Source organism: Haliotis rubra, unplaced genomic scaffold (assembly GCF_003918875.1).
Source record: "Haliotis rubra isolate DU_JTF1 unplaced genomic scaffold, ASM391887v1 Scf975, whole genome shotgun sequence".
NCBI lineage: Eukaryota > Metazoa > Mollusca > Gastropoda > Lepetellida > Haliotidae > Haliotis > Haliotis rubra.
Genome location: NW_025767718.1, coordinates 79,422 through 145,003, shown reverse-complemented (window position 1 = coordinate 145,003; position 65,582 = coordinate 79,422). Strand labels below are relative to the sequence as shown.

Here is a 65,582-nt window from a genome sequence, read left to right as displayed (position 1 = left end):
ACACTTTCCCAGTAAAGTAAAGATTCCAGTACTTTTGTTAGGTTAAGTCCCAACTGGGATTCGAACCCCCACCCACAGAGTAAGGCACCAAACCACCAGCACACAAAGTCCGACGTCTAACCCACTCAGCCACCGTGGCTTCCACAAACATGGAAGTCGGACTTGTACTTTACTGAGAAAGAGTAATCCGAAATATAACATGTTACATTTGATCCCGTTCTAAAAGGCATTACGTATTCGTGTTAGAAATTACTCCACAACCGATGTATCATTACTCACATGGAATAGTTCGAATGTATTCGCCACAGGTGAAGACCAAGTTGGAAGGGGTTCTGGTGGCTGAGATTTGAGCAGTTATGTTTTTCGTCTCAGGGACTGTTTCATTAGCAAATTCTGTGTCAGATTCTCCAAAAACCAGCTTCAGATGGACCCGTTCTGAACAGTAATATTCAATGACGTGGGCCATAAGATCCCCCCATTACAGGGAGAGGAAGAATTCTCGGCATATGTAAGGAAGCATTGCGGATCTTCTGCAACGAGATATTATAATTTTTAAAATCAAATATAGATGTTATCATAATAAGTTTCATATACTCATGCCAATAATAGTTGTCACACCCTCCCCACCCCAACCCCACACACACCTCACACCGCCACCCCAGACCCCCTCTCCAATTGAAGGGGGTGACAACCATTATTGGCATGAGTATATTACGAGGGGCGGCGGGGAAGCCTTTTGGTTAAGGCGATTGTCTGTCAAGCCGAATCCCCGGGTTCGATTCCTCACGTAGGTACAATGAGTAAAGCCCCTTCTGGTGTTTCACACCTTGATAACTGGAACATTGCTAAGGTTATACTCACTAAATCGCTCACTCACTCATATTACACTTTTCAGCATTCTTTCTTTGTCCGGGGGCGGCGGGGTAGCCTAGAGGTTAAAGCGTTTGCTTGTCACGCCGAAGACCAGGGTTCAATTCCCTACATGAGTACACTGTGTGAAGCCTGCTGGAATATTGCTAAAAGCGGCGTAAAACCATACAAACTCACTCACTCACTCTTTGTGCAGCGTTTCTGGCATGTTCTTCAACACACGACACACAACAGACAGTTTCACCCATCCCATTTGGTTACTACTAATGTTTCATGATATAAACTTACTGACAACTATGCGGTCACAGGATGATGTGTGACATCTCCACTCCCCTGCATGTGCTGGTTGCACTGCAGGTATGGTGAAGAGGTTGTGTGTCTGGTTGATGGTAGACGCTCTGTAGTCACCCACAGTTGTACATGATGAACCTGGTACATTACAGATGGCAGCAACTTCACCCTGCGATGTTGTATATCCATGTGACGTTACATCACTGGGTGAGATGCATGTCAGGCTAGCAGGAGATCCGAGATACCCAACACTGGGACAGACCTGTTCAGACGCACCTGTTACAAATAAATGTGTTAACGATGAACGTGTGCACTATACTCGTACTGATTTTAACACAATGAGATAAAACTCATAATTAACATATCAATAGATAATTGAGTGTGTGGATATAACACCACTTTGATGTACAAACTGACGTTTGTATCAATAAAGATAATACCGCCTGGCGAAAGACTCGTTATACAATATTGCATACTGACATAACACCATGGTGCGATACCAGCTGATTTGCTATACAGAAAGAGAAGATGTACATCCCCTTTCATTGTTATATACGTAGCTTCCCGTGAAGATCCGGGTTAGAATTGGTCTTCATCAACCTATGCTTGTCGTAGGAGAAGACTAACAGAATCTTATGACAGTTGCGTAGATCGATGCTCATGCTGTTGCCCACTGGATTGTCCGGTCCAGACTCGATTATTTACAGACCGCGGCCATATAGTTATAATACTGCCGAGTACGGCATTAAACAACAAACACACAAAACAAAAACATGCGTCCTTGAATAATGTTTCATTTAATGAGCACATACTGTGATGCAATGTTTGGAGAAGAAGCAGCACCAGCGGATGCACTACACACCCGGCGATGGAGTCCATTGTCTGTATTACAGGGGTGGTGCTTGTGAGGAACTCGAGAAAGCAATCCCCATCTGAAATATTACGTTTACAGTGGATTCGGACTCGAATACTGAGAAAGTCTGTTCATAATCGAATGTATTTGTTCACCAGATCGATGTGCTTGGAGTCAGTCACTCAGAGTCTTATTGTGTAGTGGGCCGCCATTGCATTGCTTACATACTTATGAACATGGCATTAAACAAACATTTATGAGGGATATAAATTATGAGAAAGTGAGTGAGTGAGTGAATATTGTTTTAGCCGCTTTCGGCAATATTCCAGCAATATCACAGCGGGGGGACACCAGAAATGGGCTTCACACGTACCCATGTGAGGAATCGAACCCGGGTTCTCGGCATGACGAGCGAACGCTTAACAACTAGGCCCGCCTACCGCTCCGGATATAAATGTAACATGAGAGATATGATATGAATGAAGCTATCCAGTATGTATGACATGACCTTCGTTAAGCGTCGACTTAGGTTTCCATTGAATAAATAGATGAACACCCATACCCACACATACACACACGCACATGCACACGCACAAACTCATGTGAATGTACATGTGACAAACACGTGTGAATGTACAGCTGTTTGGTACAGGACTGATTAGTGAAAAGTGTGTCGTTACATGAGAAGACTTGAGACAAATGTACAAACTAAGCGTCATTTACCTACCTCTCTTCCTGTCATACAATATCAGTAACTGAGAAGGGAAAGTCAAGATTTGTGGTTGACCAACTTTTGAATGTCATGAATACATCAAAAAAACATATTTCTTATTCCATGTTTCATATATCTAAATGAGACGCAACATGTTATAGGGTCAGCTTTACCTGCTATCAATTAATGATTAACTAAACATTAATGTGGGATCCTCTCGGCGACAGCACTGAGTGAGTTAGTGAGTGAGTGAGTGAGCAGGTGAGTGAGTGAGTGAGTGAAGGAGTGAGTGAGTGAGTGAAGTTTCAGCAAAACTCCAGCAATACCACGGCGTGGGACACCAGACATTGACCTATAGCATGTGAAGTCACCAGGTCGTGGAAATGTGTATTTCAACTTAGTTTCTGTTTCATAAAAACAAAACTGTCGGGAAGAAGCACATTAAATTGTTTGAACGGACATGAATTATGTTAAGTGATTTAACTCGTTCGGGAGCCGTACAGCCTGAGCAACAAACATATACTAGTAACTAATGTTTTACATTGTCGTTGTTGAAATTGAATGGAAGTAAAACTTTGGGTCTCTCCGTTTATCTGTCTGTCTGTCTGCCTGTCTGTCTGTGTCCCTGCTTGCCTGTGTGCCTGTCTGTCTGTCTGCTAAGAGGCACATTCTTTACCCTTCAAATTAATTTCTGATATTTGTATTGCTGTTTGTTGGTTACTCTTAAAAAGGAAACTCAACATGGGTGAAAAGCATGCTATCAGATTATTTGGCAGACTCAAGTAACAAAGACAATCAAGTTAATGAGCAAACGTGGACACCAACGGTCGGAAGCAAGCCCGATTCCCATAATCGTGTCCGTAATCGACAGGTGCCGTTTCCTGCTGGATGTCTAATGGATGAATGGTATGCTTGCAAGCATCTCCATCACCACTCAGACTTGATTAATGCCTTACTTTCGTCACGCTAGCGTTTCCAATGGAACATCATCATCAAGCACAAGAAATACTGTGAACATTTGTCATGAGTTTTGCCATTGCTCAGGTAAGTGTAATGCTCTACTCTCTAGTTTCACTCGTACGTTGTTTACAGTGAGTGCATGTGGTTTTACGCCGCTTTCAACAATATCCCAGCAATATCATGGCAGGGCACACCTGAAATGAGTGAGTGAGTTTAGTTTTACGCCGCACTCAGCAATATTCCAGCTATAAGGCGGCCTGAAATGAGCTTCACACATTGTACCCATGTGGGGAATCGAACTCGGGTCTCCGCCGTTACGATCTTGTTAATCGTCATTTACGACAAGCATGCGGGTTAGAATTGGTCTTTTGCTTGTCATAAGAGGAGACTAATGTCATTATTTGAAATGTAATATTTTATTGCATACTGTGTATAGGGATCCAGAATCAATATGACAGCTGTTCCCATGCGGACGTGTAGACGTGTACAAGGTGAGTCAAGTGTCAGTTTACTTCTTTCAAACGTTTCTATTTGTACATTAATTATGACAACATGAACCATTATCTAAGTATTGGAAGAGCTAATGTATGTGCAATGTATAGTATATGTGATTAAATGTACACATTTCCTTTATAAATTGCATCGCGTGTGGTATCGTCAGTCCTGTATATCACAGACATAGCACCAGCAACTGAGGTCTTGAGTGTGTTTAAGAAGACGATGTCACACGAAAACATAAATCCTGAAGCCGGAGGAGAGATACATTCCTAAATCAGTGTTTTGTTTTTTAAGTTATGTGTACAACAAATACGAACGAACTATAGCTGATTGGTCTCTAGTATGGTGATCAACCTTCAGTTGATAGCGATCTATATTTTGTTTATATAGTATTGTTGTTTAGCTTGCTATATGTTTGTGGTTACGCAGTAAAAATTCTGTCACATCTAGTGAATTTACTGTCTTTCTTTGTCAGATTTTTAATTTATCTAAATTGGCCTTTATTAATGGATATCTTTTGCAGTCACAATATGGCTGAAATACTGTCGGTGTGACTTTAAATCATAACTCACCCACTCACGAAATCTGATAAAGTACCATATAAAACAGATAGCTGAATACAAATATATTTCACATACTTAGTATATATATGTTATTGAAATATACTTTTCTCTCGTCACGATATAGCTGAAATACTGCCGTTGTGACTATAAATTTTAACTCACTCAATTTGTAAAAATTGGTTTGAAGTTGTTTGAGACATGTATATGTTTTGATGTTTTAGCAACCACATTAGCGTATACTCTCCTAGTTTAATCGCCGTATACATGTGCTATTCGTAATATCATGATCACTTTGCTTGCAGATCGTTCATCTGTATCAAGATGCCCTGAGTATGCATATGCAGCGGCAGATCCTGCTCCTGTTGCTGTTGAAACAATTAGGTTGTGGTACGTTAGTAAATGTTTTTCTAAAGAAAAAGGGTGGTGGGTTAGCCTAATCTTAAAAGCGTCGGCTCGTCACGGTGAAGACCGGGTTCGATCCCCTACATGGGGCAATGTATGCGGCCCATTTCTGGTGTCCCTCGCCGTGATAATGCTGGAATATTGCCAAAAGCGGCTTAAAACAATATTCACTCACTGACTGACAAATACCTCGTTTTTTCTCTCGTTCGACTTGATTACACAAACCTGTCTGTGCGTTCATTTCTAATTCGTATTTTCCAAATGTGTCTACCCGTTCTCAGGGAGGCAATGTTTGAATCTGCCGTTATAAACCATGCCATTTATAGAATGGTAATTTTGAGTTCACCTATTGTAGACACCACCTGTTCTCGTTGTTGAATTTTATTATAAGGATTTACTGCGAACTTTCCTCGACTGATTGAGAAGTATGTATGACCCCACTAACCGAAAAAAATACGCAGTCATTCCTTGATAGCATACAGAGGCGATTGGTTGAATAAAAGATCGATTGGTTGACCGAAAAAATATGGCACAAATGTCACCTCCAGATACACCTCTCAGCTTGTCATTTCTAAATAATCGAGTCTGGACCAGACAATCTGGTGATTTACACCATGTTTTGTTTTGTTTAACGGCTTGTGGTAAGGGGAGAGCAACGTCATTTGACTATATGACGGCGGACACATAAATAATCGAGTGCTGTTGACCAGATTTTTCTGGAGCGGACTCTGATGATAATCAGATTTATAGGTCCATGTTAGTGTTTTGTTTAACGGTGCTCACTCACTGATCATACATGACTTATATGATCTCACCTGCCCAGATCTCTAAAGTAATCTGAGTCCATGGACCTGACACAACAGACAAGCATGGCTACTTCCACGCCAAACAGGGAAGTTTTGTTTTGTTAAAACGTTGCACTCAGCCTTCATTCACTATATACACAGCAGCAGCTCTCAATGACACCTGTAGCGTCTGACCATTCAGAGAGTGAAAATATCTGATGCTGGAGACTGGCGATGTACAGTTCCACCCCTCGCCCATGCTAATCTCACATGTGATTAAGTACACTGGTAACACACTGGCATGTTTTGTTTTGTTTAACGGCGCACTCAGCAGTCATTCGGCTATATGACGGCGGACTCTAAATAATCGAGTCTGGAGCAGATAATCTGGTGATTTACACCATGTTTTGTTTTGTTTAACGGTGCACTCAGCAGTCATTTGACTATATGACGGCGGACTCTAAATAATCGAGTCTGGAGAAGATAATCTGGTGATTTACACTATGTTTTGTTTAACGGTGCACTCAGCAGTCATTTGACTATATGACGGCGGACTCTAAATAATCGAGTCTGGACCAGACAATCTGGTGATTTACACCATGTTTTGTTTTGTTTAACGGCGCACTCAGCAGTCATTTGACTATATGACGGCGGACTCTAAATAATCGAGTCTGGACCAGACAATCTGGTGATTTACACCATGTTTTGTTTTGTTTAACGGAGCACTCAGCAGTCATTTGACTATATGACGGCGGACTCTAAATAATCGAGTCTGAACCAGACAATCTGGTGATTTACACCATGTTTTGTTTTGTTTAACGGCGCACTCAGCAGTCATTTGACTATATGACGGCGGACTCTAAATAATCGAGTCTGGACCAGACAATCTGGTGATTTACACCATGTTTTGTTTTGTTTAACGGAATGCTCAGCAGTCATTTGACTATATGACGGCGCACTCTAAATAATCGAGTCTGAACCAGACAATCTGTTGATTTACACCATGTTTTGTTTTGTTTAACGGTGCACTCGGCAGTCATTCGTCTATACGACGGCAGGATGTAAGCAATCGACTATACGACGGCAGGGTGTAAGCAATCGACTATACGAAGGCAGGGTGTAAGCAATCGACTATATGACGGCAGGATGTAAGCAATCGACTATACGACGGCAGGATGTAAGCAATCGACTATTCGACGGCAGGGTGTAAGCAATCGACTGACTGACTGACTGAGTTTGGTTTTACGCCGCTATTAGCAATATTCCAGCAACATCACGGCGGGGGACACCAGAAATGGGCTTCACACATTGTACCCATGTGGGGATTCGAACCCGGGTCTTCGGCGTGACGAGCCAACGCTTTAACAATTAGGCTACCCCACCGCCCCTGTAAGCAATCGACTATACGACGGCAGGATGTAAGTAATAGTAAGCAATCGACTATACAACGGCAGGATGTAAGCAATCGACTTTACATATACAATTTACATATGTTTTTTAGTAAACGGTAAACATTATCTCGTCACATTAGGCCTGGCATATTGCCGGTGTGATGTTGAATTGTCTCTCACACTGTCAAGCACTCACCCACTGACTTACGGTATTGTGTGTAACTATGTTTGTAGAACTCCCTTCATGCATTGTGATCAGTGATGTAGTGCATCAGAGAACCGAAGTAAGTCTGAGTGGTTTCTACAACTCGGAAGTCGAACTCTTGCAGGCATTCTTGCGTCACGGTGTAGCTGAAATATTGCTGGTGTGACGCTAAATGATAGCTGTCAAGTACTCCCTGACTCCCCGTTATGTGTGTATCTCTGTTTGTAGAACTCCCTTCATCCATTGTGATGAGTGATGTAGTGTATCAGAGAACCGAAGTAAATCTGAGTGGCCTACTTCCAGACATTGTTGTGTCACGGTGTAGCTGAGATATTGCTGGTGGGACATTAGTTGTCGCTCGTTCACTGACCAACTCACTCACTAACCGTAATTTGCGTGTATTGTTGTTTGCAGGATTCCATTCATGCGTTGTGATAAGTGATGATATCAATCAGACAACCAAAGTGAACCTGAGTGGTTTCCACTGCTCGGATGTCGTACTGTTTCAGGCATCCTTGCGTCACGATATGGATAAAATATTGTCGGTGTGACGCTAAATTGTCGCTCACTCACCCACTGGCTCCCCGTAATTTGTGTGTACTGTTGTTGTAGGACTCACTTCGTGCATTGTTATCGGTGATGTAGTGCATCAGACAACCAAAGTAAATCTGCGTTGATTCTATTGCTCGGAAGTCGAACTCTTGCAGACATTCTTTCGTCACGATGTGGCTGAAATATTGCTGGTGTCATGCTACGTTCTCGCTCACTCAACCTGACTCACCGTAATGTGCATATCTCTGTTTTCAGAAATCCCTTCATGCGTTGTGATCAGCAACGGAATGGATCAAACAACCCAAGTAAACCTGACTGGCTTCTACTGCTCGCAAGGTTTACACTTCCAGGTTGTGGGTTCTGTGTGTTAATGTTTGACTGCACCTGTCACAAGTATCACAGATGGAAGCTTTTTGTATATAGTTTTCCCAGTAGTGAACAGTACATACAAAACAAAGCAGAAATTTACTTCATTGTTTATTCGTCAATTTGGTTGTGTGTTTTCTGAAGTTGTAGCTGCATAGTGAAGAAAGAATCTCAAAATGAAAAGTTTTATAGAAAACTCTATCGTGAGAAGTTATAAGAAACGTTGTTATAACGTTGTGAGAAACCCAAAGCATAACGTAAATTTGCAACATCGTCATCTCAATGTGACATGACGTTATAGAATGACGTGATGCTAACGTTAACGTTGTGACAACGTTATGTCATGACGTTGCCAATCTACAGCCTTCCCACAGCTTGTCCAATATTCCAATGCATGTGTTTGTTTATTGTCGCATTGAACAATCAGTAACATCTGGATGTGGGATGTGGAATGACTGTCGCTCAAGTGATTACCACTGAAACCCGGGGGGCACGGGTACGGTGCTGACATACCGGAACATCATCAAAGCGAAGGTGGAACTACAGGTGTTAAGCAGACAAAGGGGTGCAAATATATATATGCATCACATTACCGTGCAGTAGACGACGTGTGCGCTACTTATCCAAGACTGAGCGCATTTACGGGGCCTGTGGGCTTTGTTATGAGAAAAATCGATGATCTGCAAGCATTACTGCTGTGCACGAGTATCCATGTACACTTGGATCAATACATGGCAAAGTGATGCAACAGGTGTGTGATACAGTTAAGAATCGAATACTCTCCCACTTGTCATATGCATTGCCACAAATTCACACAAAAGGACCAAATAGGCTGATAGTGATCATCATTTAGCTATTTTGGATCTTCAGAATTTATAGTCAAAATGGATAAGGTAAGGTGCTGACAAACCGGAACATCATGACAGGTGTACACAAAGGGATGCAAATATGCTCATCAAATTGCGGCGCTATTTACTCAAGACTGAGTATATATGTACCTGAATATGTCCATCTCAATAGCATATTCGAAAACGATGCGCTTCTCAAAATATGATTGAAACTGTGGGGTTGATGAGTAATTATATTTGGCTTCATTTGACTATACCGCATTATTTGATGTTAAGGTATCTTATTTCCCTTGTTGATCACTGGATTGTCTGGTCCAGATTCGATTATTTGCAGACAGCCAACATATTGCTGTAATATTGCTGAGTGTGGCGTAAAACTAAAATCAACTTACATGTATTTCCTTTCCTGGGCCTTCTTGCCTCACGGAATGTAATGTTGCACTGGGCGATACTAAGAAGGAAGGAGTTATCTCCCTTTGACATACAACCGTTGTCACAAATGGCCATACTCGCTACCTTCAGACCTCCCACAACCCACAGAGGATTAATAAGCACACGGACATGAACACCACAAACGAAGACGCACAACTATACTAATCATAACTATCACTGACTGTAATTAACGATCGTTTTCTCCATTCGCAAATCAAAAGTATTGTCGTCTCACAGCACGGAAGCTTGGTCAAATGTGATGTGGCCTGTCATTGTCCGACACTAAGATGGAAAGAGTGATCTCCCTTTGACATAAACGATTAAACAGCTGTTGGAAGTACATATATGTACTGACCCTTTAAGGCAGATACAGCTTTTTGAGAAATGGGGAGGGGGTGCTTATTCTTGAGAAATGGGGTGCACACTCTATTTTCACGAGGGTTTCAGTTGTTGCATAATAATATTGGGGTTGCGCAGTTCTGCACCCTACACTCCCCTCTCGATCCACCTGTTTTATTTGCCCTACCACTGTGACATAGGTGAAGCAAGTTTCGATTTTCTCTATGTTCAGGATCCCGTTGCTCACAAGGGATAATTTAGTGGAGAGTTCTGTTTTTTTTCAAAATTACATATTTTCAGAGGCTTAAGGCCAGCCTCCCATGTGCCATATTTTGTACAGATTACGTTACGACGTTGAGGGGCGCCCATGTTGCAGAGGCACTGGTCGTATTCCATATGCATCACGCAAGGGTCATTCACATAGTATGAATAAATTGAATATGGTCTTATCCACAAAGCGTTCTTAGCACTACGACATTCCTAACCCTATGATAATTTATGGAGTTACGATAGGTCGTAACATTACGAACGCTTTGTGGTTTATTTCTCAAATTCTGTTTACATTATGTTGTTTTGTCAAAGTGGGAATATATTCGTAACCTGTTGGGGAGAGAGTGACACTATATGGCCTCACACTCTGATGGAGAGTTACTTGGGCATTCCTTTCTACATCACACTACCAATAGTCCTTCTCCATTATTGTTGCCAGTTTCTCGTTATGTGGTCCATAGAACCTGTCCAGAATATAACGTGTATCTGTCATCATGTCACCAGCTGTCCGGGGGGGTCTGCATCTGATTGGCTGCTTTTGGACCGGTGATGCTGAGCAGAGAATCTAGAAATAAACATTTATAACGTGTAGTGGTTGAGATTGAAATAAGCCCTGCTGCAGAGCTTGGTTCAGTCTCCGCAGCGCTGTGGGACGGATAACTTGCCGTGTTGCTTATGTCAAGATATTTAAAGGAACGTACGTTTATTATATGATGATGCGATACAAATTATAATACCGCTGTCTGGGGCGATGGGGTAACCTAGTGGTTAAAGAGTTCGTTCATCACGCGGAAGACCTGGGTTCGATTCCCCACATGGGTACAGTGTGTGAAGCGTGATATTGTTGGAATATTGTTAAAAGCGTCGTAAAACTAAACTCACTCACTAATACCGCTGTTAAGCAAATGTGAAGTACTACGGTGCGGGTAGTTGCATCATAACGATCTAGCTTGTCACAATTATATATCTAGCTTGTAAACACCAGTATGGTAACTAAAGTAGTGAAGATGGTGAAAGAGACGTTTTTAATAGGGAATACTATCAAATGTGTCATACAAATCAGGCGACGACTCATCAAACCCATGACGTAATAGCATCACATAAGTTCAAGCCCACCAGACAATGGAATTCGTTGCCATTTTCTTTCAGAAAGAGATTGTTGTATCTCAATGGTTATACTTTTAGTGATTGCGTTAAATTTTGGTTTTTGTAGGTTGGAGCATTTACACGAGGAGTGATCTTTCTTTTCCCACCACCTTACGTTGTCGACATCTGAAGCGTAGCCACATTTGAGCTCTCAAGGTCCGCTCTTATGATGAAACGTATGATCTATATGCAGTACCTGCGAAACTGAAAAACAACGAACTCACTCAAACCCAGAAACTTGAAGATGTCTACCAGATGTTTTGTTTTATCGAACATGTAGTCCTCGAACGTTTGAACGTAGATCTGTTTTCTGGGGAACAATTTCATCCAGTCCAACAGGAACACGTGGTAGATTCCTCTCCGTAGATCAATCTGTTGAAACATATTATAATAATTGGCAACATCACAACGTATGGTATGGATTTACAACTTCTTTACTATTTACAACACGACGTTTCTGGGCTACTTCTTGCCCCTCCATCAGGTGAATGACAGAATATGATTACGAGCAAAATATATAGTATGTACAGGACGCCAGTGAGATAGTATTACAGATTGAGATGTACAGAGATCGAGTGATGTGTTTTGATAGGTTTTGATTGAGATGTATAGAGTTCAAAAGATAAAGCAGTACGTTTGTGCAATGGATGTAAAGCGTGTTTATACAACGAAATAGCTCGATATACATGCTAAGATTGATACGAGGCCACTTATGAAAACAATGATGGGAGAACAAACATATGAAAACACACATCAAAGCATGTACAGTGATTAAGGGAAACTTGGGGAAACATGAACATTGAAAGCCTATCATTCTATGCACCAAGCATTCGGTAGGAAACACCCTGATTCATGTTAATTTCAGGTTTGGCGCGGTGGATCCAGATGGCCTCAATCAACTTTCTTAACCGCCAATTCATAAGTATCTTCTAGCTCTCGTTGGAAACTGTGGGCCGGCTTATCTTCTCTGGACGTGTGTTCTCTCTCTTTTTGTATACATGCGTATGACTCTCAAATTCTCTCTATTTCTTTCTCTCTCTCTCTCAATTTCTCTGTTTTTTTCTTTTCTTTCTTGCTCTCTTTTTCTAGCTCTCATGGCTGGGCGTGGCAGTGTATATCACGGCAGGGTACTGGGGTCAAATACTGGAAGAATGAAAACACCCTGATAACGAACCTCTTCTGTAAGGGAATCAGCGATGGTGTAGTTGTAGCAACATCCACGGAGGGACTGCCACTGCAGACAGTCGTTGAATGAGTCGATCTCTATGATAACCAGGTCATGGAAGAGTTGTTGTGACACCACTCTTCCCAGTTCAGCGGACTTGGAAACGTAGAAGGAGAAGAGTCTGAAGAAAAGTCACTCTCCTTTACTCACATTATACTCAGTGTCTTTTGTTTCTGCAGCTATGTATCACTTTCCCCACATTGTACCTCATTGTCTCTCATTATATATCATTGTCTCTCATTATATAGCATTGTCTCTCATTATATATCATTGTATCTCATTATATAGCATTCTCTCATTACATATCATTATCTCTCGTTATATATAATTGTCTCTCATTATATATCATTCTCTCCCATTATATATCATTCTATCATTATATATCATTGTCTCTCATTATCTCCCATTATATATCATTATATATCATTGTTTCTCCTTATATATCATTGTTTCTCATTATATATCATTGTCTCTCATTATATATCATTGTCTCTCAGTTCATAGCATTGTCTCCCGTTGCACATCATTGATTCTCATTACATATCACCGTTTCTCATTATATATATACTTATCTATCGCTGTACATCGTTGTTTTTCATTATACTATTATTGTCTCTCGGGTAGTATAATTGTCTCATTACATATCATTGAATCTCCTTATATATCAATGTCTCTCACTATATGTCGTTTTCTCTCGGGTTATATACTTGTCTCATTATATATCATTGTATCTCATTATGTATCATTGTATCTCATTATATATCATTGTCTCTCATTATATATCATTATATATAATTGTCTCTCATTATATATCATTCTTTCTCATTATATATCATTGTCTCTCATTATATATCATTGTATCTCATTATATATATTGTCTCTCATTATATGTCATTGTCTCTCGTTATATATATTGTCTCTCATTATATATGATTGTCTCTCGTTATATATATTGTCTCTCATTATATATATTGTATCTCATTACATAGCATTGTCTCTCACTATATATCATTGTCTCACGGGTTATATACTTGTCTCATCATATATCATTGTCTCTCATTGTATGTCATTGTCTCTCATTATATATCATTGTATCTCATTATATATATGTCTCTCGTTATATATCATTGCATCTCATTATATATCATTGTCTCTCATCAGATATCATTGTCTCTCATTATATATCATTGTATCTCATTATATATATTGTTTCGTCATTTGACGATATGTCATTATCTCACATTACGTATCGTTGTTTCTCATTGGGCATTATTGTCTCTCATTATGCAGTACTATCTCAATGTGCGTCATTACATGTCATTATTATACACTGTTGTGTCTCTCATTATATAACATTGTCCTACGTTTGTCAACGGGTTGTTTTAGATGTTTTTTGCCGTTGTACCAAGCAAGCGTGGCGCCAAAGTGACGGTAACTCCCACACATTACATGGACCTCACTAGTTTGTGTCTGGAAGGTCCGTGACGTCTCTAGACTGCATGTACACCATTTTACTGGACTGCAGGAGACTCTACTGTGTCTGACGTGTCATCTTCGTACGTGTGCGTAAATACGCGTGTTCGTATGTGTGTATGCGTGAGTGCACCTACTGCCTGCCTGGGCGTGCTTGAAGGATTCCTCACCCGTCTACTATGTGTGTATGTTTGACCAAGCTCTACCTGTCTGTGGGGTTCCTCAGTGACAGGATGATCTTCGCCCGCGGGTTGAGATGGTGAATGATATCAGCATTGGTCACGCATGGCTCGGTACAGCCTTCGTTGCCCGGCAACATATCCCAGAAGTCGTTATAGGAGAAATAATCTGGTGCTGCATCGCCTACAAAAAACACATCACATTAGATCATTATGTCAGTTTATTCCTTTTGCAGAAGTAGTTTCTGTTACAAGTGAGTGTTAAATAGTGATTAAAGGATACAGTATATGACTGTTGTTTTACTTGTTATGGAAATAGTTCGTTCTACTGATCTATTTTGCCACCGTTTTCCTGCTGTGTGTGGGCGGTGGGGTTACCTAGTGGTTAAAGCCTTCGCTGGTCACAATGTGTCACAGTCACATTTCTGGTGTCCCCCGAAGTGATATTGCGGGAGCATTGCTAACAAGCGGCGTACGGCTAAAGTCACTCACTCAACAGTGTGTGTGTGTGTGTGTGTGTGTGTGTGTGTGTGTGTGTGTAAATAGTAAAGTTGCTCAACTGTGTGTTTATATCAATAGGAAAGATGTTCTACATTGTATTTATCATAGGCAAGATTTTCTTCAATGTCTATATATCAATAGGAAAGATATTGTAAAGCTGTTCTACAGTGTGTATATTTGAACATGAAAGTTGTTCTACAGTGTGTATACATCAATAGGAAAGTTGTCCTACAGTGTGTATACATCAACAGGAAAGCTGCTCTTACAGCCTTCGTTGCCCGGCAACATATCCCAGAAGTCGTTATAGGAGAAATAATCTGGTGCTGCATCGCCTACAAAAAACACATCACATTAGATCATTATGTCAGTTTATTCCTTTTGCAGCAGTAGTTTCTGTTACAAGTGAGTGTTAAATAGTGATTAAAGGATACAGTATATGACTGCTGTTTTACTTGTTATAGAAATAGTTCGCTCTACTGATCTATTTTGCCACCGTTTTTCTGCTGTGTGTGGGCGGTGGGGTAGCCTAGTGGTTAAAGCCTTCGCTGGTCACAACGTGTCACAGTCACATTTCTGGTGTCCCCCGAAGTGATATTGTGGGAGCATTGCTAACAAGCGGCGTACGGCTAAAGTCACTCACTCAACAGTGTGTGTGTGTGTGTGTGTGTGTGTGTGTGTGTAAATAGTAAAGTTGCTTCAATGTCTATATATCAATAGGAAAGATATTGTAAAGCTGTTCTACAGTGTGTATATTTGAACATGAAAGCTGCTCTACAGTGTGTATCCATCAACAGGAAAGATGCTCTACAGTGAGTGAGTGAGTGAGTGAGTTATTATTTAACGTCACATCGGCAATATTTCAGCCATATCGTGACGAGAACACTTGACATTGAAACAGAATATATATAGAGATTATAAAACCTGCCGACAAAGGACAGTAAAGCAACTAGAGTATCACAGATATATATGTAAAACTAGTAATTGAATCTAAAACATTTTAACTATAGGGGACAACACAATATAAAAATGGGCTATAGATCGCTAACAACTGAAGGTTGATCACCATACTACGGACCATGGGGACTTACAGTACATTTGCTTCCTACATGGGCCCTAGCTGGATTTACATCATCCCCTCAGCTGTTAGCAATTGAGATATATCTAGCCATACATTAAAATTACACATATTCTACGATTAAAAAACGGAAAGTTGAAATTTACTTTGAATGTTTTGGGACTTACGTACCCTCTCAGGAGGACAATAATTTTACAGTACTTTAACCCCCCTCGAGGATACAGCCACTAACAATCTGTGTTACTAATTCAAACTTCCAATCATAAAATATTTAGCTATTTACAAATCTGTTAACAAATTTAATTCTTTTAAAAGAGCAATAATTAAATGAGGAAGATCCATCAAAGATCGGGATTTGAAATAGATATCCCTTGTGATGGAGTACTCAACACAGTCAAGCAAGACATGCTTGACCGTGATTCGTTCATCACAAGGGATACAAAACGGAGGATCTTCACCTTTTAATAGGTAGTCATGCGTATATCTTGTTTGGCCAATACGACATCGTCGTATGATGACCTCTTCAAATCTGGACTGGCAACCCAAGTAGGTGTAACCAATGTAATGTACTAGGGACCATGGGGACTTACAGTACATTTGCTTCCTGCATGGACCCCAGCTGGATTTACACCATCCCTTCAGCCATTGGCGACAGAAGAGAAACCTAGCCATAAATAAAAAGTACACATATTCTACGATTAAAAACCCGGTACACTTAAATTGACTAAATGTTTTGGGACTTACGTACCCTCTCAGGAGGACAATAATTTTACGCTACTTCAACCCCCTTTGAGGGTACAGCCACTAACAATATCAGTTACTAATTTAAACTACCAATAATAAAATATATATCTATTTACAAATCAGTTAGCAAGTCTAATTTTTTAAAAAAGGCAATAATTAAATGAGAACTTATATGACTAAAAAGATCCTTCATAGTTTTACGTTGAAGTGAATATCCCTTGTGATGGAATATTCAACACAGTCAAGCAGGACATGCTTGACCGTGATTCTTTCATCACAAGGGATACAAAACGGAGGATCCTCACCTTTTAATAGGTACTCATGAGTATATCGTGTGTGGCCAATACGACATCGTCGCATAATGACCTCTTCAAATCTGGACTGACAACCCAAGTAAGTGTAACCGATATAGGGTTTTATTGCATGTAATTTATTGATACCTACTTGGGTGTCCCACTTCTTTTGCATCAGATCACGGATATAAGATCTTATAGCAGCTTTGTAATCAGAGTATGGGATCAGAAGTGGTGTCACAGATGTGTTGAGTGCAGCCTTAGCAGCAATATCAGCAATTGTGTTCCCAGAAATGCCAACGTGGCTGGGTAACCAACAAAAGACGATATCGCATTGGCCAGTAGTAAGTTCATTATACAATTCAATAATTTCTAATAAAAGTGGATGTTTGCAAGAAAGATTATTAATAGCCTGAAGACACGAAAGAGAATCTGAAAAGATGATATATTGTTTATATTTACGGTGTTTATTAATATATTTAAGAGCTGTTAGTATTGCGTTTGCTTCTGTTGTGAAATTGAACTGTCATTGGGTAATCTGGAAGATATTGTTTTGGACCCAATGACAGTGGCACAAGCCACCGCGCCACCATCCTTGGATCCATCTGTAAATAAGGATTTATATCTATTACATTTATTTCTTAATTGACTAAATTCTTGTTTATACTGTAAATCATTAGTTTCGGATTTTTTAAATGTGGTTAATGTTATGTCAACGTCTGGCCTCACCAATTGCCAAGGAGGAGAAGAAAGAAGACGAGAAGGAGATATATTCTCCAGCTCAATGCCGGCAGTAGAAAGGAATGGTTTAATTCTGTGCCCAAGAGGCGGAACAAGAGAAGGCTTTTTGTTATAAAAATCCTCATAAAGAGGATTGAAGACACAGTTAAATGCAGGGTTAGACTCATTAGAATATAGTTTTGTAATATATTGTAAAGATAATTCAATACGTCGTTGGGAAAGAGATGGCTCATCTGCCTCAACATAGAGACTATCAACTGGAGAAGTTCTAAATGATCCAAGACAAAGTCTTGGAACCCTTGGTGGTGAACAGAATCAAGTAGTTTAAGGTTGCTTTTGCAGGCTCCACCATATACGATGGAGCCATAATCAAGCTTCGAGCGGACCAGTGATCTATATAGGTGTAGGAGGGTAGTTTGGTCCCCTCCCCACTTTGAATTAGAAACGACTTTCAATAAATCGAGTGCCTTCATGCATTTAGTTTTTAGGGATTTAATATGTGGTAGAAACGTTAAGTGTGAGTCAAAAACAATACCCAAGAACTTGGCCTCCTTCACAACTTTGATGGGTGTGCCATTTAGAGATAGTTCTGGGTCTTTATGCGGTTTGTATTTACGGCAGAAATGTATACAATTAGTTATGGATTTAGACAATTTATAGCCATTTTCGAGACACCATTTATCTATCTTGTTTAAACACAACTGCAATTGCCGTTCAATAGTATGCATATTTTTACCACGACAAGAAATATTAAAATCATCCACAAAAGGTGATCCATCTATTGAATCATTTAAAACCTTTGATAAACTGTTTATCTTAATGCTAAACAGTGTGACAGACAAAATACTGCCTTGAGGGACACCCTGGTCCTGATTATAATGGTCAGACAGGGTAGAACCCACGTGGACTTGAAATTGTCTGTCATGTAAAAAGTTGGATATAAATTGAGGCAAACGGCCCCGTAATCCAAAATCATGTAAATCTCTTAAGATACCATGTTTCCACGTAGTATCGTATGCTTTTTCTAGATCGAAAAAGATCGACACTGCATGTTGTTTATTAATTATGGCATTTTTTACAAAAGATTCCAAACGCACTAAATGATCAATTGTACTTCTGTTTTTACGGAAACCACACTGTATATCAGTTATTAGGTTGTTGGTTTCCAAGTACCAAACTAATCGATTATTGATCATGCGTTCCATGGTTTTGCAAACGCAGCTAGTCAGTGGAATTGGTCGAAAATTAGAAGGATCGGTATGATCACGTCCAGGTTTTGGGATTGGAACAATTATTGCATCATGCCATGAAGAAGGAAATTCACCAGACGTCCAAATACTACCAAAGATATGTAAGAGTGTATCTAAACAGGATTCTGGTAAGTGCTTCAGGAGTTGATAATGTATGTTATCAGCTCCTGCAGCAGTATCGTGAGCTTGGTCAAGAGCTTTATGAAGCTCATGAAGAGAAAATAATTCATTATAGTCTTCCCCATTATCCGTGTTGAAATGAATAGGTTTCTTTTCTTGTTGCTGTTGATATTTTTGAAATTTAGGTACATAGTTAGAGGAGGAAGACTGCTTAGCCAAAGTTTCACCTAGTTTATTTGCAATATCTGAAGTATCTGTTAATAATTCATTTCCATTTTTAAGGTGGTGGATGCCAGTTTTAGAGCCTTTACCTTTGATTTTTTGTACCATATTCCATACCTTGGACATGGGCGTACGTGAATTAATGTTTGATACATAATTTCGCCAAGATTGACGTTTACTTTGCTTAAAGGTACGCCTAGCTTTGGCATTTAAGATCTTAAATTTATTGAGATTATGGACCATAGGATGGCGACGGAAACAGTGTTCAGCTTTTTTCCGTGCCTTCCTTGCTTGTTTGCAGTTGTCATCAAACCATGGTTTTCGTATATGAGCAACAGCAGAGGACTTAGGAATACATTCATCAGCAATTATATTTAGTTCATCAGAGAAACATTTTATGGGATCAAGAGTGCCCATGAAAAGTTCAGGTTTCAATTTGCTAGTGCAAAGCGTTTCATATAAAAGCCAATCAGCTTTTTTTAAAATTCCATCGTGATGACGGAGGAACGTCAGATGGGGACACAGGTTTCAAAATAGTTGGAAAGTGGTCACTTCCACAGAGGTCATCGTGGACTGACCATGTGAATTCATTCAACAAATTTGAATCTGCAAGAGACAGGTCTAGTGACGAATACGTACCTGAAGCAGGATGTAGGTAAGTTTCTGAGGCATCATTAAAGATGCACAGGTCATTATTAGATATAAAATCCTCGATCACTTTTCCTTTTTGATTAATGTATGGACTTCCCCATAAAGGATTGTGCCCATTTAGATCACCCATGATGATACATGGTTTTGGGAGCTGGTCGTATAGCTTTTGAAGCTCACTCTGATGAAGACCCAAAGAAAGAGGAAGATATAAGGAGCAAAGTGTAAATGTAATATGCAAGGTGAGCCGAACTGCCACAGCTTGCAGATTTGTATTTAGGGGAACAGGACTATGAATGATGCCCTGTCGCACCAAAATAGAAGCGCCTCCAGTAGCCTTATCACCAGGAGGGGAAAATGAAAGAAATGAAATGTATTGCCTCAAATCAAATTTATCTGTGTTTTTGAGATATGTTTCTTGTAAGCATATAGCTGATGGATTTATATCTTGAGTTAATAATTGCAATTCATTAAAATTATGCCTTAGTCCTCTGCAATTCCACTGAAGTAGATTGGACTAGTTCATGGTGGTTCGATGGGAGTCCTTTCACGTGAACGTAAAGAAGTGTTATGTTGGGTAGATGGAGTAACATCCATCTCTAATGGCTCAAAGAAATTTTCACAGATGTTTCAACAGGAGTGGCAATCTTCGTTGTAATTTTCTTGTTTTGTGTCTTCTTTGGTTTTTTGGACAGTTCAGTTGATGATTTTTCTATAGCTGATGGTTCAGGAGCTGGAATGGACTGAGATGTTGGAGGGATGTCACGTTGTAGACTGTCAGTAGAAGTTGCCTGACTGTTCGATGATTTAGAAACATGCTGAGGGTGTTCGGATTTTGCCCATGTCAAGTCAGTTTGACATTCTACAGATTTAGTGGAAGGCGTGTGAGAGTGAGAGACAGCTGCAGCATAAGTTTGCGTTGAGGGAGGTGAACGGCTCGCGACAACTTTTTTAGCTTCTTGAAAGGAAATGTTGTTTTGACATTTCACTGTCAAAACGTCCTTTTCAAGTATCCACAAAGGACAAGATTTAGAAGCAGCGTCATGTTCACCCTTACAATTCACGCACTTCAGTTCTGCTCTACAACCAGTGCCTTCATGATTACCTCCACACCGAGGGCACGCAGAAGGTCGATTGCAGAATTTCGAACCATGTCCAAATTTCTGACAGTTGTAACACCGGAGCGGATTGGGTACATATACATCCACTCCGATATTGAAATAGCCAGCTTTAATGGATTTCGGGATAGCAGTCAGTGAAAATGTGAACAAATATATATTTGTTGGAATAGATACGTCTCCATCTCTTCTCATGAAGCGTTTCACTGAGGTAACATATTGTCCAGAAAGTTCTTTTAAGATTTCATCCTCAGTCATTTCCGCTAGACAACGGGCTCTGTCGCGGATGATCCCTCGACTAGAATTTAAAGTTCTGTGCACAGAAACTGAAACTTCAGTGTTTGCAAATGTGGAACATTTCAAAAGGTTGATAGCTTGCTGCCTCCGTGCACACTCAATTAAGAGGGAGCTGCCTCGGAGACGTGAAACATTTATCACCTCACCACAAATACCTTCGATTGCTTTGGAAATTGCAAACGGGTTGATCTTTAACAGAAGACCATTGTTAGATTCAACAACAATAAATCGTGCCCAAGAATTAGAATTTTGTGGAAGAGAAACATCATCATAAGCTGAGTGAGTGAGTGAGTTATTATTTAACGTCACATCGGCAATATTTCAGCCATATCGTGACGAGAACATTTGAGATTGAAATGGAATATGTGTATAATATAAAAAACCTGCCAACGAAGGGCAGTAAAACAACTAGAATATCACAGATATGTTTGTAAAACCAGCAATTAAACTAAAATATGTTAATTTGAAATGACAATACAATATAAAAACGGACTATAGATCGCCAATAACTGAAGGTAGATCACCATACTAGGATCCATGGGGACTTACATTACTTTTGCTACCTACATGGATCCTAGTTGGATTTACACCATCCCTTCAGCCATTGGCGACAGAAGAGAAATCTAGCCATAAATTAAAAGCACACATATTCTACGATTAAAAACGTGGTAAGCCTAAATTTACTCTAAATGTGTTGGGACTTACGTACCCCCTCAGGAGGACAATAATTTTACAATACTTCAACCCCCCTTTGAGGGTACAGCCACTAACAATCTAAGTTGATAATCTAAACTACCAATTATAAAACCTTATCTATCTACAAAACATATATCATAATTCATTTAACAGATCTATCTCCTTTAAAAAATCAATGATTAAATGATAGTTAACATTACTAAAAAGGTCCTTTATTGTTTTGACATTAAAATATCTACCCCTTATGATGGAGAATTCAACACAGTCAAGCAGGACATGCTTGACCGTGGTTCTCTCATCACAAGGGATACAAAACGGAGGATCCTCACCCTGCAATAGGCACCCATGAGTGTATCTAGTGTGGCCAATACGACATCGTCGCATGATGACCTCTTCAAATCTGGACTGACAACCCAAGTAAGTGTAACCGATATAGGGTTTTATTTCATGTAATTTATTGATACCTACCTGGGTGTCCCACTTTTTTTTTGCATCAGATCACGGATGTAGGTTCTAATGCTGGCTTTGTAATCAGAGTATGGAATAAGAAGTGGTGTCACAGATTTGTGAAGTGCTGCCTTAGCAGCAAGATCGGCCATTGCATTCCCAGAAATGCCAACATGGCTGGGTAGCCAACAAAAGACGATGTCGCATTGGCCAGTAGCAAGCTCATTATATAATTCAATAATTTCTAATAAAAGTGGATGTTTACAAGAAATATTTTAATAGCCTGAAGGCAAGAAAGAGAGTCAGAAAAGATGATATATTGTTGATATTTAGGTGTTTTTAATATATTTTAATGCTGTTAATATGGCGTTTGCTTCTGCTGTAAAAAATAGAGCTGTTATCTGGTAAACGAGAAGAGATGGTTCTGATCCAATGACAGTGGCACATGCCACCGCGCCACCATCCTTGGACCCATCTGTAAATAAGGGTGTATATGTATTATATTTACTTTTAATTGATTGTATTCTTGTTTATATTGTAATTCATTAGTTTCTGCTTTTTAAATGCTGTTAATGTTAGGTCAACTTGTGGTCTAACCAACTGCCAAGGAGGAGAAGAAAGAAGACGGAAGGAGCTATAGTTTCCAGCTCAACGCCGGCATCAGAAATGAATGGTTTAATTCTTAAACCAAGAGGTGGAACAAGAGAAGGTTTTTTGTTGTATAAATCCTCATAAAAAGGATGAAAAACACAGTTAAATGCAGGGTTAGACTCGTTAGAATAAAGTTTTGTTATATACTGCAAGGACAATTTTATACGGCGTTGTGTAAGAGATGGTTCATCTGCCTCGACGTAGAGACTGTCAACAGGAGAAGTTCTAAAGGATCCAAGACAAAGTCTTAGACCTTGGTGATGGACAGAATCTAATAGTTTTAAGTTGTTTTGCAGGCTCCACCATATACGATGGAGCCATAATCAAGTTTCGAGCGGACCAATGATCGATATAGGTGTAGGAGAGTGGCTTGATCCCCTCCCCACTTAGAATTTGAAACAACTTTCAACAAGTCAAGTGCCTTCAGGCATTTAGTTTTAAGAGATTTAATATGCGGCAGAAACGTTAAATGAGAGTCAAAAATTAAACCCAAGAACTTGGCCTCCTTTACAACTTTGATGGGAGTGCCATTGAGAAACAGTTCCGGTCTTTATGCGGTTTATATTTTCTACAAAAATGTATACAATTAGTTTTGGATTTAGAAAATTTAAAACCGTTTTCAATTGACCATTTATGAATTTTATTGAGACATAGTTGTAGTTGCCTCTCTATTGTATGCATATTTTTACCACGACAAGAAACATTAAAATCATCCACGAAAAGTGATCCATCAATTGAATCATTTAAAACCCTTTGACAGGCTGTTTATTTTAATACTAAATAACGTGACAGACAAAATACTGCCTTGTGGGACACCCTGATCCTGATGGTAATGGTCAGACAGGGTTGAACCCACTCGGACTTGAAATTGCCTGTTTGTTAAAAAGTGTGAGATAAAACGAGGTAAACGACCTCTCAAACCGAAATCATGTAAATCCTTCAAAATGCCGTACTTCCAAGTAGTATCATAAGCTTTCTCCAGATCAAAGAAAATTGATACTACGTGTTGCTTATTAACAATGGCATTCTTAACATAGGATTCTAATCGTACTAAATGGTCAATAGTACTTCGGTTTTTCCTGAAACCACATTGAATATCTGTAATTAGATTGTTGGTTTCCAAATACCAAACTAATCTATTGTTCACAATGCGTTCCATGGTTTTACAAACGCAACTGGTTAACGATATAGGGCGATAATTTGAGGGGTCTGTGTGATCCCGACCAGGCTTTGGTATGGGGATTACAATGGCATTGTGCCAGGAAGGAGGAAAATTCCCCGAAGTCCAAATATGGTCAAATATTTCTAAAAGTGTCAAAAGACATGATTGAGGCAGATGCTTTAGTAACTGGTAATGAATGCTGTCATCACCAGCAGCAGTATCATGAGCTTGCTCGAGAGCGGTATGTAGTTCATGTAATGAAAATACTTCATTATAATCTTCACCGTTATTAGAATCAAAATTAATTTTTGTTTTTCTTGGCGATTTTTATATTTCTGAAAGTCAGGATATAATTTGATGATGAAGAATTTCTGGAAAGAGTTTCACCAATTTTATTAGCAATATCACACTTACCAGTTATCAATTTATCACCGTCTTTAAGATGTTTAACAGAAGACTTGGAACCTTTGCCTTTTATTCTCTGGACCATATTCCATACCTTGGACATGGGTGTGCGCGAATTAATGTTGGAGACATATTTCCTCCAAGACTGGCGCTTGTTTTGTTTATAAGCACGTCGCGCCTTGGCATTTGTAATTTTAACATTATTGAAGTTATGAACTGTAGGATGTCTGCGGAAATACTTTTCTGCTTTCTTCCTACACTTCCTTGCTTGTTTACAGTCATTGTTAAACCATGGCTTACGAATATGAGGAGTTGCAGAGGACTTAGGAATTGACTGGTCAGCAATTTCATTCAACAGAGCTGAAAACAACTCTATAGGATCTGATACATTATTAAAATTGTCCGGTATTAATTTATCCATACACAATGTTTCATACAAAGACCAATTTGCCTTCGTAAAATTCCATCGTGATAAAGATGGTTCGTCATCCGGTTTTATAGTTTGTAGGACAGTTGGGAAGTGATCACTTCCACAAAGGTCATCATGAACGGACCATTCAAATTCGTTGTAAATATTTGAATCAGCGAGTGACAAATCAAGAGTGGAATAAGTTCCTGTAGCAGGATGTAAATAGGTGCTTGAATCATCATTACAAATACACAAACTATTATCAGAAACAAAATCTTCAATAACTTTGCCTTTATTATTTATATTTGTACCTCCCCATAGAGGGTTATGCCCGTTTAAATCACCCATGATGACACAAGGTTTGGGCAGCTGATCATATAAAGCTTGTAGATCTGTCTGCTGTAAAGTCGAGGAGGGTGGGATATACAAAGAGCAGAGTGTTAAGGCAATGTGAAATGTTAGCCGAACTGCAACAGCCTGAAGGTTGGTAGTAAGCGTAAACAATATGTAGGACATCCTGTCTTACCAAGATGGAGGAACCGCCAGTGACTTTTGCACCTGGAGGAGAAAAGTGATTATACAAATTGTATTTTCTGATATCACATTTGTCTGTGTCTCGAAGATATGTTTCTTGTAGACACATCGCTGATGGTGTAAAATCCTGTATTAAAATCTGTAAATCGTTAAAGTTATTCCTAAATCCTCTACAATTCCATTGATTATGTTGGACGATTGATTCATGGTGGCTCAATCGGTGAACGGTCTCGTCGTGAGGGCGGATTCCTACCGCTCTGTGACGGAGGGGTTATGTCCATATCAAGAGCTTCAAAGGAGTTATGGACGACTATCTCTGAAGATGAAGGTTTTTTGTTTGCCTGTTTTCTATTTTTTTTCTTTTCATTTCTGGTCAAAGGTTGTACAACTGGTTCAGCTGTGACTGATATACTGGGGGCATCAGGTACATCGTCATCAATTTGAGAATGATTCACAGTTTGAGTTGATGACGTGTCGGAATCACTGACATAAGTTAACCTGATAGGCTGATTTGAGTTGATCCATGACAGATCAGTCTGAACAGAAACAGATGTGCAAGGAGAAGCGGTATGGGCTACAACTGCAGAATATGATCTATTTAGAGGCAGTATTTGAATCTGATTTTCTACAAGTTTCTTTGCTTCCTGAAACGAAATGTTTTTCTCGTGTTTTAACTTTAGTATTTTTGACTGGTTTTGCCACACAGGACATAACCGTGAGGAAGCTACATGTTGACCTTTACAGTTTGCACACTGTATTTCAGCTGAGCATTCAGTGTTCTCGTGTCCGTCTCCACAGCGGTGACACACAGCAGATCTATTGCAAAATTTGGAGCCATGTCCAAATCTCTGACACTTAAAACATCGGAGTGGATTGGGGACATACATCTCCACTCCCATGTTCACATAACCAGCTTTTATTGATTTCGGCAGGACCGACAATGAAAATGTGAATAGATACGTACTAGACGGAACTATGTCACCGTCTCGTGTTTTCATAGTAAAACGTTTGACTGTGGTCACACCTTGGTTTTTCAGTTCAGTTGCGATTTCCTCCTCAGACATATCGGACAGGCAACGTGCTCTGTCGCGAACAATGCCACGGCAAGAATTCAAGGTTTTGTGCATAGACACAGCAACCTCAATGTTCGCAAATGTTTTAAGTGATAACAAGTTCTCAGATTGTTGTCTCCTTGAACACTCAATAAGCAGTGATCCACTTCGAAGACGTGTCACGTTCTTCACTTCGCCACAAATTCCTGAAACAGCTTTTGAAATCGCGAATGGATTAAGTTTAATTGGTTGTTTATCTGCTGCCTCGATAACAACAAATCGAGCCCATGAATCAAGTACAGGACAGACATTTACATTGTGACCAGTTTCATCAGTTTCTACATGTCTACGTTTGGATCTATTTGAACCAGGGTTTTGTTGAGCCATAGTGAAAGTAATGTGATTCAGCATCCCTGCTCCCCACCCACCATGGAGTGCCAAAAAGAGCGGTGTTTAATAGCATCGGATCTCCAACATGCAAACACCGGGGATACAGGGATGGTATACTTCAGCAAATATGACGCGAAAAGCTGCGTTAGTTTACCAAAGTAAATGTTTGGTTGGTTCGCCCAAAACAAGAAATTGGAAACATGCAGATTTCGGAGGACAACATTACCAAATTGGCCCATGAGCCACCGCCTTCTGGCATGAGACTCTAGGCAGATTTCATTTTGACAACGTAAATACGTTGGCCAAGACCAATCAAAACATATTATAGAATCAAATAATGATATGCATACAATTCATGCACAGGGCTTGGCATGACCAGCCGATTGGTAGAACCGGGCCCATTCTACCACCCGTCTAGGTGAAGTAAGGGTCGAAGTGGTGTGTTGGGCAACAGGAACACGGTTCCAGGATCCTATTGCCCTCAACCACCAGAATCCCGTCCTCCACCGACACAGGGGCGCAACCCACGGCAAACGGGTTGGTGGACCTAATATCCCCCCGGGTCCACAACGGGGGGTTGAAAGGCGCTTAGCGTGACCCAGCACCCACCACGAGGAGGTGGCCTTTCATGGGTGCCTTGGCCCATGAGCCACCGCCTTCTGACATATGACTCTAGGCAATTTCATATATAAATAATTTGTACATTGAAAATCAAAATGTCAAAGGCCCATAATAAAAATGTGGAAATAAAATAACTATGCACAGGGCTTGGCGTGACCAGCCGATTGACAGAACCGGGCCAGTTCTACCACCCGTCGAGGTGAAGTAAGGGGCGAAGTGGTGTGTTGGGCAAAAGGAACACGGTTCCAGGATCCTATTGCCCTCAACCACCAGCCTCCCGTCCTCCACCGACACAGGGGCGCAACCCACGGCAAACGGGTTGGTGGACCAAATATACCCCCGGGTCCACAACGGGGGGTCGAAGAGCGCTTAGCGTTACCCAGCACCCACCACGAGGAGGTGGCTCTTCACGGGTGCCGATGCTCTACAGTGTGTATGCATCAACAGGAAAGCTGTTCTACAGTGTGTATGCATCAATTGGAAAACTGAACAGGGACGATGCGACTTTTCTTCGGAGGTGCTAATACCGTTATCATCACATGCTTGATACACCGAACTTCGCACACATTGCAATAAAGATGTTGTCTATTCATAACAATAGTCCCTGTTCATCATACCAGCTTTGAAATGCAACTCAAAGAACTAATTGGAAAATTGCTTCGCACGTTATATCTATAAATAGGAGAGGTCTGGTTGCACTGTGTATCTACCAATAGGAGACGTTGGTCTCTACCGATATCTATCAATAGGAGAGGCTGGTCTGCATTGTTTATCTGTCAATTTGAGAGGTTTGTCTGCAGTGTGTATCTATCAACAGTAGAGCTTTTTCTGTGCCGTATATCTATCAACAGTAGAGCTTTGTCTGCGCCGTGTATCTATCAACATTAGAGCTTTGTCTGCACAGTGTATCTGAGTGAGTGAGTTTAGTTTTACGCCACACTCAGCAAAATTCCAGCTATATGGCAGCGGTTTGTAAATAATCGAGTCTGGACCAGACAATCCAGTGATCAACAGCATGAGCATCGATCTGCGCAATTGGGACCGAAGACATGTGTCAACCAAGTCAGCGAGCCTGATCACCCGATCCCGTTAGTCGCCTCTTACGACAAGCATAGTCACCTTTTGTGGCAAGCATGGGTCTTCACGGATGCACCGTGTATCTATCAACGGGACAGCTTTGTCTGCACCGTGTAGCTATCAAGAGTACAGCTTTGTCTGCGCCGTGTATCTATCAACAGTAAAGTTTTGTCTGCACTGTGTATCTATCAACAGTAGGACTTAGTCTGCAGTGTGTATCTGTCAACAGGAGAGCTTTGTCTGCACTGTGTATCTATCAACAGTAGAGCTTTGTCTGCAGTGTGTATCTATCAACAGGAGAGCTTTGTCTGCACCGTGTATCTATCAAAAATAGGACATTTTCTGCAGTGTGTATCTTTCAGCAAGAGAGTTTTGTCTGCACCGTGTATCTATCAACAGTAAAGCTTTGTCTGCACTGTGTATCTATCAACAGTAGGACTTTGTCTGCACTGTGTATCTATCAGCAAGAGAGTTTTGTCTGCACCGTGTATCTATCAACAGTATGACTTTGTCTGCAGTGTGTATCTGTCAAAAGGAGAGCTTTGTGTGCACTGTGTATCTATCAACAGTACAGCTTTGTCTGCGCTGTGTATCTATCAACAGGAGAGCTTTGTCTGCACTGTGTATCTATCAACAGTAGGACTTTGTCTGGAGTGTGTATCTATCAACAGTAAAGCTTTGTCTGCACTGTGTATCTATCAACAGTAAGGCTTTGTCTGCACCGTGTATCTATCAACAGTAGACCTTTGTCTGCACCGTGTATCTATCAACAGTAAAGCTTTGTCTGCACCGTGTATCTATCAACAGTAGGACTTTGTCTGCAGTGTGTATCTATCAACAGTAGAGCTTTGTCTGCACCGTGTATCTATCAACAGCAGAGATATGTCTGCACCGTGTATCTATCAGCAGTAGAGCTTTGTCTGCGCTGTGTATCTATCAACAGTAAAGCTTTGTTTGCACCGTGTATCTATCAACAGTAGGACTTTGTCTGCACTGTGTATCTATCAACAGTAAAGCTTTGTCTGCACTGTGTATCTATCAACAGGAGAGTTTTGTCTGCACCAGGTATCTACCAGCAGTAGAGCTTTGGCTGCAGTGTGTATCTATCAACAGGAGAGCTTTGTCTGCAGTGTGTATCTATCAACAGTAGAGCTTTGTCTGCAGTGTGTATCTATCAACAGTAAAGCTTTGTCTGCACCGTGTATCTATCAACAGTAGGACTTTGTCTGCACTGTATATCTATCAACAAGAGAGCTTTGTGTGCACTGTGTATCTATCAACAGTAGAGCTTTGTCTGCACCGTGTATCTATCAACAGGAGAGATATGTCTGCATTATGTATCTATCAGCAGTAGAGCTTTGTCTTCGCTGTGTATCTATCAACAGTAGGACTGTGTCTGCACTGTGTATCTATCAACAGTGGAGCTTTGTCTGCACTGTGTATCTATCAACAGGAGAGTTTTGTCTGCACCAGGTATCTACCAACAGTAGAGCTTTTGCTGCAGTGTGTATCTATCAACAGTAGAGCTTTGTCTGCAGTGTGTATCTATCAACAGTAGAGCTTTGGCTGCAGTGTTTATCTATCAATAGTAGAGCTTTGTCTGCATCGTGTACCTATCAACAGGAGACCTTTGTCTGAACCTTGTATCTGTCAACAGTAGAGCTTTGTCTGCAGTGTGTATCTATCAACAGTAGAGCTTGGGCTGCACTGTTTATCTATCAATAGTAGAGCTTTGTCTGCATCGTGTACCTATCAACAGGAGAGATTTGTCTGCACTATGTATCTATCTAAAGGAGAGCTTTGTGTGCAGTGTCGAGAAATTGTCAGCAATGTCCTAACCTTCTTTAAAATACAAATGGTTTAATGTTTTGGATTCGGGCTTTTAGGCAGCGAGAAGCTACATTAATAATATTCTCTGCTCCCCTATTTAAATAATGAACAACTCGACCTGCCGTTTGTGCCATTTGACCTCCCGGGTCATGCATATGCAGAGTAGCTCATGTCAAGCTGAACAAGCTGTATCTATCAATAGGAAAGGTTTATGTGCACTCATTATCAGTCAAAATGGGCGCTTTGTCTGGAGTGTTTATTCACAAAAAGGAGAAATTTGTCTGCACTGTTTATCCATCCAAAGGAGAGGTTTGTCTGCATTGCTTATCTATCAATAGGAGAGGTTTATCTGCGCTCTTTATCCATCAAAAGGAGAGGTTTGTCTGCACTGTTTATCCATCAAAATGAGAGCTGTTATGTATATCAACAGGACCTATAGCTGTCATCGGGTGTTTGCCATACAAGAGTAGTAGGTGCAGACTACCAGTGTACCTGTGATGAACAATGCATCTGGTATTACGAGAGTTGTCAAGGGTGTGGGCAACACAAAGTATATAGACAGACGAGCGGTGTTGCATACTGTTGGGCCTACGAGCCCACGGCAATGCATCTGGGATGTTACTACTAATACCTTTAATTGTCAATTGTCGTTTGTTTCGTGACAGTGCATTAAGACATGCGTTTTTCTCACCTGTGATATATTCGTTAATACTATCCTGACTGTGTTTAGTCTGTATGAAGTTAGCGCCCATCTGCTGCAGATTCAAATATATCTCGAAGGAAGAGCAGGATTCCCCTGAGAAGGAGATGATACACTGATGACAGAATATTGGATTTTTTTGTTTGTGCTGCATATTTGTAACTTTTATTATTGCTTTTCACAAAGAAAAAACTGGCGAAAGTTTGAAACCACTAACATTCATGAAAGTTTTATCATGGTGTTTTCACTTAAACATGAATTAATGAATGAATTTCTTTTAATTTCTTTAAAATTGCGTTTGGCTTAAATCAACGCGTGGCTGACATGTGTGAGAGGAACAACACAAGTAATTTGTACGTTTGTGACTTTGGAATGATGTCGATAATACTTAAAACACCATAAAAGAAAATCTTGATCTTAGTGTTAAGCAGATTTCAAACACACTAGAAGACTATCTGGATCTAACTGTTAATGACATAACACACTAGAAGACTATCTGGATCTAACTGTTAATGACATAACACACTAGAAGACTATCTGGATCTAACGGTTAATGACATAACACAGTAGAAGACTATCTGGATCTAACTGTTAATGACATAACACAGTAGAAGACTATCTGGATCTAACTGTTAATGACATTTGAAACACACTAGAAGACTATCTGGATCTAACTGTTAATGACATAACACAATAGAAGACTATCTGGATCTAACTGTTAATGATATTTCAAACACACTCGAAGACTATCTGGATCTTACTGTTAATGACATAACACACTAGAAGACGATCTGGATCTAACTGTTAATAACAACACACTAGAAGACTATCTGGATCTAACGGTTAATGACATAACACAGTAGAAGACTATCTGGATCTAACTGTTAATGACATAACACACTAGAAGACTATCTGGATCTAACTGTTAATGACATAACACACTAGAAGACTATCTGGATCTAACTGTTAATGACATAACACACTAGAAGACTATCTGGATCTAACTGTTAATGACATAACACAGTAGAAAACTATCTGGATCTAACTGTTAATGACATTTCAAACACACTAAAAGACTATTTGGATCTAACGGTTAATGACATAACACAGTAGAAGACTATCTGGATCTAACTGTTAATGACATAACACACTAGAAGACTATCTGGATCTAACTGTTAATGACATAACACAATAGAAGACTATCTGGATCTAACTGTTAATGACATAACACAGTAGAAGACTATCTGGATCTAACTGTTAATGACATTTCAAACACACTAGAAGACTATTTGGATCTAACGGTTAATGACATAACACACTAGAAGACTATCTGGATCTAACTGTTAATGACATTTCAAACACACTAGAAGACGATCTGGATCTAACTGTTAATGACATAACACACTAGAAGACGATCTGGATCTAACTGTTAATAACAACACACTAGAAGACTATCTGGATCTAACTGTAAACGACATTCCAAACACAATAAAATACAATGTTGATCTCAGTGTTGATAACACTTCGAACACAATTGTAAACAATCTGGGTTTGGGTGTTCATAATACTTCAAACACAATAAAAGATAAGTTGGATATTAGTGTGAATAATATTTCTAACACAATAAGACAATATGGATCTCGAACCCATGATCAAATACCACCAGTACAGCAAGTGAAACACTATGTTCTTTTATAGATGTAGCCTAGTGGTCCGCATCAGCGATAACATTCGAAATCACGATTGACTGCAATGCAGGTGAAGTAGTAGTATAACACAAACTCACTCACTCACGCAAGCCAGCACGCATGCACGCACGCACGCCGATATTGCCCTGCTAATGCTCGGTCTTTACGTTCTGGTTCATATCCTCTCATTTCATGGTTAAACCTACTTAGTCGTGTTCGGCACAACCACTGGGACTCTTTCACTGGATGAGGGGCAACCTTGGGGTGTTTTGTCAGTCTGTTTAACAGGTCGGTGGTCCCACTCTTGCCTTGTCCTATGATATAGAAGTACGGGAGACAACGCAGCATCCTCTTCTCCCCTCGCCCCCTCCATTTGACAATCTCTACCAGGGGTGCACTGCTGAGGTTCCTGGTCCAAGGGCAATGATTTTTTCGGACGTTTTCCTCCCACCAGCACGGGCTGTTGAACTCTAACACAGGCTGGGGTACATCCTGTGGAACAGAGCGGCGTCAACCAAGCTCATTCACTGTCACTGTTACATATTTTCAATTATTTACTTATAGGCAAATTCGCAAGCAATGGTTCGTTTGATGCAGATTCCATATCTAACGTTTGCTCGAAGGTCTTGACACCAGCTATAACCATTGTTTTCTTTTCATTGACGAATTCACCCTTTTTGTATGTTTGTTTGTGTTTATTTTAAAAATTGAGGTGTTAAAAATCAGATAGTATGTAAACTATGGACAGTAGATGCACCGTCACAAACAACCATCGAAAACTATTACGTGTTGATTTCCATCTTCTGTTGAAAGCATCTACTGAAACCTAAAAATTAGTGTGATAAAATGAATCAAAGAATAATTGTGAAAAAGAAACAATAATTATTGTATTTCATAATGAGCAGAATTTCCACAAATATATATTTGCAGCACACTATTATATAAAAGGAGTGATAATACCATATGGCTTCAACACTGTTCAACCTTCTGGAATAAGCCTAACCTAGGAATTCATAGTGAAAAGATATCTTCATCCAAATGTTTGTCTTCATGTAATGCGAGATAATAGGCAAGTGCGTTAATATTTATCTCAAACTACAACGGATACCTTTTTATTCTCTCGAGAACCACGTATTTGATGAACATGTTAGAACCGTTAATCAAGTATGTTAAAATCCTGGGTTTGACATATTGGTTTAGAAGACAGACCCCCCAAATTGGTGAAAATGTGGTGCAGTTCTGGCGACCGAATGGGATGTGATTTTTCACAATCAGGAATGATTTAGGTATGATGTGAAGCTGGATTTCATCAGCCACCGTGCGTGACTACCGTGCAGGCGCTGTTTAACATGTGATTTCAGTTATGGTAATATTTTAACCGATAACTTGATGGTCTATGTTAATACCTCTGGTTTACATTGACCGATGTTCATCGGAATAGTAGTTTTGGAATACTTAGATCATGATTTAAACTTCAGGACAATGGCAGTACATATACGCTCATCGCAAACATATTTTGGTAAGGTCTAAGGTCAAATTTAATACAAAGTGATGATAACAATATGAGCTTAACTTTACAAATTAAAAGCAATTTGGCTAAAATTTGTCTAATTCAGCATTATCATTTGAAGTTCATATTTACCTTTGGTTGGCACAATGATATACAATTACAAGAAAAAAAAGTTGGTACTTTGTATTTAGATCAGCAAAATGTTACATAATTTCAGCTCCATGCTTTACAACAATATCACCAATACCAAATATGTCGAAGATACTGTTGGACAATCATACAAATTTCTATTTATTGACAGATCAACAACAATTCAGCTCATGTTAGAAGGAGATATGATTTGATAGGTGCTCGGAACTTTGCCCCCTAGGAGCTCTGTCCCCACAGTCTTCACAGCAGAGGAATTTTGCCCACGATATTAATATTTTGCCCACCATAATAATACAATATTATATAAAATAAGTATGCATTACTTTATTGACCTACACAGAAACAGTATATTATATAGCACTTTAACAGTGCAATTTTCCCAGATTCGTTTTGATAAGTGTCAATAGTGTTTATATTTGTGTCACTTCACGCTACAACTGCTTGCACTGCACTGACATGCTGTAAAACCCTTACAGCAGATGGATAATAACATGACGTCCTAATGGAAGGTTGTAGGTGACATGTTATTGTGGTGTGCAATGTTTAGTGTTTACAATGTGAAATATTACGACTTGGTGTTTCTTGATTTATTTTACACTGACAATTATTAATACATTATGATAGATATTACACACTGCCCAGAACGGTTCTTGGTATCCTACCGACAAATATACACACCTCTCATTTACCTCTGAAATGCTTAATCACACAGTATTTCCAATACATTCCTTTTGATTGGGGGCGGTGGGTTAGCCTAGTGGTTCGAATCCCCAAATGGGTACAACATGTGAAGCCCATTTCTTGTGTCCTCATCCGTGATATTGCTGGGAAACTGCTAAAAGCGTCGTAAAACTAAACTCAATCAATTCTTTTGATTGTAATAGGTGATGTAATTTACTTTTCTAAGTTTACTAGGGTTCGAAATCTGAATATTTTCTAAGGTTGGGGAACATTCGTAAAGTTTAAATTTTAAAATCTTTTCATGGTTTAAATACATTTGCATCATTCCGGATATCAAGGGTGTGCATTTGAGTATTTTTTATACGCTCATGTTACCAGTACAAAATGGCCACAGAAAAACTGAGTTCACATTGTGTTATTCACATATGCTGAAGCCTTTGCAATCAAGACTCATACCGATTTTCATATTTGGGACGAAAATCAGAAACAACTCACCAGGTTCATCAGGTCAAGGTCGCGCCACAAGGTCATGTTTTGGCGGGCATGTGCAAGGTACCAAACCGTTCTCTGAAATGCCACTTCTTCTGGAGGGTATCCCAATAGTTCGGACGAATTGCGAGATCGGTTCTGCATGTGTTTGAACAACTCTAACATGTGCTGCCGGTGGGGCACTGGGATATCTTCCGGTTCGGAAGGGAGTGAGTGAGTTAAGATTTTAAGTCACATCGGCAATATTTCAGCCATATCGTGACTAAAGCAAGTTAACAATTTAAGTGAAATTATAAAATTCTGCCGACGAAGGACAGTAAAATAACTAGATTATCACAGATATAGATATAAAACTAGTAACAAAAATCTAAAACATTTGAACTATACAAGACGATACAATATAAAAAACAGGCTATTGATCGCCAACAACTGAAGGTAGATCACCATACTAGGGACCATGGGGACTTACAGTACATTTGCTTCCTGCATGGACCCCAGCTGGATTTACACCATCCCTTCAGCCATTGGCGACAGAAGAGAAACCTAGCCATAAATAAAAAGTACACATATTCTACGATTAAAAACCTGGTACACTTAAATTGACTAAATGTTTTGGGACTTACGTACCCTCTCAGGAGGACAATAATTTTACGCTACTTCAACCCCCTTTGAGGGTACAGCCACTAACAATATCAGTTACTAATTTAAACTACCAATAATAAAATATATATCTATTTACAAATCAGTTAGCAAGTCTAATTTTTTTAAAAAGGCAATAATTAAATGAGAACTTATATGACTAAAAGATCCTTCATAGTTTTACGTTGAGTAAAATATCCCTTTGTGATGGAATATTCAACACAGTCAAGCAGGACATGCTTGACCGTGATTCTTTCATCACAAGGGATACGAAACGGAGGATCCTCACCTTTTAATAGGTACTCATGAGTATATCTAGTGTGGCCAATACGACATCGTCGCATAATGACCTCTTCAAATCTGGACTGACAACCCAAGTAAGTGTAACCGATATAGGGTTTTATTTCATGTAATTTATTGATACCTACTTGGGTGTCCCACTTCTTTTGCATCAGATCACGGATATAAGATCTTATAGCAGCTTTGTAATCAGAGTATGCGATCAGAAGTGGTGTCACAGATTTGTTGAGTGCTGCCTTAGCAGCAATATCAGCCATTGTATTCCCAGAAATGCCAACGTGGCTGGGTAACCAACAAAAGACGATGTCGCATTGGCCAGTAGCAAGTGCATTGTACAATTCAATAATTTCTAATAAAAGTGGAGGTTTGCAAGAAAGATTTTTAATAGCCTGAAGACACAAAAGAGAATCTGAAAAGATGATATATTGTTTATATTTACGGTGTTTATTAATATATTTAAGAGCTGTTAGTATTGCGTTTGCTTCTGCTGTGAAAATTGAACTGTCATTGGGTTGTCTGGAAGATATTGTTTTGGACCCAATGACAGTGGCACAAGCCACCGCGCCACCATCCTTGGATCCATCTGTATATAAGGATTTATAGGTATTATATTTATTTCGTAATTGACTAAATTCTTGTTTATACTGTAGATCATTAGTTTCTGATTTTTAAATGTGGTTAATGTTAAGTCAACTTCTGGCCTCACCAATTGCCAAGGAGGAGAAGAAAGAAGACGGAAGGAGATATATTGTCCAGCTCAATGCCGGCAGCAGAAATGAAAGGTTTAATTCTGAGCCCAAGAGGCGGAACAAGAGAAGGTTTCTTGGTGTATAAATCCTCATAGAGGGGATTGAAGATACAGTTATATGCAGGGTTAGATTTGTGAGAGTATAGTTTTGTAATATATTGTAAAGATAGTTTGGTACGGCGTTGTGGAAGAGATGGCTCATCTGCCTCAACATAGAGACTGTCAACAGGAGAAGTTCGAAAAGACCCAAGACAAAGTCTTAGACCTTGGTGGTGGACAGAATCAAGTAGTTTTAGGTTGCTTTTGCAGGCTCCACCATACACAATTGAGCCATAATCAAGCTTCGAACGGACCAGTGATCTATATAGATGCAAGAGGGTAGATTGATCTCCTCCCCATTTTGAATGAGACACGACTTTTAATAAATCGAGCGCCTTCAGGCATTTATTTTTTAGGGATTTGATATGAGGAAGAAACGTTAAATGGGAGTCAAAAATCAGACCCAAGAACTTGGCCTCCTTGACAACTTTGATGGGAAGGCCATTTAAAGTTAGTTCAGGGTCCTTATGAGGCTTATATTTTCTACAAAAGTGTAAACAATTTGTTTTTTGACTTTGAAAATTTAAAGCCGTTTTCAAGGCACCATTTATTTATTTTATTTAAACACAACTGCAATTGTCGTTCAATAGTATGCATATTTCTACCATGACAGGAAACATTAAAATCATCCACAAATAACGATCCATCAACTGAATCGTTTAAAACTTTTGATAAACTATTTATCTTTATACTAAATAGTGTGACAGACAAAATACTGCCTTGTGGGACACCCTGATCATGATTGTAATGGTCAGACAGTGTAGAACCAACGCGGACTTGAAATTGTCTGTCCCTTAAAAAAGTTGGCTATAAATTGAGGCAAACGGCCTCGCAATCCGAAGCCATGTAAATCTTTTAAAATGCCATATTTCCACGTTGTGTCATATGCCTTTTCAAGATCAAAAAAGATAGACACAGCGTGTTGTTTATTTATGAGAGCGTTTTTAACAAACGATTCCAAACGTACTAAGTGATCGACAGTACTTCTGTTTTTTACGGAAACCACATTGTATATCTGTTATGAGGTTATTTGTTTCCAAGTACCAAACAAGTCGATTATTAATCATGCGTTCCATGGTTTTGCAAACACAGCTAGTGAGAGAAATTGGTCGATAATTCGAAGGATCCGTATGATCACGTCCAGGTTTAGGGATCGGGACAATTATAGCATCACGCCATGAAGAAGGAAACTCTCCAGAAGTCCAAATATCATCAAAGATATTCAAAAGGGTCTCTAAACATGAATCCGGTAAATGCTTCAGAAGTTGATAATGAATGTTATCAGCTCCTGTAGCAGTATCGTGGGCCTGGTCAAGAGCAGTATTGAGCTCATGAGTTGAAAACACCTCGTTATAATCTTCCCCATTATCTGAAGTAAAATTAATAGGCTTCTTTTCTTGCTGTTTTTGATACTGTTGGAAGTGAGGTAAATAATTTGAGGAAGAAGAATGTTGTGCCAGTGTTTCGCCAAGTTTATTAGCAATATCAGATTTATTAGTTAATAACTGATCACCGTCTTTGAGATGGTGAACACTAGATCTAGAGCCCGTACCTTTGATTTTCTGGATCATATTCCATACCTTAGAAATCGGCGTACGTGAATTAATTTTCGATACATAGTTTCGCCAAGATTGACGTTTATTTTGTTTAAAAGTACGCCTTGCCTTAGCGTTGACAATTTTAAATTTGTTCAAGTTATGGACCATAGGATGACGATGGAAGTAATGTTCAGCCTTTTTCCGTGCCTTGCGAGCCTGTTTGCATTCAGCATTAAACCAAGGTTTTCGTATGTGAGGATATGCAGAGGACTTTGGGATACACTCGTCAGCTATGTCATTTAGTTTATCTGAAAAACATTTTATGGCATCAGGAATATCATTAAAAAGTTCAGGTTTCAGTTGGTCAGCACACAGAATTTCATATAAAGGCCAGTTAGCCTTTTTAAAATTCCATCTTGATGATGGAGGAACGTCAGATGGATTCACAGGTGTTAGTATTGTTGGGAAATGGTCACTTCCACAGAGGTCGTCGTGGACTGACCATTCGAATTCACTCAATAGGTTGGAGTCAGTAATAGATAAATCGAGAGCTGAATATGTTCCTGTGCCAGGATGTAAATAAGTATGGTCACCGTCATTATAAATGCATAAGTCATTATTTGAAATGAAATCCTCCAGTAATTTACCCTTGGCGTTTGTATTAGTTCCACCCCAGAGTGGGTTGTGGCCATTTAAATCGCCCATGATTAAACAGGGTTTAGGTAGTTGATCATAGAGAGCTTGCAGATCCGTAAAGTGAACAGTTGATGAAGGCGGGATGTACAAAGAACACAAAGTAAAAGCAACCTGTAAGGTAAGTCGAACTGCAACGACTTGAAGATTTGTTTTAAGTGGAACTGAGCTATGGATAATATTGTTTCTCACCAGGATGGATGATCCACCAGAAGCTCTATCACCGGGAGGAGAAAAACAGTGATATGCATTGAATTGACGGAGGTCAAAAGTATCTGTCTGTTTCAGATGGGTTTCTTGTATACAGAACGCTGACGGCTTAAAATCTTGGACAAGTAACTGTAAATCGGCTGAATTATTCCTCAGTCCTCTACAATTCCATTGTATTATGTGTGAGGACATTATGTGATCGGAGGATGGACTGGGGATCTACCCCTCACCTTCCTTGAAGGCGACAAGCTATGTGTCCTACCATGGTCTTGTTCGGACACATCCATGTTGTCAAGGGATCCAAACTTGTTAAAGATTTGGATCGGGTTTTTGGCCCCTTTTGGGGCTCTGCCACTTTGGTTCCTTCTGGACTGTTCAGTGTTTGGTTTGGACTTGTGTTTCACGGTTGTCTCTGGTTTAGATGATTGTTTCTGAGATGCTGATGTATCCATCTCAGAGTGAGTGAGTTAAGATTTAAAGTCACATCGGCAATATTTCAGCCATATCGTGACTAAAACTAGTTCTAAATTTGAAATACAGACACATAATATATAAAACCCTGTCAACGAAGGACAGTAAAAATACTAGATAATCACAGCTATCAATCTAAAACTAGCGAACAAAGCTAAAACATTCCAATTAAAGAAGACAATACAATGTAAAAATGGGCTATAGATCGCCAACAACTGAAGGTAGATCACCATACTAGGGACCATGGGGACTTACAGTGCCTTTGCTACCTGCATGGACCCTAGCTGGATTTACACCATCCCTTCAGCCATTGGCGACAGAAGAGAAATCTAGCCATAAATTAAAAACACACTTATTCTACGATTAAAAAGCAGGTACACTTAGATTGACTAAATGTTTTGGGACTTACGTACCCTCTCAGGAGGACAATAATTTTACAATACTTCAACCCCCTTTGAGGATACAGCCACTAACATCTCAGTTGCTAATCTAAACTACCAATAATAAAATATATATATATTTACAAATCACTCAACAAATCTAATTTTTTTAAAAATGCAATAATTAAATGAGAACTGACATTATTAAAAAGATCCTTAAGAGTTTTGGATTTGAAATAGATATCCCTTGTGATGGAATATTCAATGCAGTCAAGCAAGACATGCTTGACCGTGATTCTTTCATCACAAGGGATGCAAAACGGAGGATCTTCGCCTTTAAGCAAATATTCATGGGTATATCTAGTATGGCCAATGCGACATCGCCGCATAATGACCTCTTCAAATCTGGACTGACAACCCAAGTAGGTGTAACCAATGTAGGGTTTTATTTCATGTAATTTATTAATACCTACTTGGGTGTCCCACTTCTTCTGCATTAGATCGCGGATGTATACTCTAATGCTGGCTTTGTAATCAGAGTAAGGAATAAGAAGTGGTGTCACAGATTTGTTGAGTGCTGCCTTAGCAGCAAGATCGGCCATTGTATTCCCAGAAATGCCACCGTTGCTGGGTAACCAACAAAAGACGATGTCGCATTGGCCAGTTGCAAGCTCATTATACAATTCAATAATTTCTAATAAAAGGGGATGTTTACAAGAAATATTTTTAATAGGGAAGGCAAGAAAGTGAGTCAGAAAAGATGATATATTGTTGATATTTAGTGTGTTTTTTAATATATTTTAAGGCTGTTAATATGGCGTTTGCTTCTGCTGTAAAAATAGAGCTGTTATCTGGTAAACGAGAAGATATGGTTCTGGACCCAATGACAGTGGCACATGCCACCGCGCCACCATCCTTGGATCCATCTGTAAATAAGGATTTATATGTATTATATTTACTTTTTAATTGATGATATTCTTGTTTATATTGTAATTCATTAGTTTCTGATTTTTTAAATGCTGTTAATGTTAGGTCGACTTGTGGTCTAACCAATTGCCAAGGAGGAGAAGAAAGAAGACGGGAAGCAGCTATATTTTCCAGCTCAATGCCGGAAGCAGCAACAAATGGCTTAATTCTGAACCCAAGAGGCGGAACAAGAGAAGGTTTTTTGTTATACAAATCCTCATAAAGGGGATTAAAGACACAGTGAAATGCAGGATAAGTCTCGTTAGAATATAATTTCGTAATATATTGTAAAGATAATTTTATACGGCGTTGGTTAAGAGGAGGTTCATCTGCCTCGACGTATAGACTGTCAACAGGAGAGGTTCTAAAAGACCCAAGACAAAGTCTTAAGCCTTGGTGATGGACAGAATCAAGAAGTTTTAGGTTGCTTTTGCAGGCTCCACCATATACGATGGAGCCATAATCGAGTTTCGAGCGGACCAATGAGCGATATAGGTGGAAGAGGGTAGCTTGATCTCCTCCCCACTTTGAGTTGGAAACAACTTTCAACAAATCAAGGGCCTTCAGGCATTTAGCTTTAAGGGTTTTAATATGCGGCAAAAAGGTTAAATGAGAGTCAAAGATTAGACCCAAGAACTTGGCCTCCTTCACAACTTTGATGGGAGTGCCATTTAAAGATAGTTCAGGGTCTTTATGAGGCTTATATTTTCTACAAAAGTGTAAACAATTAGTTTTGGACTTGGAAAATTTAAAGCCATTTTCAAGACACCATTTATTTATTTTATTTAAACACAACTGCAATTGCCGTTCAATGGTATGCATATTTTTACCACGACAAGAAACATTAAAATCATCCACAAAAAGCGATCCATCGATTGAATCGTTTAAAACCTTGGATAAACTGTTGATCTTGATACTAAATAAAGTGACAGACAAAATACTGCCTTGAGGGACACCCTGATCCTGATTGTAATGATCAGACAGGGTTGAACCCACTCGGACTTGAAATTGTCTGTCTTTTAAAAACCGTGATATAAAAAGAGGCAAACGGCCTCTCAAACCAAAGTCATGTAAATCCTTCAAAATGCCATGCTTCCAGGTCGTATCATAAGCTTTCTCAAGATCAAAGAAAATTGAGACAGCATGTTGTTTATTTACTATAGCATTCTTAACAAAGGATTCTAAACGTACCAAATGATCAATGGTACTACGATTTTTCCTGAAACCACATTGAATATTGGTTATAAGGTTATTGGTTTCAAGATACCAAGTTAATCTGTTATTCACCATACGTTCCATGGATTTACAAACACAGCTAGTTAGAGAGATCGGTCTGTAATTAGACGGATCGGTATGATCCTTGCCAGGTTTTGGTATGGGAACTACAATGGCATTACGCCATGAAGGAGGAAATTCTCCAGACGTCCATATTTTGTCAAAGATATCTAAAAGTGTCATCAGACATGGTTCCGGTAAGTGTTTCAGTAGCTGGTAATGTATATTGTCATCACCCGCTGCAGTGTCATGAGCTTGCTCAAGGGCAGTATGTAGCTCATGTAATGAAAACACTTCATTATAATCTTCACCGTTATGCGAGTCAAAATTAAGTGTCATCTTTTCCTGTTGTTTCTGATATCTCTGAAACTCAGGGACATAATTTGCCGATGATGAATTTTTGGCAAGAGTTTCGCCAATTTTATTTGCAATGTTGCATTTGTCAGTTATTAAATTGTCACCATCTTTAAGATGATGAACAGCAGATTTGGAACCTTTGCCTTTTAATCTCTGAACCATGTTCCACACCTTAGACATTGGCGTGCGTGAATTAATATTGGAGACATATTTCCTCCAAGATTGTCGTTTGTTTTGTTTGAAGGTACGACGTGCCTTTGCATTGAGTATTTTGAATTTATTTAAATTATGGACCGTTGGATGGTGGCGGAAATAATGTTCTGCCTTCTTCCTCGCCTTTCTGGCTTGTCTACAGTCTGTATTAAACCATGGTTTCCGTACATGTGGAGTTGTAGAGGATTTCGGTATACACTCGTCAGCTATTTCATTTAAAACATCAGCAAAAATCTGAATGGGATCAGTTATATCACTGAAACATTCAGGTCGTAATTTAGATTTACATAAAGTATGATATAAAGACCAGTTCGCCTTCGAAAAGTTCCATCTTGTATACGATGGAGAATCAGATGGAGTTATTTCTGAAAGTATAGTTGGGAAGTGGTCACTTCCACAAAGGTCATTATGAACAGACCAATCAAATTCATTCAGGAGGGTAGAATCTGCAAGAGACAAATCTAGAGAAGAATAAGTGCCAGTTGCAGGATGCAGATAGGTGCTTGAATCATCATTAAATATGCACAGGTCATTATTGGAAATGAAATCTTCAATTATTTTGCCTTTAGTATTAGTGTTAGTACTGCCCCAGAGTGGGTTGTGACCGTTTAGGTCACCCATAATAACACATGGCTTTGGGAGTTGATCATAGAGTGATTGAAGATCAGTCAGATGAAGTGTCGATGAAGGCGGAATATACAGAGAGCATAACGTAAATGCTACACCCAGAGTAAGTCGCACTGCAACAGCTTGGAGATTAGTGTTAAGAGTAACAGGGCTGTGAATAACATTCTGTCGTATAAGGATAGTAGAACCTCCAGTGGCTCTATCACCTGGAGGGGAAAAATAATTATAGGCTTCAAACTGACGTAAGTTAAAATTATCTGTCTGTTTCAGATACGTCTCTTGCAGACAGAACGCTGATGGTGTTAAATCCTCGATTAATAGCTGTATGTCATTAAAATTTGTCCGGAGTCCTCTACAGTTCCACTGCACGATATTGGTAGATAGACCTATCTTTTAGGGGGATTAATTGGGGATCTACCCCGCACCGTTTTCGAGGGCGACAAGCTATGTGCCCTAGAATGGACGTTTTCGGACACGTCCATGTCCTCAAGTGATCCGTATTTGTTATACAATTTGACTTTATCATCGGAACCTTTTGGGGCTCTGCCACTTTGTTTTTTCAAAGAATCTTCCTTCGGTTTGCCTTTGTTTTTGACGATTGGTGGAACGTTACTGCTAGACTGAGACATTTGAGACGCCTGAGAAGACGTATCACGATCATAATTTGCTTCTGAGTGTGTTTGGGGCGTGCGAGGAAGTGGTTCCGCAGTTTGTGTAGACATACATGATTCCAAAGTATGCGTAGAACGCACGGGTGTGACAATTTCTGGCTTGTTCGTTTTGACCCAAGTCAAATCTGTTTGGCAGGTTACAGACGATGTGGATACTGGCGATGTATTTACCTGTGGCCTGATTTCAGAGGGTGTCTTAGTGACAGATGCATACGTATCGTTTGGCAATGTAGATTCAACCAACTTTTTTGCATCAGCAAAGCTAATGTTTTGTGTGAATTTAATTCTGTTAATGTCCATTTGTTTTTTCCACATTTTGCAGTCTTTTGAAAAAGAAGAATGGCTACCCGATCAGTTTGTGCACTTTTTAATGACATTGTCGCAGTCTTCCGTGACATGAGTCGTCTCGCTACAATGTCCACATGTTACTGGCTTTGTGCAAGTGTTTGCGCCATGACCATATTTTTGGCATCTATAACACCTTAACGGATTTGGAATATAGATATCGACTGCAATGTTACAATATCCTGCCTTTATTGACTGTGGGGGATTCGGGGTTGAGAACGAAAACAGATAGGTATTAGTTTGAATAGTCTCATTGTTTTTGCGGGTAGTGAACCTTTTGACATAAGTAACTCCTTGGACCTTCATTTCCGACACAATATCTAGTTCCGTCATGTCAGTCAACAAGCGTTCCCTGTCTCTGATTATGCCTTTGCTGGTATTCAGTGTTCTGTGCGCTGACACTGAGACAGGAACACCCACAAATGATTCAATAGACATTAGGTTTGATGCTTGGTGCCTTTTGCTACATTCAATTAGCAATGCACCTGAACGTAAACGTTTAATGTTTTTGACGTCTCCCGCAATGCCATGTATACCCTTTGATACAGCAAATGGGTTTAATTTCAGGGGCGTTTTATCAGGACTTTCCAGCACCAGGAAACGTGGCCAGTAATCAGTAGATTTTGAAGGTCGTTCATCGTCGTTGTCCAGTGGACGTTTGGTTTTTTTTGAGGGGGTTTGGTACTCCATGGTTGTTTATATAATGGTTCATCATCCGAGCTCCCCACCCGCCATGGAGTGTCATAAAGACAGTGCTAATAACAAGTGGATCTCCGACTTGCAGCACCAGGGATACCCGGATGATATACGCCAGCAGAAGAATTAAAGAATTAATTAATCTACCAGATTGGCCCATGAGCCACCGCCTTCTGGGTATATGACTCTAGGCAAATTACAAAATTGATGAAGATGCACTTGAAATTCAATTGGTAAATAACTTAGCCAAGACTTTTATCAAAACCAGTTAAAAAGTTGAAGTATTTTGTGAAATACAATAATACTCAGGGCTTGGCATGACCAGCCGATTGGTTGAACCGGGCCAATTCAATCACCCGTCTAGGTGAAGTAAGGGTCGAAGTGGTGTATTGGGCAAAGGAACGCTGTTCCTGGAACCCTTGCCCTCAACCACCAGAATCCCGTCCTCCACCGACACAGGGGCGCAACCCACGGCAAACGGGTTGGTGGACCATATATCCCCCCGGGTCCACAACGGGGGTGAAGGGCGCTTATCGTGACCCAGCACCCACCACGAGGAGGTGGCCCTTCATGGGTGCCTATCCATCTCAGAAGACGCTTTGGACTGAATGATACTTTTGGAGGAAGACATGGTTTGGGAACAGGACGTCACTTGAGAAGGTTTCACCTGGATTTTAGTAGACAGCAACGTGGGAGCAGAAGTCGAAGTCGAGGTATAATCTGTCTGGCATCCGACTGAAGTACATTCAACTTGTTTCGGTTTCGAGGCTTTAGTAGAAGCAGAGACGGTGGTAGCATAAGTCGGACCAGACTGTTCTTGTGCAAGAACAGTCTTTTTCGCTTCTAAGAGTGAGTGAGTGAGTGAGTTATTATTTAACGTCACATCGGCAATATTTCAGCCATATCGTGACGAGAACACTTGACATTAAATAGAATATATATAGAAATAATAAAACCTGTCGACGAAGGACAGTAAAACAACTAGAATATCACAATTACAACTAAAACTAGTACTGAGAGTTAAAACTGATAGCACTATTTGGACAATACAATTTAAAAACAAGCTATAGATCGCCAACACCAGAAGGTAGATCACCAAACTAGGGACCATGGGGACTTACAGTACTTTGGCTACCTGCATGGACCCTAGTTGGATTTACACCATCCCTTCAGCTGCTGGCGATTGTAAGAAATGTTAGCTATAATTAAAAGACAAGAATGCTACGTCTAAAATCCTGGCAAGTTTAAATTGACTTTGAAAGTTTTGGGACTTACGTACCCCTCAGGAGGACAATAATTTTACACTACGTCAACCCCTTTGAGGGTACAGCCACTAACAATCTCAGTAACTAATATAAACTACCAATAATAAAATATTTATCTATTTACAAATCAGTTAACAAATCTAATTCTCTTAAAAATTCAACTATTAAATGATAATTAACATTATAAAAAAGATCCTTCAATGTTTTGACACTAAAATATTTATCCCTTGTGATGGAATATTCAACACAGTCAAGCAGGACATGCTTGACCGTGATTCTTTCATCACAAGGGATACAAAACGGAGGATCCTCACCTTTCAATAGGTACTCATGAGTATATCTTGTGTGGCCAATACGACATCGTCGTATGATGACCTCTTCAAATCTGGACTGACAACCCAAGTAGGTGTAACCGATAGTTGGTTTAATTGCATGTAATTTATTGATATCTACTTGGGTGTCCCACTTCTTTTGCATTAGATCGCGGATGTATGTTCTAATGCTAGCTTTATAATCAGAGTATGGGATAAGAAGTGGTGTCACAGATTTGTTGAGGGCTGCCTTAGCAGCAAGATCAGCCATGGTGTTCCCAGAAATGCCAACGTGGCTGGGTAACCAACAAAAGACGATGTCGCATTGGCCAGTAGCAAGCTCATTATATAATTCGATTATTTCAATTAAAAGTGGATGTTTGCAAGATATATTTTTAATAGCCTGAAGGCAAGAAAGAGAGTCAGAAAATATTATATATTGTTTATGTTTAGGATGTCTTTGAATATATTTAAGAGCTGTTAATATGGCGTTTGCTTCTGCTGTGAAAATAGAGCTGTTATTGGGTAATCGAGAAGAGATGGTTCTGGATCCAATGACAGTGGCACAAGCAGCCGCACCACCATCCTTGGACCCATCTGTAAATAAGGATGTGTATGTAATATATTTAGTTTTTAATTGATTAAATTCTTGTTTATATTGTAATTCATTTGTTTCTGATTTTTTAAATGTTGTCAGTGTAAGGTCAACCTGTGGCCTCACCAATTGCCAAGGGGGAGAAGAAATAAGACGGGAAGGAGCTATATGTTCTAGCTCAATGCCAGCAGCAGAAAGGAAAGGTTTCACTCTTATACCAAGAGGTGGAACAAGAGAAGGCTTCTTGTTATACAGATCTTCATATATTGGATTAAAGACACAGTCATATGCAGGGTTTGACTTATTGGAATAAAGTTTGTTATATACTGTAAAGTTAATTTTATACGGCGTTGTGTAAGAGATGGCTCATCAGCCTCGATGTAGAGGCTGTCAACAGGTGAAGTTCTAAAGGAACCAAGACATAGTCTTAGACCTTGGTGGTGGACAGAATCTAAAAGTTTTAGGTTGCTTTTGCAGGCTCCACCAAACACGATGGAGCCATAGTCAAGTTTGGAACGAACCAATGATCGATATAATTGTAGTAGGGTAGCTTGATCCCTCCCACTTAGAATTGGAAACGACTTTCAGCAAGTCAAGTGCTTTCATGCATTTAGTTTTAAGGGCCTTGATATGGGGAAGAAAAGTTAGATGCGAGTCAAAAATTAAACCCAAGAACTTGGCTTCCTTAACAACTTTGATAGGAGAGCCATTTAGAAACAGTTCCGGTCTTTATGTGGTTTATATTTTCTACAAAAATGGATACAATTAGTTTTGGATTTAGAAAATTTAAATCCATTCTCAAGACACCATTTATCTATTTTGTTTAAACACAACTGCAGTTGCCGTTCAATAGTATGCATATTTTTCCCACGACAAGAAATATTAAAATCATCCACGAATAGTGACCCATCGATTGAATCACTTAAGACCTTTGATAAACTATTGATCTTAACACTAAACAATGTGACAGACAAAATACTACCTTGTGGGACACCCTGATCCTGCTTATAATGGTCAGACAGGGTAGAACCCACGCGGACTTGAAATTGCCTATCAGTTAAAAACTCGGATATAAACTGAGGCAAACGGCCTCTCAAACCAAAAGCATGTAAATCTTGTAAAATGCCGTGCTTCCATGTCGTGTCATAGGCTTTCTCTAAATCGAAAAATATTGACACTGCATGCTGCTTGTTGAAATGGCATTTTAAACGAATGACTCCAATCGAACTAAATGGTCAATGGTACTGCGATTTTTACGAAAACCACATTGAATATTTGTGATTAAATCATTGCACTCTAAGTACCAAGTTAATCTGTTATTGACCATGCGTTCCATGGTTTTGCAAACGCAACTAGTCAAGGAAATGGGCCTATAATTTGAGGGATCGGTATGATCACGTCCAGGTTTAGGTATGGGTACAACAATGGCATCACGCCAAGATGAAGGAAAGTTACGAGATGTCCAAATGTCATCAAAATATTTAATAGTGTTTCTAAACAAGATTCCGGTAAGTGTTGCAGGAGTTGATAATGAATGTTATCAGCTCCTGTTGCAGTATTAATGAGCTTGTTCAAGAGCAGTATGAAGCTCGTGGATAGAGAAGATTTCATTATAGTCTTCCCCATTATCCGAATGAAAATTGACCTGTTTCTTTTCTTGCAATTTTGGAATTTTTGAAATTCAGGGAACATAGTTTGACGAGGAAGAATGTTTTGCAAGTGTCTCACCGAAGTTTATTTGCGATGTCAGATTTATCTGTTAACAATTGGTCCCCAATTTTGAGATGATTTATGCTTGATTTGGTACCCTTACCTTTAATTCTCTGGATCATGTTCCATACCTTGGACATCGGCGTCCGTGAATTTATTTTCGAAACGTAATTTTGCCACGACTGGCGCTTATTAAGCTTAAATGTTCGACGTGCTCTAGCGTTTAAAATTTTAAATTTATCTAAATTATGCACCATTGGGTGGCGACGGAAATAGTGTTCAGCTTTTTCCGTGCCTTTCTAGCTTGTTTGCAGTCATTATTAAACCATGGTTTACGTATATGTGGATTTGTAGAGGACCTAGGAATACACTCATCAGCTATATTGTGTAGTTCAACAGAGAATAATTGCACTGAATCAAGAGCATCAATAAAACGAGCAGGAGTTAGTTTGTCAATACAGAGTAATTCAAACAAAGGCCAGTTTGCTTTGTTGAAGTTCCATCTTGATGATGGAGCAACATCAGCAGGAGTTATTGTTTTAAGAATGGTTGGAAAATGGTCGCTGCCACACAGGTCGTTATGGACTGACCATTCAAATTCATTTAACAGATCTGTGTGAGTGAGTGATAAATCAAGAGAAGAATATGTGCCTGTGCCAGGATGTAGATATGTCTTCGAATTATCGTTAAATATACACAGATCGTTGTTTGAAATAAAATCTTCTAGTACTCTCCCATTTCTGTTTGTATGAGAACTACCCCAAAGAGGATTATGACCGTTCAAGTCACCCATAATGATACACGGTTTGGGGGAGCTGGTCATAAAGAGCCTGAAGATCAGTTTGGTGAAGAGTGGAAGATGGCGGCACATAAAGGGAGCATAATGTAAAGGCAATGTGTAAAGTCAACCTGACGGCAACAGCCTGAAGTGTTGTTTTTAGGGGAACAGGGCTATGTATAACACCCTGTCGCACCAAAATTGAAGAGCCACCAGTAGCTCGGAGTCCCGGAGGAGAAAAGAAGTTATATGAAGTATACTGCCGGATATCAAATTGATCTGTGGTTTTTAGGTACGTCTCCTGTAAACAAAATGCTGATGGTGTGAAATCTTGTATTAGTAGTTGTAAATCATTAAAATTATTTCTTAGTCCTCTACAATTCCACTGAACAATGTTAAATGAGCCACTCATGGAGGATCAATTGGAGAACGTGGATTGGAGGGAGGTCTACTCCCAGGGACTGGGAAAGAGGGATTGACCTCCATCTCCAAAGGTTCAAATTTATTTTGAACCTGTACAGGGGACGACTGAGAGGAAGGCATCTCCAAATGTTGAAGGGCCCTGGTCCTTCCTCTCGATTTTTTCTTTTCCTTTTTCTCATTTTTTGATGATTTATTGTGATTCGATGAATTTGTGGCACATTCTGGTTCAGACGCAGGATCTGCTGAAGGCAGCGATGTGACAGTCTCCGTCTGGGATGCCGATGTCGAAACACTAGGGGTGCCCATTTGAGAGGTCTGACTTGCCTCATCTATTGTGAATTGTTCATGAACCCAGGATATTGACGTTTGACACGACGTTGATGTCATGGGAGGTCTGAAAGTATTGACACGAGAAGAAACTGCAGTGGAATAAGAAATTGTTGAATTTGTTGAAACAGTTACCTGCTTTTTAGCTTCAGCATAAGAAATATTGTTGGTATGTTTTATCCTTTGGGGGCGGTGGGGTAGCCTAGTGGTTAAAGCGTTGGCTCGTCACGCCGAAGACCCGGGTTCGATTCCCCACATGGGCACAATGTGTTAAGCCCATTTCTGGTGTCCCCCCGCCGTGATCTTGCTGGAATATTGCTAAAAGCGGCGTAAAACTAAACTCAGTCAGTCAGTCAGTTTTATCCTTTGAATGGTAGACTCACGTTCATAGAAGGGGCATGATTTTGATGAGGCCAAGTGGTCTCCGCTGCAGTTAGCACACTTGATGCTATTAGAGCACTCAGAGAGTTCGTGTGCACCACCACAACGGGAACATACAGTGGTGTTACGGCAGAACCTGGCCCCATGACCAAACTTTTGGCATTTGAAACATCGGAGCGGAGTTGGAACATACACCTCAACTCCGATGTTAAAGTACCCAGCTTTTATACTTTTTGGTAGTACGGAGAGTGAGAAAGTAAACAAGTATGTATTCAACTTGACCATTGTGCCATCATCATTCTTTTTCGAAAAACGCTTTACTGCGGTGACGCCCTGGTTTTAATTCATTGACGATGTCATCCTCATTCATATCAGAAAGGCACCGGGCCCTGTCTCTGACTATACCTCTGCAGGAATTCAACGTTCTGTGCACCAGAAAACAACAACGGGTTTATTCACAAATTGTTTGAGTTTCAACAAATTGACCGATTGTTGCTTTTACGGGTACATTCCACTAAGAGTGAGCCATTTCGAAGCCGTGTAACGTCCTTCACTTCCCCACAGACACCATGAATGCCCTTGGAGATTGCGAAAGGGTTAAGTTGTAACGGCGTATCGTCTTCAGAGGAGATAACAATAAACCTCGGCCACGATTCAACAGTGTCAGAAGATCCTTCATCCGACGATGTAGATTCTACATATCGACGTTTATGTTTAGATGAACCAGAAGGAAGAGAAAGAGCCATAATGTAGGAAAAGTGTTCAACATCCCTGCTCCCCACCCACCATGGAGTGTCAACAGGGACGGTGGTACAGCGGAAACCAGCATGCTCCACCAGGGTTACAGGGATGTTATACTCCAGCAAATAAATACTTGAATAGCTGTCGAATCTAACAGAATAAATGTCAGACTGGTTCGCCCTTGACACCTTTCTGGAGAAACACAGAATTCAGAGGTCTCCATTGCCAGATTGGCCCATGAGCCACCGCCTTCTGGCATAGGACTCTAGGCAAATTTCAATAGAACATTTTATGATGACATTCATTTTAATCAATCAAAATAGAGTTGAAATTGCACAATTTCAAAATGAATGTTTCCATGCGCAGGGCATGACGTGACCAGCCGATTGGTTGAACCGGGCCAGTTCAACCACCCGTCTAGGTGAAGTAAGGGTCGAAGTGGTGTATTGGGCAAAGGAACGCTGTTCCTGGAGCCCTTGCCCTCAACCACCAGAATCCCGTCCTCCACCGACACAGGGGCGCAACCCACGGCAAACGGGTTGGTGGACCTAATATCCCCCCGGGTCCACAACGGGGGGTTGAAGGGCGCTTAGCGTGACCCAGCACCCACCACGAGGAGGTGGCCCTTCATGGGTGCCTTCGCTTCTAAGAATGAAATATTGCGCTCGTGTTTTACCCGCGAAATTTTAGATTGCAATTTCCACGTAGGGCACTCTTTGGATGAAGACGGGTGGCCACCAGAACAGTTGACACAAACAGGAGGTTTGTCACACAGACTGCTGTCCTGGCATGTTCCTGCGCATCGTTGGCAAGCAGCTGGACTGTGGCAGGACTTGGACCCATGACCATACTTTTGACAGTTAAAGCATCTCAAGGGGTTAGGAATAAATGTGTCCACCCTCAATTTGCAATAACCTGCTTTCAGAGATGTGGGATGAACTGGAAGACAAAAAGTGAATAAATAGGTGTTTGTTTTGATAATCTCGTTATTCTTTTTGACCGTGAACCGTTTAACATCAGTAACTCCTTGTGACTGCAATTCTACGACGATGTCAACTTCATTCATATCAGCAAGACAACGCCCAATATCACGGACGATGCCTTTGCTTGTATTCAATGTCCTGTGAGGGGACACCTCAACAGGAACATTTGCCAACGATTTTGTGCTGAGCAGAAGTTTAGATTGTATCTGTTTCTTACACTCAATGAGCAAAGAACCAGATCGTAGCTTTTTAATCTCCTTAACATCACCGGCTAAACCTTCAATGCCCTTTGCCACAGCAAAGGGTTCAACTTGAGAGGGCCACCATCAGGAGCACACATGACCAGGAAATGAGGCCAATTGTCAGGGCTGGTGAGACATGTAGGAAGCTCATCCTCTGAGGAAATCGAATCATCGGATTCGTAGGAACGTTTTTTGTGTGGGGGTGCCATGATTGAAATATATATGTTTCACCCTCCTAGATCCTCACCCACCACGGAGTGTCAGCAAGGATGATGTCACATGTCTATGGATCTCCAACAGACGACACCAAGGATACTAGGAGGGTATACTCAAGCAGGATAACATCTCGAAAGATATGACCTACCAGATTGGCCCATGAGCCATCGCCTTCTGGCACCAGCATCTAGGCAAATTTTTCAAGTTCGAAAATTCATTTATCATATAATATACAACAAATAACAAGTCAATAATGTTTCTAAAATCCAAGCCAAATAATGATAGAGCAATGAAAGTTTTAGTGCTCAGGGCTCGGCATGACCAGCCGATTGGTTGAACCGGGCCCATTCAACCACCCGTCTAGGTGAAGTCAGGGCCGAAGTGGTGTGTTGGGCAAAGGAACACTGTTCCTGGAACCAGTGCCCTCAACCACCAGGCTACCGTCCTCCACCGACACAGGGGCGCAACCCACGGCAAACGGGTTGGTGGACCTAATATCCCCCCGGGTCCACAACAGGGGTGAAGGGCGCTTAGCGTGACCCAGCACCCACCACGAGGAGGTGGCCCTTCATGGGTGCCGGTTCGGAAGGGAAGACAATCACCCAAATGCTGATCCCAACCAACACAATTGCAAGGCGTTTAACCAGCACGATCAGTGTTTTGCTTCCCTTCAGCATGATGATGGAACTACAGACAGATCATGCGTTTACCACTGCCATGTCAGTGAATCAGACCTACGTGCAAGGTAGCTGGGAATAGACACATGTGTTTCTGCCCATAATAAGGCAAGCGGCAAATGCTTTGTTGGATTTCATCGCAGCTGCGTAGCTAAATAACAGAAAGGGAATTGATTGAAATAATTGATACGTGATGTCCTATCACCATTGTTCTTATCTCACGATCAAACGATCTTTGGAAAACAGAATGCGTAAGATATGCCCAAATTTCCAAAAGTGATCATCGGCATTTGGCAACATATCTATAGTGTTGCAATTGCACGGAAACAAGTACACATATACGAACTAACGACACCATGTGTTGAAAGTCGTGAAACTTCGTCTTCAGCAACCCATGCTTGTCGTATGATTCGACTAATTGGGTTGTCAAGCTCGCTGACTTAGGTGACACATGCCATCGATTCTCAACTGCGTCGATCATTTCCAGACCGCCACCATATTGGTGGGGTGTTGCTGAGTGTGTTTGTTAATAACTAGCAAGCAAACAAGTTTGACACACTTTTGTTGATGTGCCTACCATGGCAGATGGAAGCACACATACCATTCTGAACAATGATGCTTTTAAAACCCGATACATGCTGCTTCTATGGTCTATACGGTGCCCTCCCATTATGCAGACAGCAGTTCGCAGACACCTTAAAAAGTCAACATTTACGGTTCAATGAACAGATTAGCTACTACCTGTTACCTTCACATTATAATGGAATAGTTCAATCAAAAACACAAGATAAAAATGAAGTTATAATATTTCCTATGAAACATGTCCGAAAAGCCATTAATTTGGATTTTGATTGCTGCAATATTTAAAGATTTGACTTTCATAAACATTTGGCTTTAACGGGAGTTGGTGGCATCTTATTGAGAAAATTGTCAAAAGGACATCTAAAATGATTGGATCATTTCATAAATTAAAGTTCCTACTGAATGGAACAATAATATTCCCTTAGCTATAATAAATTGGGACTCTGTTGCATCATTTACATGTTATATCCACTTGAAAGACAAATGTGCACCTAAATACTATTCATATGAAATAAGGAAGTTACATGTTTTGCACACAAGATTAAGATATATGATGAGTGCACTTATAACTTAATTCCTTCTTAAATGAATAAAATATGTTTCAATCAATAAACACAATTAAACACAATTTATATTGGATACTAACTGATAGTAAAGTCAAGTTTCAGAAGAGAAGACAGATTATCATTTAATCGAAACAAAGTTCTATTGTTCAGGTGTCGGGACAACACTGAGGTGAGTGAGTGAGTTAAGATTTTAAGTCACATCGGCAATATTTCAGCCATATCGTGACTAAAGCAAGTTATAAATATATCAACAATTTAAGTGAAATTATAAAATTCTGCCGACGAAGGACAGTAAAATAACTAGAATATCACAGATATATATGTAAAACTAGTAATTGAATCTAAAACATTTTAACTATAGGGGACAACACAATATAAAAATGGGCTATAGATCGCTAACAACTGAAGGTAGATCACCATACTAGGGACCATGGGGACTTACAGTACATTTGCTTCCTGCATGGGCCCTAGCTGGATTTATATCATCCCTTCAGCCGTTAGCAATTAAGACATATCTAGCCATACATTAAAATTACAAATATTCTACGATTAAAAACGGAAAGTTGAAATTTACTTTGAATGTTTTGGGACTTACGTACCCTCTCAGGAGGACAATAATTTTACAATACTTTAACCCCTTTGAGGATACAGCCACTAACAATCTATGTTACTAATTCAAACTTCCAATCATAAAATATTTAGCTATTTACAAATCTGTTAACAAATTTAATTCTTTTAAAAAGCAATAATTAAATGAGGAACTTATATTATTAAAAGATCCTTCATAGTTCGGGATTTGAAATAGATATCCCTTGTGATGGAGTACTCAACACAGTCAAGCAAGACATGCTTGACTGTGATTCGTTCATCACAAGGGATACAAAACGGAGGATCCTCACCTTTTAATAGGTACTCATGCGTATATCTTGTATGGCCAATACGACATCGTCGCATAATGACCTCTTCAAATCTGGACTGACAACCCAAGTAAGTGTAACCGATATAGGGTTTTATTGCATGTAATTTATTGATACCTACTTGGGTGTCCCACTTCTTTGCATCAGATCACGGATATAAGATCTTATAGCAGCTTTGTAATCAGAGTATGGGATCAGAAGTGGTGTCACAGATTTGTTGAGTGCTGCCTTTAGCAGCAAGATCAGCCATTGTATTCCCAGAAATGCCAACGTGGCTGGGTAACCAACAGAGGACGATGTCGCATTGGCCAGTAGCAAGTTCATTGTACAATTCAATAATTTCTAATAAAAGTGGATGTTTACAAGAAAGATTTTTAATAGCCTGAAGACAAGAAAGAGAATCGGAAAAGATGATGTATTGCTTATATTTACGGTGTTTATTAATATATTTAAGAGCTGTTAAGATGGCGTTTTGCTTCTGCTGTGAAAATTGAACTGTCATTGGGTAGTCTGGAAGATATTGTTTTGGACCCAATGACAGTGGCACAAGCAACCGCGCCACCATCCTTGGACCCATCTGTAAATAAGGATTTATAGTATTATATTTATTTTTTAATTGATTATATTCTTGTTTATACTGTAGATCATTAGTTTCTGATTTTTAAATTTAGTTAAGTGTTAGGTCAACTTCAGGCCTCACCAATTGCCAAGGAGGAGAAGAAAGAAGACGGGAAGGAGCTATATTTTCCAGCTCAATGCCGGCAGCAGACAGGAATGGTTTAATTCTGTGCCCAAGAGGCGGAACAAGAGAAGGCTTTTGTTGTATAAATCCTCATAAAGAGGATTGAAAACACAGCTAAATGCAGGGTTAGACTCGCTAGAATATAGTTTAGTAATGTATTGTAAAGATAATTTTATACGACGTTGTGTAAGAGAAGGCTCATCTGCTTCAACATATAGACTATCAATAGGAGAAGTTCTAAAGGACCCAAGACAAAGTCTTAGGCCTTGGTGGTGGACAGAATCAAGTAGTTTAAGGTTGCTTTTGCAGGCTCCACCATATACGATGGAACCATAATCAAGTTTCGATCGGACCAATGATCGATATAGGTGGAGGAGCGTAGCTTGATCCCTCCCCACTTTGAGTTGGAAACAACTTTCAACAAATCGAGTGCCTTCAGGCATTTAGGTTTTAAGTGATTTAATATGCGGCAAAAACGTTAAATGGGAGTCGAAAATTAGACCCAAGAATTTGGCCTCCTTAACAACTTTGATGGGAGTGCCATTTAAAGATAGTTCTGGGTCCTTATGGGGCTTATATTTTCTACAAAAGTGTAGACAATTAGTTTTGGACTTGGAAAACTTAAAACCGTTTTCAAGACACCATTTATGTATTTTATTTAAACACAACTGCAATTGCCGTTCAATAGTATGCATATTTTTACCACGACAAGAAATATTAAAATCATCCACAAAAAGTGATCCATCAATTGAATCGTTTAAAACCTTCGATAAACTGTTGATCTTGATACTAAACAATGTGACAGACAAAATACTGCCTTGAGGGACACCCTGATCCTGATTGTAATGGTCAGACAGGGTTGAACCCACTCGGACTTGAAATTGCCTGTCAATTAAAAAGTTGGATATAAATTGAGGCAAACGGCCTCGTAATCCAAAGTCATGTAAATCTTTTAAAATCCCATGTTTCCATGTCGTGTCGTATGCTTTTTCTAAATCGAAAAAGATCGACACTGCATGTTGTTTATTAATTATTGCATTTTTCACAAAAGACTCTAAACGTACTAAATGATCGATGGTACTACGGTTTTTACGGAAACCACATTGTATATTAGTTATAAGGTTATTGGTTTCCAAGTACCAAACAAGTCGATTGTTGATCATACGTTCCATGGTTTTGCAAACGCAGCTAGTCAGTGAAATTGGTCTATAATTAGAGGGATCAGTATGATCACGTCCAGGTTTAGGTATGGGAACAATAATAGCATCCCGCCACGAGGAAGGAAAATTTCCAGATGTCCAAATGTCATCAAAAATATGTAAGAGCGTCTCTAAACATGATTCAGGTAAGTGCTTCAGGAGTTGATAATGTATGTTATCAGCCCCTGAAGCAGTATCATGAGCCTGATCAAGAGCAGTATGTAGCTCATGTATCGAAAAGGTTTCATTGTAGTCTTCCCCATTATCTGAATTGAAATTAAGAGATTTCTTTTCCTGCTGTTTTGATATATTTTTGGAATTCAGGTACATAATTAGATGAGGAAGAATGTTTGGCCAACGTCTCACCAAGTTTATTTGCAATATCTGATTTATCAGTCAATAACTGATTCCCATCTTTGAGATGGTGAATGCTAGATTTAGAGCCCTTACCCTTGATTTTCTGGATCATATTCCACACCTTTGATATAGGTGTGCGCGAATTGATTCTTGAGACATAGTTTCGCCACGATTGGCGTTTACTATGCTTGAAAGTACGCCGTGCTTTAGCGTTAATAATTTTAAATTTGTCTAAATTGTGGACCATAGGATGGCGACGGAAGTAATGTTCAGCTTTCTTCCGTGCCTTTCTAGCCTGTTTGCATTCGTCTGTAAACCATGGTTTTCGGACGTGAGGAATTGAAGAGGACTTTGGGATACACTCGTCAGCTATGTCATTTAGTTTATCTGAAAAACATTTTATGGCATCAGGAATATCATTAAAAAGTTCAGGTTTCAGTTGGTCAGCACACAGAATTTCATATAAAGGCCAGTTAGCCTTTTTTAAAATTCCATCTTGATGATGGAGGAACATCAGATGGATTCACGGGTGTTAGTATCGTTGGGAAATGGTCACTTCCACAAAGGTCGTCGTGGACTGACCATTCAAATTCACTCAAAAGGTTAGAGTCCGTTATAGACAAATCAAGAGCTGAATATGTTCCTGTGCCAGGATGTAAATAAGTATTTGCACCGTCATTATAAATGCATAAGTCATTATTTGAAATGAAATCCTCCAATAATTTACCTTTGGTGTTGGTAGTAGTACCACCCCAGAGCGGGTTGTGGCCATTTAAATCCCCCCATGATTAAACAGGGTTTAGGTAGTTGATCATAGAGAGCTTGCAGCTCAGTCAGTTGAACACCCGATGAAGGCGGGATGTACAGAGAGCACAAAGTAAAAGCAACCTGTAATGTAAGCCGAATTGCAATGACTTGGAGATTTGTTTTAAGCGGAACTGGGCTATGTATAACATTGTTCCTCACCAGAATAGATGCTCCACCAGAAGCTCTATCACCAGGAGGAGAAAAATAGTGATACGCATTAAACTGACGGAGGTCAAATTTATCTGTCTGTTTCAGATAAGTTTCTTGTATGCAAAATGCCGACGGTTTTAAATCTTGGACTAATAACTGTAAATCATTTAAATTAGTCCTAATTCCTCTACAATTCCATTGAATTATGGGTGAACACATCATTTTTTAGGCGGATGAACAGGAGATCTACCCCTCACCTTCCTTGAGGGTGACAAGCTATGTGTCCTACCATGGCTATGGTCAGACACATCCATGTCCTCAAGTGATCCAAACTTGTTAAAAAGCTGGACCTCATTGTCCGACCCCTTTGGGGGTCTGTTATTTAGATACGTTTTGGAAGTGCCATTGTTAGATTTGGATAAATTTTTCACATTTTGTTTCACATTTTTGTCCGATTTATTTGGTTGTTTCTGAGAAACAGATGTATCCTTTCCAGAAGGTGTCTTAGATTGAATGACACTTTTTTGATGAAGACAAAGTTTGTGAAGCGGAGGTGACTTGTGAAGGCTTCTCCTGGATCTCTGCAGACAGGAGGGTAGGAGCAGAAGTCCTAGCCCACGTGTAATCCGTCTGGCAACCGATTGAAGAACAGGAAACATGTTTTGGTTTGGAGGCCAGAATAGAAGCTGATACGGTTTGGGCATATGTCGGACCCGACTGTTCTTGTGCAAGAACAGTCTTTTTTGCTTCTGAGAATGAAATATTCTGTTCATGTTTCACCTTCGAAATTCTGGATTGCAATTTCCAGGTAGGGCATTCCTTAGATGATGACGGGTGGCTACCAGAACAGTTAACGCAAACAGGAGGCTTGTCACAGAGATTGCTGTCTGCACATGTCCCAGCACATCGTTGGCATGCAGCTGTATTATGGCACGCCTTTGACCCATGGCCATATTTTTGACAGGTGTAGCACCTTAGGGGATTAGGGATAAAAGTATCTACCCGTAAGTTGCAGTATCCCGCTTTCAGTGAGCTTGGGTGTACTGGCAGACAAAAAGTGAATAAATAGGTATTAGTATTGAAGGTTTCGTTGTTCCTTTTTGCAGTGAAGCGTTTAACATGAGTAACGCCTTGAGAATGTAGTTCTTTGACAATGTCATGTTCACTCATGTCCGAAAGGCACCGTCCAGTATCACGGACAATGCCTTTACTGCTGTTCAGTGTCCTGTGAGGGGACACCTCCACAGGAACATTAGCTAATGATTTGGTTGAGAGCAGAATCTGAGACTGTATCAGTTTCCGACACTCAATTAGCAGTGAGCCAGATCGTAGTTTTTTAATTTCCTTAACATCACCTGCCAAACCTTCAATGCCTTTCGCTACAGCAAAAGGATTTAATTTCAAAGGGCCACCATCCGGTGCTGACATCACAATGAAACGAGGCCAGTTGTCAGCGTTTGCAAGGACTACAGTAGCCTCATCCTCCGAAGAACACGAATCGTCCGATTCATGAGATCGTTTTTTAAGTGGGGGTGCCATGATTGTATGTAATAGGATTCACCCTCCTAGCTCCCCACCCACCACGGAGTGTCAACAAGGACGATGCCTCGTGTCTGTGGGTCTCCTGCAGACGGCACCAAGGATACTAGGAGGGTATACTCAAGCAGAAAGTATCTTTAAAAGATAAATCCTACCAGATTGGCCCATGAGCCACCGCCTTCTGGGCATAAGACTCTAGGCAAAGTAGTTAAGTCATATGTCGAAAATAAAGTAATGTATTATAGACAAAAGGGCCGAGACCTAAAGTCAATAATTACAGTTCAAAATGGAATTTGTGCAAATACAAAGAATGCACAGGGCACGACATGACCAGCCGATTGGTTGAACCGGGCCAATTCAACCACCCGTCTAGGTGAAGTAAGGGTCGAAGTGGTGTATTGGGCAAAGGAACGCTGTTCCTGGAGCCCTTGCCCTCAACCACCAGAATCCCGTCCTCCACCGACACAGGGTGCAACCCACGGCAAACGGGTTGGTGGACCAAATATCCCCCCGGGTCCACAACGGGGTTGAAGGCGCTTTAGCGTGACCCAGCACCCACCACGAGGAGGTGGCCTTTCATGGGTGCCTTTTAAAAACGCAATAACTAAATGAGAACTGATATTATTAAAAGATCCTTCATCGTTCGTGATTTGAAATAGATATCCCTTGTGATGGAATACTCAACACAGTCAAGCAAGACATGCTTGACCGTGATTCGTTCATCACAAAGGGATACAAAACGAGGATCCTCACCTTTTAATAGGTACTCATGCGTATATCTTGTGTGGCCAATACGACATCGTCGTATGATGACCTCTTCAAATCTGGACTGACAACCCAAGTAAGTGTAACCGATAGTTGGTTTTATTGCATGTAATTTATTAATACCTGCTTGGGTGTCCCACTTCTTCTGCATCAGATCACGGATGTAAGTTCTAATGCTAGCTTTGTAATCAGAGTATGGAATAAAAGTGGTGTCACAGATTTGTTGAGTGCTGCCTTAGCAGCAATATCAGCCATTGTGTTCCCAGAAATGCCAACGTGGCTGGGTAACCAACAAAGACGATGTCGCATTGGCCAGTAGCAAGCTCATTATACAATTCAAGAATTTCTAATAAAAGTGGATGATTGCAAGAAAGGTTTTTAATCGCCTGAAGGCAAGAAAGAGAATCTGAAAAGATGATGTATTGTTTATATTTACGGTGTTTATTTATATATTTAAGAGCTGTTAATATGGCGTTAGCTTCTGCTGTGAAAATAGAACTATTATTTGGTAGCCGAGAAGATATTGTTTTGGACCCAATGACAGTGGCACAAGCCACCGCGCCACCATCCTTGGATCCATCTGTAAATAAGGATTTATATGTATTATATTTATTTCTTAATTGACTAAATTCTTGTTTATACTGTAAATCATTAGTTTCGGATTTTTTAAATGTGGTTAATGTTAAGTCAACATCTGGCCTCACCAATTGCCAAGGAGGAGAAGAAAGCAAACGGGAAGGAGCTATATTTTCCAGCTCAATGCCGGCAGCAGCAATGAATGGTTTAATTCTGTGCCCAAGAGGCGGAACAAGAGAAGACTTTTTGTTGTACAGATCCTCATAGAGAGGATGGAAGACACAGTTATATGCAGGGTTCGACTGATTAGAAGATAGTTTAGTAATATACTGCAAAGACAATTTGATACGGCGTTGGTTGAGAGAAGACTCGTCAGCTTCAACATAAATACTATCAATAGGAGAAGTTCGGAAAGATCCAAGACAAAGTCGGAGACCTTGGTGATGGACAGAATCCAGTAGTTTCAAATTGCTTTTACAGGCTCCACCATATACAATGGAGCCATAATCAAGTTTTGACCGGATGAGTGATCTGTACAAATGAAGGAGAGTAGTTTGATCCCCTCCCCACTTTGAATTGGACACGACTTTTAATAGATCTAATGCCTTCAGGCATTTAGTCTTCAAAGACTTAATATGTGGTAAAAAGGTCAAATGCTTGTCAAAAATCAGTCCCAAAAACTTGGCTTCCTTTACAACGTTAATTGGAGAGCCATCCAAGTACAGTTCGGGATCTTTATGAGGCTTATATTTCCGACAGAAATGTATACATTTGGTCTTTATCTGTGAAAATTTAAAGCCATTCTCAAGTGACCATTTATGAATTTTATTTAAACACATCTGTAATTGTCTCTCGATGGTATGCATATTTTTACCACGACATGAAACGTTAAAATCATCCACAAACAATGACCCATCTATTGAGTCATTTAATACTTTTGAGAGACTATTGATTTTTATGCTAAACAAAGTAACGGACAAAATACTGCCTTGTGGAACCCCCTGATCCTGATTATAATGGTCAGACAGGGTTGATCCAACACGCACTTGAAATTGCCTGTCAGCTAAAAACTGTGATATAAAATGAGGCAAACGGCCTCTCAAACCAAAGTCATGTAAATCTCTTAAAATACCATGTTTCCATGTTGTATCATAAGCTTTCTCTAGGTCGAAAAAGATTGATACAGCATGCTGGTTATTTACAATGGAATTTTTAACAAATGATTCTAGTCGAACCAAATGGTCAATAGTGCTTCTATTTTTACGAAAACCACATTGAATGTTAGTAATTAGATTATTGGATTCTAGAAACCACACTAATCTATTATTGACCATGCGTTCCATGGTCTTGCAAACGCAGCTAGTTAATGAAATAGGTCTGTAGTTGGATGGATCTGTATGATCCCGGCCAGGCTTAGGTATTGGTACAACAATGGCATGACGCCACGAAGGAGGAAAATGCCCTGTCATCCAAATATTATCAAAAATGTTCAGAAGTGTTTCAAGACAAGCATTAGGTAAATGTTTCAGGAGCTGATAGTGGATATTATCAGCACCTGTTGCCGTATCATGAGCTTGCGTTAAGGCAGTATTCAGCTCATGTAGTGAAAATACTTCATTATAATCTTCACCATTATCAGAATGAAAGTTAATTTTAATTTTTTCTTGATGATCTTTATATTTCTGAAACTTTGGATTGTAGTTGGATGAAGAAGAATGTCTCGCTAAAGTTTCACCCAACTTGTTTGCAATGTCAATTTTATCAGTTAAAAGATCGTGGCCATCTTTGAGATGATGAACACTTGAATTTCTACCTTTGCCCTTGATTCTCTGTACCATGTTCCATACCTTCGTCATTGGTGTACGGGAATTGATCTTTGATACAAAGTTCTTCCATGACTGACGTTTACTTTGTTTAAATGTACGTCGAGCCTTGGCATTGTTTATTTTAAAATTATTTAAATTGTGAACTGTAGGGTGGCGGCGAAAGTATTTCTCTGCCTTTTTCCTACACTTTCTAGCTTGTTTACAATCGTCAGTAAACCATGGTTTTCGAATATGTGGTTTAGCAGAAGCCTTAGGAATAGTTTCATCGGCAATGTTTTTCAGTTTATCAGAGAACAACTGAATCGGATCTGTAACATTAACAAAAAGGTCGGACTGTAATGTGTCAGCACACAGTGTCTGAAATAATGGCCAGTTGGCCTTATTAAAATTCCACCTTGTTGTTGGTGGATCATCGTTTTGGGTTTATAGCAGAAAGGATTGTGGGGAAATGGTCACTTCCACACAGGTCATCGTGTACCGACCAGTCAAATTCATTATAAATATTTGGGTCCGTGAGGGACAGATCAAGTGCAGAATAAGTTCCAGAACCAGGATGTAAATATGTGGCTGATCCATCATTGAAAAGACATAAATTATTATTAGACATGAAGTCTTCAAGGATTCTCCCTTTACTGTTAATATTGGCACTTCCCCACAAAGGGTTATGGCCATTAAGATCACCCATTATGATACAGGGTTTGGGAAGCTGGTCAAATAGATCCTGAAGATCAGACTGCTGAAGAGCAGAAGAAGGAGAAATGTACAAAGAACAAAGAGTAAAGGTTACCTGTAAAGTTAGACGGACAGCAACAGCCTGA

The 65,582-nt window shown here is 39.9% G+C and overlaps 1 protein-coding gene across 1 annotated transcript; it reads right to left on the bottom strand.

Moving 5' to 3' along the window:
- Positions 1-10,834: 10,834 nt before the first annotated feature.
- LOC124265369 (carbohydrate sulfotransferase 15-like) lies at positions 10,835-36,026 on the bottom strand. Its single transcript, XM_046700142.1, has 8 exons — positions 35,868-36,026; positions 33,238-33,523; positions 31,335-31,439; positions 15,128-15,193; positions 14,388-14,544; positions 12,658-12,829; positions 11,708-11,855; positions 10,835-10,902 (listed from the first exon to the last, which is right to left on the bottom strand). The coding sequence occupies exons 1-8, from the start codon at positions 36,024-36,026 to the stop codon at positions 10,835-10,837; spliced, it is 1,161 nt and encodes a 386-aa protein (XP_046556098.1).
- Between the last annotated feature and the right edge of the window lie 29,556 nt (positions 36,027-65,582).

Excerpts from the sequence above, each read along its gene's own strand:
- LOC124265369 (XM_046700142.1), bottom strand. The coding sequence starts at position 36,026 with ATGTTAGAGTTGTTCAAACACATGCAGAACCGATCTCGCAATTCGTCC. Across the intron at positions 14,545-15,127 it reads GTTGCCGGGCAACGAAGGCT|GCGATGCAGCACCAGATTAT; the intron begins GTAAGAGCAGCT and ends TGTTTTTTGTAG. Across the intron at positions 10,903-11,707 it reads CTTCAAGTTTCTGGGTTTGA|ATTCTCTGCTCAGCATCACC; the intron begins GTGAGTTCGTTG and ends GTTTATTTCTAG.